This window comes from Aegilops tauschii, chromosome 7, assembly GCF_002575655.3.
Source record: "Aegilops tauschii subsp. strangulata cultivar AL8/78 chromosome 7, Aet v6.0, whole genome shotgun sequence".
Taxonomy (NCBI): domain Eukaryota; kingdom Viridiplantae; phylum Streptophyta; class Magnoliopsida; order Poales; family Poaceae; genus Aegilops; species Aegilops tauschii.
The window spans coordinates 42,561,246-42,633,334 of NC_053041.3; the positions used below are offsets into that span (position 1 = coordinate 42,561,246).

At 45.2% G+C, this 72,089-nt stretch overlaps 2 protein-coding genes, 1 non-coding gene and 1 pseudogene across 10 annotated transcripts; 1 reads left to right on the forward strand and 3 right to left on the reverse strand.

Annotated features, from left to right (window-relative positions):
* Nucleotides 1-30,877: 30,877 nt before the first annotated feature.
* TRNAA-AGC (transfer RNA alanine (anticodon AGC)) lies at nt 30,878-30,950 on the forward strand. The gene has a single exon. It is a non-coding gene; the product is annotated as a tRNA-Ala (tRNA).
* Nucleotides 30,951-31,315: 365 nt separating this feature from the next.
* On the reverse strand, nt 31,316-33,632 carry LOC109752561 (uncharacterized; annotated as a pseudogene).
* A 1,668-nt stretch (nt 33,633-35,300) lies between these two features.
* On the reverse strand, nt 35,301-38,467 carry LOC109752567 (hypersensitive-induced response protein 4). Its single transcript, XM_020311467.3, has 5 exons — nt 38,057-38,467; nt 37,037-37,157; nt 36,861-36,952; nt 36,155-36,251; nt 35,301-35,894 (listed from the first exon to the last, which is right to left on the reverse strand). Exons 1-5 carry the CDS (start codon nt 38,249-38,251, stop codon nt 35,533-35,535), a joined length of 867 nt encoding a protein of 288 aa, XP_020167056.1. The 5' UTR covers nt 38,252-38,467; the 3' UTR covers nt 35,301-35,532.
* Nucleotides 38,468-40,039: 1,572 nt separating this feature from the next.
* Nucleotides 40,040-59,164, reverse strand: LOC109752566 (hypersensitive-induced response protein 4-like). Of its 8 annotated transcripts, none has more exons than XR_012190370.1 (8): nt 58,787-59,119; nt 56,894-57,025; nt 55,673-55,794; nt 55,508-55,599; nt 42,078-42,147; nt 41,899-41,996; nt 41,103-41,175; nt 40,242-40,594 (listed from the first exon to the last, which is right to left on the reverse strand). XR_012190370.1 is itself a non-coding variant. In XM_073505978.1 (8 exons), the coding sequence occupies exons 1-3, from the start codon at nt 58,946-58,948 to the stop codon at nt 55,773-55,775; spliced, it is 324 nt and encodes a 107-aa protein (XP_073362079.1). In that variant the 5' UTR covers nt 58,949-59,093; the 3' UTR covers nt 40,242-40,594; nt 41,103-41,175; nt 41,899-41,996; nt 42,078-42,147; nt 55,508-55,599; nt 55,673-55,772. The 8 variants fall into 8 exon arrangements, 7 of the variants coding, with proteins under 7 accessions (XP_073362083.1, XP_073362079.1, XP_040252942.2 ...); XM_073505978.1 differs by having other exon boundaries at nt 56,894-57,033; nt 58,787-59,093; XM_040397008.3 differs by lacking the exon at nt 56,894-57,025 and having other exon boundaries at nt 58,787-59,164.
* Nucleotides 59,165-72,089: the final 12,925 nt, after the last annotated feature.

A 72,089-nucleotide genomic window follows, 5' to 3' on the forward strand; every position in this document is an offset into this window, starting at 1 on the left:
AAATAGTACAGTACTACTTTTCTGCAGTCCATGAAGTGACTATCCAATCTTTCTGTGTCTATTTTCAAATGGCACTGCATGCAGTGACTATACTAGTCTCTTGTGCAGTTCAACCAAAATTGCGGTCACTTTGTGTGTTTGCTAAATAGCAACGGGCAGACATCTCTGTCTGCACAAATATCAAGCAGCTAGTAAACATATACCCCACCTTGTATTTTCGGTTTAAACATGTCTCTTCCGCTTAGATCTATCATGTTTTGCACTAGACAATTTGATACAGTCATGTTTTGCCCTGGAATATTTCATACTGAATAGATTTGCTTGTTCAGAGCAAAAATATAGCGCCTATTCTTCATCAGACCAAGGATATCCATGTTCGCAGTGATGGAAGAGGTGAAATCGATACAACCGAAATTGAGCATCCAGTCATTGAATCATGTCCTGCACCTCCAATGTAGGTCCACCCTGCCAATAAATTCACATACAAACCACTAGTATTACTATCTAATGACAGTACAAAAAGAGTAGCAAGATAGTAGCAAACCATGTACCTTCTTAATGAACAGCTCATAGTGCCACCAATTGGATATAAAGGTTTGGGAGAAAACATGCTCCTAATGTTGAACCAGTTGGACTTTTTGTGCAGTTCCACTAAACTCGAGCATCCCTGTTTGCATAGATATTGAAAGTGTGATTACTATAAAAGTGGCACTAGTTGAAGCATAGACTCACAAATATAAGCATTCCAATTTCTTACTGGGAAAAGGTAGCAAGACTGTTTCTAACCACCTTTTTGAAGGAATAAAGAAGGCAACAGAGGCTGATGTCAGAAAGGCATATATAGTTCTTTCTGAAAGACTGATCGATTCCTGACCTTTCCTCTTCTTTTAAGCATATTTTTTGCAGTTCAACTAAAATAAAATGCCATCACCGCCTTGACAATTCAGTGACACTGTACAAAAGGAAATGACTTAACATTACATCATGATGTCAGGTATGTAGTCGACAGGCATTAGAGACAAACTTACAGACCTCCTCCGATAACATAATGAACATTAATTTTAACAAAGGTGTGACTAACTTTACCGGGATAATTTGAGTGAACTCTACACCCTCTGTTCCTTAATATAAGAGGTTTTTGCAGTTCAGTTTAAAGTACCCAAACGTCTACTAGTATTTAGAAAAACAGGTAGTAGTTTTTTTAGCACATATCTGGGAAAGCTTGCCACCCTTTATGTCCATACGCCAATGCAACACCATTCGAAATTTCGAATACTACAAATATACACTAATCCAGTGGCTAGTGCAACAGTAGAGTAGTTATTTTATTACAGGGTACAGTACAATGGTTTTACTGAACAGATTTCAATAAACTCTGGCACTGGAAGATTTCTATAAGAATTAACAATACAAAATGTAAAGGTAACACGTTTCAGCATTGGTATACTAGCTGTGCATGAGCATTAAACCAAATACAAAAGTCTGAAGGTAACTAGCATTATTAACTAATGACAGTATAAAAGAATTGCAAACCATGTACCTCCAAGGTAAATATCATTTCGAACTCGGGGGGGGGGGCCTTAAAAATTGCTATCCCAATCTTGATAATCGATCAAACATAAAAACTTGATCGAACGGATCAAGAGAACAGCCGGAGGAGGAGGTGCCCACTCTTAACCTTTCCTCTTGTCTTCATAATTTTTTGTGCAGTTTAACCAAAATAAAATGACATCAGCGCCTTGGCATTTTGGTGACACTGTACAAAAAAATTAACTTATCTCATGAAAGTGAGGTATGTAATCTATAAGCATTAACAGTGCAAAAATCTGAAGGTAGTAACAAGTTTCATCGTTGGTATACTGGCTGTGCAACATCATTAGAATGCCTTAGTTGAAAAATCTTTAATACATCCACAATCAACAGCTAACCCTGAAATAATCCAGTGACATTAAATGGCATTGCTTAAATTTATCGGTGGCATTAGACTGAGTGCGGCATTAGTTAAATGTGGCATCACTTTAGCAATAGCATTGGTTGACTTGACTGCTGGCGTTATACTAACAGCAAAAAAGTTAGACTAAGAGCATGCGAGGCCCATTCGGACAGTGGGCGCACCAGTACGATGTACCTCCACGGACGCATAGAGTGGTGAGGGAGGTATGGTTGCCCAGAGCAACAAATATCCAGGCAGCATATGTGGATTACGTCCCATTTTTGTTATGTTTAGCCACCTTTTTCCTATGTGAGGACAACAAACCGATCGACCTGGTCATTCTCTATTGCGTTGTCATGCCTTTCTACCCTTCTTCAACCAAGAGACACGAGACTCGTTCCTTAGCTACTGATTTTCCCCTTCTCAACCTAGATGCGGGTTCGATGCCTACTCTCTTGGACAGTACAGTCTCCCTTCCTTTCCTTATTCAACCCAGACATGGATTAGTGTTCATGAAGTAGGGTTTCCTTTAATAGTGCAAATTAAGGTTTTCGTCTGCGTGACCAGCAGAGCAGAGGATAGCAAATTGGGAAGATGGTGGAGTGGAAAAAGATCCACATGCAGCGACATGGCGGATGGGGCAATAGAACAAGGGTATGGTTCGAAAAGAGGTAGCATACCTGAGGGTCGGCGGGATGTGGCTTCGCTCGTGGTCATCGTCCTCCACACGCACTACGTCAGCGAGCTTGGGGACGGAGGCCATCCCGCGCGGGCGCTAGGTCTGAGAGGACGGCCTTGTCGTCAGTGCGTGACCTCGCTCGCCGACGACGAGTGCGTCAACACTGCACGTCCTTTTCTTCCCCGGCGGATCTGTGACCACCGCTGAGGAGGGAGAGAGAGGCCGTCTTTTTTAGATCTGGAGAGAGGGTGATAGTGTGAGAAGCAAGTGGGCAGCCCTTAGCAAGAAAGTTCTGAAGCTCCAGCCTATATATCTCTTTTATACTACTAGTACGAGAGGTGGAGTAGTGGTAGAGTAGTTTATATTTTCTCTGCAAACAGTACCAGTTAGTCGTGCTTCAAAACTGAACGGCGCGCCATTAAAAAAATAAAGTCGAGAAATAATGCGGCACCTCGGGCCAACGCGGCCAGATCGCATTTTGCACGAGAAATTACACACGATGTTTCGTTGACATGTGGTCCCGTTCCAACATGTCAGTGAGACAACGGCGAGTCCTTTTGTACAATTTCCGAAAGGACGTGTAGGCCGGGGCGCCTCTTCGTGTACCGTGGCAAACTGGCAACCGTCCACCGACTCTTCACCTTTCCCTCTCAATTTGGAACTGCTGTCGCACGCTCTTCCTCCCACCTCCATTTGCCTTCACCCTTCCTTCCGCCACTGTTCGATCGTCTTCTCCATGGAGGGAACAAGCCGGAAACGACCCCGTTATTCTTGCCCCGATCTGAAAGATGACGTGGTGGGGGAACTCATTGATCGGTGCGACGTCATCACCTCGGCTAGCATGGCAGGTTCGTTCAAGCCCATTCTCGACTCAACTAATAACATCATTACAAGGAACCCAAGGGTCCAGGAGCGTTTTGATCTCCCTTATCTTCTTTGCTATAAGCCTGTTCGCATGGGCGCGGACGACGGAGGCCTCGCCTTGTGCAAGTTGATGCCGCTTGATAATGATACGTGTGATGTCAAGATGCCATCGCTTAAGGGTAAGTCCTGGGCTGGCACAAATGGAGATTGGGTTGTTTATATTGGGTACAATTGCGAGTGGGAACTTGTGAATGTGTACACTCATCAGCGGACTCCACTTCCAAAAATCTCCGAGTGCCCTGAGGTTGAGCACACAGATGATCTACGTACGTTCAAATACGATCATGGTGACTGTCGTCTACTGAAGATAGCAATTTTTCGAGTTCCCAACCGCTCTTGGAATTACAAGAACTATCAATTTGTTGCTATCTTCGACAAGCTTGTTGCCGTCCTTCGTGGTTCGACTGGATGGATATTGCTCAAAAATTAGTTTCTATACACGGATGTGTACTGTGATGCAATTGAATACGAGGATCTTGTGTTTGCTGCCACCACTCGTGGCACTGTTTTTGCATGGGATCCTCGTAGTTTTGGTACGTTTGTCTTCCACCGTAATTATAATTGTTTCATCCACATGCATGCGGGTTAGCAAGTTTCCCTGTACTAATTAACCTTCTTCTTGTGTTTCCAAGGTCCTGTGAACATTCCAACACCTATACTTGAAAAAAATTATAAGCAAGGGGGAGATGACGATGGTGATGATCACGAGCATGAGGAGGAGCAGAACTTATATACTCAGTGGCGCCTAGCAACTAATTCCGATGGATCACCTCTTCTTGTCTGTATACAGTGCACTCAGACTGTTACTACTGAGGAAGCAGGTGTTGTCTCCCATGGTCGCCCTCTCCTGACCTATTCCAACACCCGTTGCATGGTATTCAGGACGGATACTAGTGTGCTAGCGCAAACACCTTCTCCCTGGTTCAGTATTGATAGTCTTGGAACAAACTCGCTCTTCCTTGGACCAAACTATCCAATGATGATGAAAGGTGATCCAGCTGCTGTTGACACAATGTTACTACCATTTATGAGAAGCAACTGTATCTATACCTCGGACATTTCGGTGGTTCCCTACCCTGGTCCTGATATATGCCGCTTCAGCCTGGATGATCAGTCATGCGTTGCTCTCGATATTGACAATAGCTGGCCCTTCCCAGAGCACCTATGGTTCAAAGCAAGCGTTTCCAACGCCGAGAATTAGTTGAGTTGAAGTTCATTTCATTGCTTGTTATTTGTTGTGTGATGAAAACTTTAGTATTTGCTAGAATGTTTTGTTGGAAATAATCTATAATCCAACATGTATCCTCGTTGTCGTTGTGTGTTGATGACTTGTTGTATTTAATGAATGGTACATTTCAGTTGCGAATGCATGTCATAGACTCAATTTATGAATGGTTTTCGAGTCACTTCTTGGAGTGTGAGTACCGTAGTAGTATAGCCAGCATCCGGTTAGTATATGAAGTTGCCACATCACATAGAGCCAACCTAATATTGGAGTATGCTAGCCCTCCACCGGCGCGCCGCTTCAAATGGCGGAGGAAGTGAGAGGTTGTGTCACCTTGTGTCCAGATCTGAGATGCCACGTGTACCAGATGAATGACTCCAAGTTCGACCACCGTGATGTTAGGTGCGAGCCCAGGAACACTGTTGGAGAGACCCCCCTCATAATTGTCCTACATTGGTCGTTTGATTTATAGGATAGAATGCTATAGGATTTTTTTTCCTATGTAATCATCTTTTAATTGGCAATCTAGCATCCACTCCAACTTTTGTTTCACTTCCTTTGTTCCTACGAAGAGAGTACTTGCTCTAAATGATGTGCCGCTGCAAGAGCCGCCTATATTTATTAACCATGCTCTAAAAAGGTGGACCAGCTTTGGCTATAGTAGTACTGTACTAGGTTAGTAGGTGACCTTGCGCTTGGCTCTTCTCCTCTTCCGGAAGTCGAACAATAATGATGGTACTACAGTAGTACTTCTGGCAATCTGACACCAAATGAACTGCTGCACGTCCACCGCTTGTAAGCAAAAGTTTCTCCTCGTGCTGCGAGCCACCGCGCACGCGTTGGCGAGGGAGAAGGCGTAGTAAGCATCAAAGTTATTTATTAGTACTCTTGGAGTAAACTCGCTCTTCCTTGGACAAAACTATCCAATGATGGTGAAAGCCGATCCAGCTGTTGTTGACACAACGTTACTACCATTTATGAGAAGCAACTGTATCTATACGTCGGACATTTCGGTGGTTACCTACCTTGGTCGTGATATAGTAGGCCGCTTCAGCCTAGATGATCAGTCCTGCGTTGGCCTCGAGATTTACAATAGCTGGCCCTTCCCAGAGAATCACTTGTGGTTCAAAGCAAGCGTTTCCAACACCGAGGATTGGTTGAGTTGAAGTTCATTTCATTGCTTGTTATTTGTTGTGTGATGAAAACTTTAGTATTTATAATCTATCCTCGTTGTTGTTGTGGGTTGATGACCTGTTCTATGTAATAAAATGATATGCCTGTGATAAACTTACTAAATTTATGAATGGCTATCGAGTTGCTTCTCTGAGTGGGTGCTGCGACGAGGCAAAAAAATATTTTCCGAATACATAATTGTACGTGCATTGCAACAGGTTATCAGATGAGGCCAATCAACAATAGTACACTATTTGTACTAGCTTCACATGCTGCACTATCTCTACGTCTATGTACGTAATACAACAATTTTTAAACTTGAGACCAGCCACCCATCCTCACAAAGAACACTTTTTAACCTAGCACAGACTCCAGGAAATTTGGACATAGTGTGAGGTGGGCCATATGTTAATGTGTTCGCTGTACGTAACCAGCACCTCGAATCCTCGATACTACTACTATAAGTAGTACTAGAAGTAGTAGGGTGGCATGGGCCAGAACAAGCATTCACGTCCAGGAGTACGGCACACACCACCAGCACGACTTCCATCTGACACCATATTTCTTGGAGTCCGTGCTACAACAATCTCTTCAACCTAGTAGTTTCTCTAACTCAGCCATCGCGCGGCGGGCGAGGTGGTGGTTTGCCGATAGTCGGTTTCCTCAACTGCGGTCCCACTTGTAAGGCCAACTCCAACGCACGACCCCAAACGGACCTCTGTTTTGCCCAGATTCTGTCCGTTTGGGTAGGGCAATGGGGTCGTGTCCGGACCATTTCTCGGATGCGGTGGTCGTGCGCCGAACGCGCGACCGCATCCCGGCCGTGTACATTTTTCTTTGCAAAGACATATCTTTTTTTCATCATTGATTTTTTGGTACATGGAAATACATCACCAAAATTTTGACTAGAAAAGCAAGACCAAAGAAAACAAGAACCACAAGAATACATTTTAGAAGATATCCAACTTCCATAACTGCTCCTGTAAGTTGGATTAGTGCCTTCTCGATGCATTCATTGTTGATCTGCGGAGGCTCGATCTTGCATGCTTCTTTCTTCTTCGAGTGTAAAGAAGTAGACGTGTCTAGCCTCTATTCTATCAACAAGTGCACTAGTCTCATCTCTAGCCTCTATGCTAGCTAAAAGTGTTAGAACATCTACTGAATTGTGCTCTATCAATATATCATTGTACTCTTGTTCCCAATACCAAAACTTGCATCCATTCTACACAATAAAATTTTAAGTTAGCACAACTAGTCTAATCCGAGAGCACAACCGAAGATTTGGTCGAGTTCTTCCTCCTTTTGCCGACATGTGGGACATCCAGCATCCAGGTCGTGTCATGCAAGAAAATAGAGTGGTAGGTGAAGCCACGTGATATGCATCTTGGGTTAAACTGTAAATAGAATCTTACTACTCTTGAGTAACTCCAAAAGCGGTCACCGAAGATCTTTATTGGATTTGTTTTTCGTCACCAGCACGTCGAGGTGAAATATTTGCAGGTTCAGTGGGTCATCTTGCGTTTTCACTGACATGTGGGACCGCATATGAGCAAACAGACGATGGGCTCCGCACGTCTGCTGGCTGGCTGAGAAGAGAGATAGAGGAGGGCCGAGCACGGACTCCAGGAAATTTGTTCTACGTACTCGATATAGTGGAGTAACCAGCACCTCGATATAGTGGGGTGGCATGGGCCATAACTAGCATTCATGTCTAGCAGTACAGCACATGCCACCCACATGAGTCCCATCCGACACCAATTTTCTTGGAGTCTGTGCTAGCTACAACCATCTCTTCTCCCTCCTGTTTTCTCAGCCATCGCGCGGTGGGTGGGGTGGGGGTTTGCCGATAGTCGGTTTGCTCAACTGCGGTCCCACTTGTAAGTGAAAATGCAACACAGCACGCATTCCCCCTTGAGCGTCGTGCCGGACAAACCATGTGGGGGTGCGATGCGAACACGGCAGGCTTTTCCTTTTGAACTTGTAACTTGTAAATTTTGGTTTTGCTCCATGGGGCGACCGATAGATAGAAATAACGATTTTCCCTAGAGTAATGAGAAGTTTGGTTCTGGCACGGTTCATGCATGGAGTACGTAGGAAAATTATGAAGTTGATGCGAAAGGTAAGATAATTACTAGTAGTACCATATACTACTACATGGATTTGACGGAAAGATAAAGATACATACGGATCCATCAACGACATCCTCACGCCCTAGTGCACCAGGTCACCAACCGACGTGTGAGGAGCAGCGGCGTTGGTGGCAAGCTCAACGTGCTTCTAAACAATGCCGTCCAAGGTTGCCGTGCGGTCCAAGAAGGCCAGCGTCCTATCGTCCTCCTCTTGCATGTAGTAGTCCTTGTGGACAATTTGCGCGTAGACGTGGGTGATTATGTCGATGGTGTCTTGCTGCGCGAGGCGCTGCACGGCGAGCGCGACCTCAAGGTGGACATTCTCCGGCGCGACGGTGGGCAGTCGCAGGGCCACCAGTGCGTCGAAGAGGTTGTCACCATAGAGGCTGTTGAGGGTGGCAGGCATCGCAGAGCCTGGGCGCGTGGGCTGGAGGCGTACGTCAAGGTCGTCCGCGAGCTTCTTGATGACGGTGAACTTGTCGAGGAAGCCGACGAGGACCTCGTCGAACAAGGAGACGAAGCTGTCGTCCAAGCGGCCCCTCGCCCTGGCGGCCTCAAGCACTACCTGGAGACATTCCTCGGTGCCAGGATGCAGGCCGGCGTCGTGGACCATCTGGCACAGCCGGCTGATGCTCGCGCTCATCGCCTCCATGGGTCTAGCTTCTAGTCAACTGATCTTGCGATTGGAGTGATCACTCTTGCCCTTAGGTGCGTAGGTGCGTAGGATTTCGTAGATTGGACTGGCGGGAGCCTTTATATGAGAAGTGTAGACTGCGTTGAATTCACATGCGTGTTGGCCATCTACTCCTCGCCCCTCTACTGCACCTGCCTTTGGCTGTATGACAGGTTGGCCAGTCACCCGTTGGACCCACATGTCATACACCCAAAGGCAGGTGTAGTAAGTCAATGAAGCTGCGTCCCCCTCCGTGCCCGTGCATGCTTTCAATGACTTGAGACTACCAAACATCACATGCGGTGGTTAGTTCATTGCATGTAATCCTATTAAGTAGCAAAAAGACATTAAGTTACCTCGCCGATAGGAATAAAACAATACACCATGTATTTATTTACAGAGGGAGTATAGCCAGCATCCGGTTAGTATATGAAGTTGCCACATCACATAGAGCCAACCTAATATTGGAGTATGCTAGCCCTCCACCGGCGCGCCGCTTCAAATGGCGGAGGGAGTGAGAGGTCGCGTCACCTTGTGTCCAGATCTGAGATGCCACGTGTACCAGATGAATGACTCCAAGTTCGACCACCGTGATGCTAGGTGCGAGCCAAGGAACACTGTTGGAGAGACCCTTCTCATAATTTTCCTACATTGTCGACGACGAGGTGCCTATGGTGACTTCGTAAATTTCAAGATGATAGTGCCGTGCGTGTGTGCGTTCATAGGGGTGAGTGTATGCGCGTGTATATGAGCGCTTGCGTCTGTACTGTGTAAAAAACGTAAATGCGTGTCAAAAAGAGACTAGTCAGTATACTCAATATTGTGCACTTCGGAGAGGAAAACGATAGAACTAGTACGTATTTATTTACGGTGCAGATTCACTCATTTTGCTCCATATGTACTCCGTCTCGGTGTAGTCTAGTCACTTGTCGAAATCTCTAGAAGGGCAAATACTCCTTTCTGGTTTACAGGGCTATACTAGCAAGTTGTTGTACGTACTAGTACAATAGTGGGCTCACATAGCAATTTTGTCTCATGCAAGAGCCTGGCTATATGCGTGCTCCAATGTTCGCAACTGCAACGTTCGGTTTGCGCTTGGCTCTTCGCCTCTTCGAGAAGACGAACAATGATGTTACTACTACTGCTTCTACAGTGTCGAATCCACTGCTGCATGTCCGTCCACCGCGAGCGGGACGGATAGCTTGTTGTAGAAGTACTACTAAGCAAAAGCCTGTCCTCGTTTGCGAGCAACCGCGCGGATGGGTGAGGGAGAAGGCGTGTAGTAAAATCAAGCTTCTCCTCGTTGTATGAGTTGACGCGACACATCATAGCACTGGCCCCACATGCTTGCCTCTAAACTTGGCTGAAAGACCCGCAGTGTACAATATATTTGCTGCAACCTCTAACATTTACCCACCACAAATTAAAATATATGTGGTTGTATGCCGTTCTGATGCAGAGGCCGGGGAGTCCCCCCTTTTCGAAAAAAACAAATTAAAATATATATTCCTATCTTGACCAGATGAGCGTGCAAACTACAATCACCAGGGTGTCAGGTAGGGCCAGAAGACTATTTTAATTTATTTTTTTAAACTTCGAGACGGCCACATAGCATGGAGCCGACCCCAACGATTTTAAGCTTATAGGCACGGTACACGCTATCCTAGACTACTCTACACATGAAACTGCCACACGAGCGTCCGGGCTGCACTTGGCTCTTCGCCTCTTCGGGAAGTCGAACAATGGTGGAGTATTACTGCACTGGAGGAGTACTACAGTACGCTTCTGGCCATCTGACACCAATTGAACTGTTGCATGTCCACCGCGTGCGGGAGGGAGAGCGTGTAGCGAAAGCTTCTCCTAGTCTTGCCAGCCACCACGCTCATGGGCGAGGGAGGGACGCTCCTGCCTTTGCGTGTATGACAGGTAGGCCCGACAGGTGTGTGGCCAACCTGTCATACAGCCAAAGGCAGGTACAGTTAAGTCCGCGAGGGAGAGGATAATCAAACTTCTCGTTGATGTACGAGTTGACGCGACACATCAAAGCACCGCACTCGATATATTTCAATAATTTGCGTTTACCGATGCATTAATTACAACGCATGCATGCATGTCGTGACTCTCCTTTTGATACTTGCATGTGTTGATTTAATGCACTTTGAAGTAGTATAAAATATGTGACAGTAAAGCTTTGTAATACCCCGGCCCAAGTCGAGAGATGGTTGTGCACGAGGAGGGCGAGATCATGCAGACCGAACAAGACCCGACGATGGAGCTCTCTAAGGTCTCGATGGACCTCACCGTGCTCCACTGCCCCTTGTGCCTCCGCCCCTTGAATTGTGGTTTCTCAACGAGTTGTGCTGAACTTCTTGTGAATTGTGGTGGTTTTCAGTAATGAAAATCGGAAGGGGCAAGCCCTTCTTTGATCAAAAAAAATTAACCGTCCTTATATATTCATCAGTCTTGCTATAAGTCGCAGTAGATGCTATATAGGTCCGTCGGATCTTACATCAAGATCCGTGCTTTCAGATTTTCTTTTTTCTCTCTTAAATCTCAGTCGAGTGAGACATAGCCACGCCATTAAACAGAGGCTCGGGCGCCATTAAACAGAGGCTCGGGCGCCATTAATGGAGACCTTGGGAGAGAGGTGGACGGCAGATGGAGGTCAAAGGGCTCTCCTCCCGATAAGCACGCGCAGGGATCTGATCGCACGCCTCTCGTACTCAAATAGCTACCCTGCACGGCGCCTCCTAGCTAATAAAAAATGGGGACGCGTGGCGGCACGTAAATGGTACTAGTAAGTAGAACGCCCACGGTTTCAATAATACTTGTGTTTCCGATTGTAATGTGACAACACTTGTTCCAAAATGACTTTGTTGATTGTTAATGTGTGCGCCTTCGCAAATCGGACTGCAAATTTACCACAGCATGTTGGTGCCATGTCATGGCACCAAGCCAAGTTTCATTATTTTCATGCGTGTTTTGCATTTACAGGAATTAAAAAATTAAGTTTCTCAATGTTTCCAACCCAGCCACGACGCCCAGAATTTTGAATTTCATTCCCATTTCTTGCATGGAACCTAGAAATTTACCCGAGGACACACATGTAATTTTTCAACCAACTTTGGTGCACTGGAACATGTGCTTGTATTTCAAATTTGAATTATGCACACAAAGGTGACACGTTCCCTCCCAGAACCACGAGCCTTCTTGAGAGAAGCTCCGATTTGCAAGAAGCTTATACCAAAATTTGTTCCTATTCGGCCAATTTTTTTACCACGACATGGTACTACCATGACATGACACCATGCCAAGTTTCATGATTTTAAAACCAAGTTTCTCAATGTTCTCGACCGAGCCACGATGCCCAGTTGTTTGAATTTTATTCTCATTTTTTGCATGGGACCTACTCCCTCCTTCCATCTATATAGGGCCTAATGTGTTTTTCAAGACAGCCTTTGACTATTGACAAGATTAATAGCACATGAGATGTATACTATGAAAATTATATTATTGGAAGCTCCTTTGACATACAAATTTGAAGGTATGCTTTGTGTAAGTTGCATGTCATATATTATTGCTCTAACGTCTGGTCAAAGTTAGCCTCGAAAAACGTATTAGGACCTATATAGATGGAAGGAGGGAGTAGAAATTCACCCGAGGACACAAATGTGATTTTTCAACCAACTTTGGTGCACGGGAGCATGTGCTTGTAGTTCAAAATTGAATTATGCACATTAAATGACCAAAAACTCAAATGTAGAATAAAGGCAATGCTTTTGAAGAAGATTATGTGGTAAACTTCTTGAATTGCCCCCCATCAGCATGGACAAGGCCTTTATAGAGCCTGTCTTCACCAATAATGTAAGTTTGTCCATCTCAAGCCTTCAAACTTTGTTGTATATATTTGGTTAGGCATGACTGCAACAGCTGTTTATTTTTGGTGTTTGCATCAAATTGCTTGTTTAAAGTTTATTATGTAGTTCATAAACAAAAGTTTGTCCTTTCTCAATTTAAGTTTTTAGTTGTACAACCAAGTTCCTTCTTCATACCATGTAAATTAAACTATACAGAGCAAGTGATCTTCTTTTGCACTGCATGTATGCTTCTGTTCTTCATCCGTAATCCAGTGGTGTGGTGAACCTACCCACTACAGCACAATGTCATATTCTGCAATGTCTTAACTATGAACAATGTCATATCATTCTACTATTATTTAAACCGTCTCTTTATTTGCCAATCTGAAATGGTATAAATTGATAGCACACTAACCATTGATACTTATGAGTTCTTGATCTGTAATCCAGTGGTGTCGTGAAGCTGCCAACTCCTTCACAATGTCATTTCCTGCCATGTCTTGACCTGAACAATACCATATTGTGTTAATGCAATTTTAAATTGTGTCACTTTATTCGTCAGTAAGAAATGTGATGAATTGTCAGCACTGATACTTTTATGTGCAACACCTGTCATCTGTCTGCTTGTTTATCTTTCAGAGTGAGGAAGATATAAGTGTTGAACAAGCGGAGTCTCATCATCTTGCTCAGCTGCTTGCGCTGCAGCTCCCCAGCAGGGCTAACCTTTCTTGAACTCTATTGAAGTGCTGTCGGTTTTGTATATTATTTTGTCGGCGTGTTTATTTGCACTGGTGGCGATCTTTGATGCCCAGTGTATGCAATCTGTTGTCTGCTTGTGCTTTATTATCATAGTGGCGAACTTTGATGCCCAGTGGATGTAATATGCCGTAATTTCTTTATTGTATAGTCTAGGTTTTTTCTTATTCACGATGCTGCAGTTATTTTACTGTATATATATCTTGTCTTCGCAGTAAACCGTCCAAACCATAAAATTACGATACATAATCGGGCCGTCATGCAATCACGATGTAGGTTGGGCCTGAAACATGCCGAACAGCTCACGGGCCGGCAGCAGCCCGAAATGAACCCCGGCCCATGATTGTGCGAATCAAATCACGGGCTTTTAACAGGCCAAAATTGTCTTGGTCCTTGTTTGGCCCAATCAGATATTGGCTGCGAGCAGGCCGGATGCAAACCGGGTCGTAGTTAGGCCCAACTATATGACGGGCTTTTAACAGGTCGAAATTAATTGACGGCTAGAGAGGGTTCCTCATATGGCTATAAGAAAGCGGATTGATTTGACTCAATCTAATTGGGGGATTGGAGGAGCTTACCTTCCTCTTTCCGTAGCCATCTTGATCCGCAAAATCCATGAATCAACGAAGAAGATCGGAGTGGGGAAGTGGAGGAGATGAGAAAATGGGCGAGAGGAAGAAGAAGGTGGCTGGGTGGGTGGGGATTAGGGGTTGGGGTGGGCTGGGGTGGGCTGGCGGTTGGGTTTATAAATGCCCAAACCCTACCGCCATAGGGCGTGGCGGTAGGATACCACACCCTACCGCCATCAGACCCGGCGGTAGGATGCCTCCCCCCACGCCCCCTTCTGTGACCAAAAAATTGAGCAGCGCAGCGGTAGGGTTGCACACCCTACCACCGAGGCCCTAGGCGGTAGGATCCTACCGCCAAGCGCCCTGGCGGTAGGGTGTGCAACCCTACCGCTACGCTGCTCGATTTGGTCACGTAAGGGGGGCGTGGGGGGAGGCACCCTACCGCCGGGTCTGATGGCGGTAGGATGTACAGACCTACCACCTTAGTGTGTGGTGGTAGGGTGGCCAGTGTGCATTTTTTGCAACTTCTAACTTCTTTTGTCTTCAATTTTTGGCGGACAACATTTAAACAGCATATGTATGACATATGAAGCACACAATGTATGATATATGATGCACACACCACAAATCTATAAATAAGGTAGGTTCGATACATAGCAAATTAACGAAATAGTTTCACGAGAAAATCCATATGGTTCACAAAGCAAATATGCAAGTTTTTAGTTCAACGACACGGCAGCAACTTCAGTCCTTCCTTCCCCTCTTCGACATTCGGTCCTCGTTATCCTTGGATCGCTTCTCGGCCGCCGTCTTCTTGCGGGCCGTAGGACATGCTCTCTGAAACGGGGATGGACTCTTCCAATCCTTCTTCGGCACATTCCTCTTCTCACGCTGGGTTGGCTGAGTTGCTGGAGGTCCGTCGTCATCATCGTACTCCTCCTCCTCCTCATCGTCCTCTTCCTCTTCCTCACCATGTTCTTCTTCTGCGCCCTCTTCTTCATGTTCCTCTGCATCATCATCGTCGTCGCTCTCATCCTTGTCATCTTGAACCGCCCTAGACGACGAGACTGCATGGCTTGATGAAGCGAGGCTACGCATCGGTGCAGGAGGAAAAACTTCCTCGGTGTTTGTAGCGCACCCAAGCAGGCCCACAAGCTGGCGTGCTTTGTTGACGTATTTCTGCAATGATAACGAAACAATATGAACTTCTCGAATGTCCAATGATAACGAAAATGAACTCCATATTACCTTCACCATTTCCCTCAACTTGTTCTCACTAGCTCGAGTCCCAGGGACAGCACTAAGCGCATCAGAGGCATGAAAAATGCTTTTGTTCAGCTCCGAAGACTGCAAAGTAATAAAATGAGTCAATAGCACTAAAAGCTGATTTCATCCAACTGTCGGTTCAAAAGAGGTAAAAACAACATACAACTCTGTTCATGAGGGGTCCGTACTCCCTAAACCCGCCTTGAAGCTGTCTGATGCTCTCGTTGTAGGCTTCATTCTCTGAGGCGTCATCGAACAGGTCTTCGGCATCTGTTGTCGTCCACTGAGGCCTCAGACGCAGACGATGCTTGATGCCATCATCGTACCATAGCATGTGATCCTTGTACTCGTCCCAGTCAATCACTCTCCTCTCCGTGTCTTTGTGCCCTTTTCACTCGTTCCATTCCTTCACGTATCTCGCATGTTCGGCTTCCCAACCCGTGATTGATTGATTCTTCTGCCTGCTCATGCTGCAATGCATAAGAAAGAATGTAAAACACCCTTCTTTTATGAATGTAAAGCATCAAAACAAGAACTTAGAATCGATGAGGACGGCTTGTGGTACTCACAGGTGTAGGTCGTAGCCACCGATATCGTGGCCGGCTGGTGGTGTGTGTTGCACCTTACCAAATTATGCGGCAACGCGCTGTGGCAAGTGGTACTCCACGGCATAGACACAAATCATGGGCACGATGCACCGGAAGAGAAGCCGGTCCTGCTTGCACATGTTGTTCAGCTTGAACCCCCACTCTCGATCATCACTATACGGCCGCCAAGTAACCTATAACCAAACAATGTTAGGCTCAAGTGAAAGTGTTATCGAAACAATGGTAAGCTCAAGTGAAAATGTAGTTCTTATACCTGGAAAGGCATGAGAGCATCAAGCTCGTTGCTGAAGACCTTGTACAAGCCTTCGATTCGCTTGTGTAGACACGCACCACGTCCCAAGCGTATGCGACGGTTGGGTTCCGATCATCTTCGTCATCTTGGCCATAGTCCGTCCATGCACGCGAGCGCAGCTTCTCCGGATGGCCCACCGGGATTCGCTCCCACATCCAAATGGAGAGGCCCCATACACATCCACACATACCGGACGTGACTTCCGCTCTCTGGGTTGCGTCGTCAAGCTACAAACCATGTTCAGATGATAAGATGTCAAAATGTAAAGCAGCACACGTCTGATATTTGAAATAAAGTGATATTCACTTACCGAACAGTATAGGTAGGCGAGTCTGGCGGCCCCCTAGCTGTACCCCACATCCCAGTCCTTTAGGAAGTCGATATACATCCATAGGGCAGAGTTCCCAGAGCAGTCCGAAAACACTAGCTCCGTGAGAATGTACCACAGGTAGGCCCTGGCGTACTGCTCCACCACCTGGGGCTCGGCATCTTCCGGGCACTTGCTCCGGTGCTCGAGGAGCCATGACAGCGGTATGCAGGAAGTCCGGTTGCTCTTAATGGGGGGGCAGTCGCCGATGAGGCTGACAACCCTCTTGTGCCAGTTCGCCCTCTCCACTCTTCATGTGAGAGCACGACCCTCGAGCGGTAGTGCCGTAATCATCGCCCAATCCTCGAGGGTCACGGTCATCTCCCCACATGGAAGATCTAAGATGCGTCTCTGGCCGCCACCAGTCGATCAAAGCCGTGAGAGCTGAGTGAACGAGCGTCGGCGGCTTACGCTTGAACTGCAGGACGAATCCCAATAGTCGGGCTCTCCTGAAGAACGATGCGTACCAATCGTCGTACTCCATCTTAACCGTCGTCTTGTGAGCCCTCATCCGCAGTGGCGGCAGCATCTGTGAAAATCAATAACCAAACCATAATTAGCATGGACATAATAGTTAGCAACTTGTTTTCATCAATTCGACAGATTTGGTTTAAAATGGTAATTACCACTCCATTCTCAATGAAACGGGCACGGTGACGCTTGTCGAACCTAGGGTCAAGCATTGTGTACTTCGTGCCGATGTCGTCCGCAGGAGGAGGCCTCCTAAAAGAATTGCATAAGCATATCAAAAGATTTTTCAACATGAACTAGGGTTCAACATTAACTACGAAACATATCGATGCATAACAAAAATTAATCACATCCAACAGAACCTATGAGTTCAATCTTTGAATAATCATATATCAAGATTATCATGAACATGAACTAAATACAATACATATATCAAGAACTAAATAAAATACTTTTATGAAGATGCAATCACCATGGTTCAAATGCATCATAACACATATTTCTCCAACAACATCCAACATGCATCATCTCATATTTTGTTAAAAAACAAAAAAAATGAACTAGTGTTCATCTTGAGGATTCATACACTACATATAACAAATATATCAAATATTCATCTCCAGTATTCATCATACACTACATCCAATACTCGCATCATAGCATAGGAACATGCATCATCTATCATAACAAATACCTCCAACATCCATCATATCAAAAAAAACCATTCAAATCAAATATGAACTAGGGTTCATCTTAACACAACCATACCAACTATTCAATATAGTTCATATAACACAATATAACATCTAGAATCAACCTAAATCAATCCTAGGGTTAAAAAAAATTCAAATAGGAGTGATTTGAATCGAATAATGCGACGAATCGAAAGGTGTTTGATTAAAACTTATTGGAGGGATTGAAAGAGCTTACTTTTCTTTCTTCGGGGCCATCTCGATCCGCAAAATCCATCAAGAAACGAAGAAGATCGGAGGGGGGAGTGGAGGGGATGAGAGAGGGCGAGTTGGAGCAACTGCTCTGTTCTTCGTGGTGGGGGCGGCTGGGTGGGGGAGAAGGGGGTGGAGGCGGCCGGCCCGCGGTTTATATATGTCCACACCCTACCGCTAGAGACTCCGGCGGTAGGTTCAGACATCCTACCGCCGGGCGGAGCGGCGGTAGGGTGTGACGGAGGGGGCACGGAGGCCGTTATCGTTGCTGACGTGGACAAGTTTGCTACCGCCGCAGGTCTCGGCGGCAGCCTATAGGATCCTACCGCCGTGCCACGTGGCGGTAGGAGAATGGGTCAGATCTCGAAAAACTTTCAAACTGGGGTCAGATCTCGATTTTGTTTGACAAAAGGGTCAAAACACGAAATTTTGCCTCCTGAGGGCACGGTGGTAGTTATGTGCGTTCGATCCTGGCAGGGTTGGATCTTTGCGATGTCTCACGCAGCAATGATGGTAGTGGTGTCCTGAGGGCCCGGTGGTGGTTGTGTGGGTTCGATCCAGACGGGGCTGGATCTCTGCGATGGCTCATGCAGCAACGGTGGTAGTGGTGTAGGGCTCGGCGGTGTGCGGGTTCGATCCGGGCGGGAGCAATGGCATGACCGGGGATTAACGGGGCGGTTAGAGTTTTTTTTTGAGAGAGAATGCCGGTCTTTATTGATCAAGCAACAAAGTTACATAGAGTCTCCCAGATACAATCCGGAGCAGAATGGAAAATACAAAGACTCACAGAGTTCAAACTAGATCTAGCTAAAACATGAGCTAAAACATTACATTGCCGACGAACATGCTTGAAAGTCACAGAAGACAGAGCCCCACACGTCGTCTTGATATTAGCGATTATAGAACCCACAATGGAGCGATCTCGTGCAGAAGAGTGCAGCCTTTGCACCACCGAGAGACAATCGGATTGGAAAATCACATGCATACAGTTCTCTTGCCGAGCCAAATAAACTGCACGACGAAGAGCCATCGCCTCTGCCACTTCCGAGGATGAAACACCCGGCAAGGGTTCTGAAGCGGCGGCAACACACTGGCCCGAATGGTCTTGAATCACCACGCCAATAGCTGAGGAGCCCCGGTCCAAAGAAACAGCTGTGTCTGAAGACACCAACAAAGTGTTGGAAATATGCCCTAGAGGCAATAATAAATTGGTTATTATTATATTTCCTTGTTCACGATAATCGTTTATTATCCATGCTAGAATTGTATTGATAGGAAACTCAGATACATGTGTGGATACATAGACAACACCATGTCCCTAGTAAGCCTCTAGTTGACTAGCTCGTTGATCAATGGATGGTTACGGTTTCCTGACCATGGACATTGGATGTCGTTGATAATGGGATCACATCATTAGGAGAATGATGTGATGGACGGGACCCAATCCTAAGCCTAGCACAAGATCGTGTAGTTCGTTTGCTCAGAGCTTTTCTAATGTCAAGTATCAGTTCCTTAGACCATGAGATTGTGCAACTCCCGGATACCGTAGGAATGCTTTGGGTGTACCAAACGTCACAATGTAACTGGGTGGCTATAAAGGTGCACTACAGGTATCTCCGAAAGTGTCTGTTGGGTTGGTACGAATCGAGACTGGGATTTGTCACTCCGTGTAAACGGAGAGGTATCTCTGGGCCCACTCGGTAGGACATCATCATAATGTGCACAATGTGACCAAGGAGTTGATCACGGGATGATGTGAGTTACGGAACGAGTAAAGAGACTTGCCGGTAACGAGATTGAACAAGGTATAGGGATACCGACGATCGAATCTCGGGCAAGTAACATACCGATAGACAAAGGGAATTGTATACGGGATTGATTGAATCCCCGACATCGTGGTTCATCCGATGATATCATCGTGGAACATGTGGGAGCCAACATGGGTATCCAGATCCTGCTGTTGGTTATTGACCGGAGAACGTCTCGGTCATGTCTGCATGGTTCCCGAACCCGTAGGGTCTACACACTTAAGGTTCGATGACGCTAGGGTTATAGGGAAAGTATGTACGTGGTTACCGAATGTTGTTCGGAGTCCCGGATGAGATCCCGGACGTCACGAGGAGTTCCGGAATGGTCTGGAGGTAAAGATTTATATATGGGAAGTCCTGTTTTGGTCACCGGAAAAGTTTCGGGTGTTATCGGTAATGTACCGGGACCACCGGGAGGGTCCCGGGGGTCCACCAAGTGGGGCCACCAGCCCCAGAAGGCTGCGTGGGCCAAGTGTGGGAGGGGACCAGCCCCAGGTGGGCTGGTGCGCCCCCCCCCCCCACCAAGGCCCAAGGCGCATGGGAGAGTGGGAGGGGGCAAACCCTAGGTCCAGATGGGCCTTAAGGCCCACCCTAGTGGCGCCCCCCCTCTCCTCCCCTTGGCCGCACCCTAGATGGGTTTGGGGGCTGCCGCCACCCCTGGGGTGGGAACCCTAGATGGGGGCGCAGCCCCTCCCCTTCCCCTATATATACTGGAGGTATTTGGGGCTGCCAGACACGTGAGAACACCTCTCTCTTGGCGCAGCCCTTCCCCTCTCCCTTCTCCTCTCCTACGGTGCTTGGCGAAGCCCTGCGGGATTGCCACGCTCCTCCACCACCACCACGCCGTCGTGCTGCTGCTGGACGGAGTCTTCCCCAACCTCTCCCTCTCTCCTTGCTGGATCAAGGCGTGGGAGACGTCACCGGGCTGCACGTGTTTTGAACGCGGAGGCACCGTTCTTCGGTGCTTAGATCGGAATCAACCGCGATTTGAATCGCTACGAGTACGACTCCTTCATCCGCGTTCTTGCAACGCTTCCTCATCGCGATCTACAATGGTATGTAGATGCACTCCCCTTCCCCTCGTTGCTAGATTACTCCATAGATTGATCTTGGTGATGCGTAGAAAATTTTGAATTTCTGCTACGTTCCCCAACAGTGGCATCATGAGCTAGGTCTATGCATAGTTTCTATGCAGGAGTAGAACACAAAATAGTTGTGGGCGTAGATGTTGCCAATTCTTCTTGCCGCTACTAGTCTTATCTTGTTTCGGCGGCATTGTGGGATGAAGCGGCCCGGACCGACCTTACACGTACGCTTACGTGAGACAGGTTCCACCGACTGACATGCACTAGTTGCATAAGGTGGCTAGCGGGTGTCTGTCTCTCCCACTTTAGTCGGAACGGATTCGATGAAAAGGGTCCTTATGAAGTGTAAATAGAAATTGGCATATCACGTTGTGGTTTTACGTAGGTAAGAAACGTTCTTGCTAGAAACCTATACAAGCCACGTAAAAACTTGCAACAACAATTAGAGGACGTCTAACTTGTTTTTGCAGCATGTGCTATGTGATGTGATATGGCCAGAAGATGTGATGAATGATATATGTGATGTATGAGATTGATCATATTCTTGTAATAGGAATCACGACTTGCATGTCGATGAGTATGACAACCGGCAGGAGCCATAGGAGCTGTCTTTATTTTTTGTATGACCTGCGTGTCATTGAATAACGCCATGTAAATTACTTTACTTTATTGCTAAGCGCGTTAGCCATAGAAGTAGAAGTAATCATTGGCGTGACAACTTCATGAAGACACAATGATGGAGATCATGATGATGGAGATCATGGTGTCATGCCGGTGAGAAAGATGATCATGGTGCCCCGAAGATGGAGATCAAAGGAGCAAAATGATATTGGCCATATCATGTCACTATTTGATTGTATGTGATGTTTATCATGTTTACATCTTATTTTCTTAGAACGACGGTAGCATAAATAAGATGATCCCTCACTAAAAATTTCAAGAGACGTGTTCCCCCTAACTGTGCACCGTTGCGAAGGTTCGTTGTTTCGAAGCACCACGTGATGATCGGGTGTGATAGATTCTAACGTTCGAATACAACGGGTGTTGACGAGCCTAGCATGTACAGACATGGCCTCGGAACACATGCGAAACACTTAGGTTGACTTCACAAGCCTAGCATGTACAGACATGGCCTCAGAACACAAGAGACCGAAAGGTCGAACATGAGTCGTATAGTAGATACGATCAACATGGAGATGTTCACCGATGATGACTAGTCCGTCTCACGTGATGATCGGACACGGCCTAGTTTGACTCGGATCATGTATCACTTAGATGACTAGAGGGATGTCTATCTGAGTGGGAGTTCATTAATCAGATGAACTTAATTATCATGAACATAGTCAAAAGGTCTTTGCAAATTATGTCATACGCTTTAGTTCTACTATTTAAGATATGTTCCTAGAGAAAATTTAGTTGAAAGTTGGTAGTAGCAATTATGCGGACTGGGTCCGTAAACTGAGGATTGTCCTCATTGCTGCACAGAGGGCTTATGTCCTTAATGCACCGCTCAGTGTGCTGAACCTCAGCGTCGTCTGTAGATGTTGCGAAACATCTGACATACATGTTTTGATGACTACGTGATAGTTCAGTGAGTAATGCTAACGGTTTAGAATTGTGGCACCAAAGACGGTTTTTTGAAACGTCGCAGAACATATGAGATGTTCCGAAGACTGAAATTGGGATTTCGGACTAGTGCCCACGTCAAGAGGTATGAGACCTCTGACAAGTTTCTTAGGCCTGCAAACTAAGGGAGAAAAGCTCAATCGTTGAGCATGTGCTCAGATTGTCTGAGTACTACAATCACTTGAATCGAGTGGGAGTTAATCTTCCAGATGAGATAGTGATGGTTCTCCTTAGTCACTGCCACCAAGCTATTAGAGCTTCGTGATGAACTATAACATATCAGGGATAGACATGATGATCCTTGAGCAACTCGCGATGTTTGACACCGCGAAAGTAGAAATCAAGAAGGAGCATCAATTGTTGATGGTTAGTAAAACCACTAGTTTCTAGAAGGGCAAGGGCAAAAGGGATACTTCATGAAACAGCAAATCGTTTGCTGCTCTAGTGAAGAATCCCAATGTTGAACCCAAACCCGAGACTAAGTGCTTCTGTAATGAGGGGAACGGTCACTGAAGCTGTACTACCCTAGATACTTGGTAGATGAGAAGGCAGGCAAGGTCGACAGAAGTATATTGGATATACGTTATATGAATGTGTACTTTACTAGTACTCCTAGCAGCACCAGGGTATTAGATACCGGTTCGGTTGCTAAGTGTTAGTAACTCGAAATAAAAGCTGCGGAATAAACGGAGACTAGCTAAAGGTGAGATGACGATATGTGTTGGAAGTGTTTCCAAGGTTGATGTGATCAAGCATCGCATGCTCCCTCTACCATCGAGATTTGGTGTTTGCGTTGAGCATGATTGGATTATGTTTATCGCAATACGGTTATTCATTTAAGGAGAATAATGGTTACTCTGTTATTTGAATAATACCTTCAATGGTCTTGCACCTAAAATGAATCTCGATCGTAGTGATACACATGTTCATGCCAAAAGATATAAGATAGTAATGATAGTACCACATACTTGTGGCACTGCCACTTGAGTCATATTGGTATAGAACGCATGAAGAAGCTCCATGTAGATGGATCTTTGGACTCACTCGTTTTTGAAAAGAATGAGACATGCGAACCATGTCTATTGGTATATATGCATGAAGAAACTCCATGCAGATGGATCGTTAGGACTCACTTGATTTTGAATCACTTGAGACATGCAAATCATACCACATGGGCAAGATGACTGAAAGGCCTCGTTTTCAGTAAGATGGAACAAGAGAGCAACTTATTGGAAGTAATACATTTTGATGTATGCAGTCCAATGAGTGCTGAGGCATGCAGTGGATATCGTTATGTTCTTACTTCACAGATGATTTGAGTATATGCTGAGTGTATTTACTTAGTAAAACACAAGTCTGAATTATTGAAAGGTTCAAGTAATTTCAGAGTGAAGTTGAAGATCGTCGTGACAAGAGGATAAAATGTCTGTGATATGATCATAGAGATGAGTATCTGAGTTACGAGTTTGGCACACAATTAAGACATTGTGGAAAGTGTTTCACAATTAATACCGCCTGGAACACCATAGTGTGATGGTGTGTCCGAACATCATAACTGCACCCTATTGGATATGGTGCATACCATGATGTCTCTTATCGAATTACCACTATCGTTTATGGGTTAGGCATTAGAGATAACCGCATTCACTTTAAAAGGGGCACCACGCAATTCCGTTGAGACGACACCGTTTAGAGAAACCTAAGTTGTCGTTTCTTAAAAGTTTGGGGCTGCGAAGCTTATGTGAAAAAGTTTCAGGCTGATAAGCTCGAACCCAAAGCGGATAAATACATCTTCATAAGAATACCCAAAACAGTTGGGTATACCTCCTATTTCAGATCTGGAAGCAAAAGTAATTGCTTCTAGAAATGAGTCCTTTCTCGAGGAAAAGTTTCTCTCGAAAGAATTGAGTGGGAGGATGGTGGAGACTTGATAAGGTTATTGAACCGTCACTTCAACTAGTGTGTAGCAGGGCACAGGAAGTTGTTCCTGTGGCACCTATACCAATTGAAGTGGAAGCTTATGATAGTGATCATGAAACTTCGGATCAAGTCACCACCAAACCTCGTAGGACGACGAGGATGCGTGCTACTTCAGAGTGGTACGTGATCCTGTCTGAGATATCATGTTGTTGGACAATACTGAACCTACGAGCTATGGAGAAGCGATGGTGGGCCCATATTCCGACAAATGGTTAGAAGCCATGAAATCCGAGATAAATGGATCTTTGAGAAGAAGACGGGCGTGGACGGTAATGTTACCGTCTATGAAGCTCGACTTGTGGCAAAGAGTATTTCCACAAGTTCAAGGAGTTGACTACGATGAGATTTTCTCATCCGTAGCGATGCTTAAGTCCGTCGGAATCATGTTAGCATTAGCTGCATTTATGAAATCTGGCAGATGGATGTCAAAACAAGTTTCCTTACCAGTTTTCGTAAGGAAAGGTTGTATGTGATACAATCAGAAATGTTTTGTCGATCCTAAGGATGCTAAAAGGTATGCTAGCTCCAGCGATCCTTCCATGGATTAGAGCAAGCATCTCGGAGTCAGAATATACGCTTTGATGGAGTGATCAAAGTTTTTGGGTTTATACAAAGTTTGTTAGAAACTTGTATTTACAATAAAGTGAGTGGGAGCGCTACAACATTTCTGATAAGTATATGTGATTGACATATTGTTGATCCGAAGTGATGTAAAATTTCCGGAAAGCATAAAGGGTTGTTTGAAAGGAGTTTTTCAAAGGAAGACCTGGATAAAGCTGCTTACATATTGGGCATCAAGATCTATAGAGATAGATCAAGACGCCTGATGATACTTTCAAAGAACGCACACCTTGACATGATTTTGAAAGAGTTCAAAATAGATCAGCAAAGAAGGAGTTCTTGGCTGTGTTACAAGGTGTGAGTATTGAGTAAAACTCAAGACCTGACCACAGCAGAAGAGAGAGAAAGGACGAAGGTCGTCCCCTATGCTTTAGACGTAGGCTCTATAGTATGCTATGCTGTGTACCGCACATGTAGTGTGCCTTGCCATGAGTTGGTCAAGGGGTACAATAGTGATCCGGGAATGGATCACATGACAGCGGTCGAACTTATCCTTAGTATCTAGTGGACTAAGGAATTTTCTCGATTATGGAGGTGAAAAGGAGTTCGTCGTAAAGGGTTACGTCGATGCGAACTTTGACACTAATCCGGATGACTCTGAGTAGTAAACCGGATTCGTATAGTAGAGCAATTATTTGAAATGGCTCCAAGTAGCGCGTGGTAGCATCCACAAGATGACATAGATATTCGTAAAGCACACACGGATCTGAAGGGTTCAGACCCGTTGACTAAATAACCTCTCTCACAAGCATAACATGATCAAACCAGAACTCATTGAGTGTTAATCACATAGAGATGTGAACTAGATTGTTGACTCTAGTAAACTCTTTGGATGTTGGTCACATGGTGATGTGACCTGTGAGCGTTAATCACATGGTGATGTGGACTAGATTATTGACTCTAGTGCAAGTGGGAGACTGTTGGAAATATGCCCTAGAGGCAATAATAAATTGGTTATTATTATATTTTCTTGTTCACGATAATCGTTTATTATCCATGCTAGAATTGTATTGATAGGAAACTCAGATACATGTGTGGATACATAGACAACACCATGTCCCTAGTAAGCCTCTAGTTGACTAGCTCGTTGATCAATGGATGGTTACGGTTTCCTGACCATGGACATTGGATGTCGTTGATAACGGGATCACATCATTAGGAGAATGATGTGATGGACGAGACCCAATCCTAAGCCTAGCACAAGATCGTGTAGTTCGTTTGCTCAGAGCTTTTCTAATGTCAAGTATCAGTTCCTTAGACCATGAGATTGTGCAACTCCCGGATACCGTAGGAATGCTTTGGGTGTACCAAACGTCACAACGTAACTGGGTGGCTATAAAGGTGCACTACAGGTATCTCCGAAAGTGTCTGTTGGGTTGGTACGAATTGAGACTGGGATTTGTCACTCCGTGTAAACGGAGAGGTATCTCTGGGCCCACTCGGTAGGACATCATCATAATGTGCACAATGTGACCAAGGAGTTGATCACGGGATGATGTGAGTTACGAAACGAGTAAAGAGACTTGCCGGTAACGAGATTGAACAAGGTATAGGGATACCGACGATCGAATCTCGGGCAAGTAACATACCGATAGACAAAGGGAATTGTATACGGGATTGATTGAATCCCCGACATCGTGGTTCATCCGATGAGATCATCGTGGAACATGTGGGAGCCAACATGGGTATCCAGATCCCGTTGTTGGTTATTGACCGGAGAACGTCTCGGTCATGTCTGCATGGTTCCCGAACCCGTAGGGTCTACACACTTAAGGTTCGATGACGCTAGGGTTATAGGGAAAGTATGTACGTGGTTACCGAATGTTGTTTGAAGTCCCGGATGAGATCCCGGACGTCACGAGGAGTTCCGGAATGGTCCGGAGGTAAAGATTTATATATGGGAAGTCCTGTTTTGGTCACCGGAAAAGTTTCGGGTGTTATCGGTAATGTACCGGGACCACCAGCCCCAGAAGGCTGCGTGGGCCAAGTGTGGGAGGGGACCAGCCCCAGGTCGGCTGGTGCGCCCCCCCACCAAGGCCCAAGGCGCATGGGAGAGTGGGAGGGGGCAAACCCTAGGTCCAGATGGGCCTTAAGGCCCACCCTAGTGGCGCCCCCCCCCCTCCTCCCCTTGGCCGCACCCTAGATGGGTTTGGGGGCTGCCGCCACCCCTGGGGAGGGAACCCTAGATGGGGGCGCAGCCCCTCCCCTTCCCCTATATATACTGGAGGTATTTGGGGCTGCCAGACACGTGAGAACACCTCTCTCTTGGCGCAGCCCTTCCCCTCTCCCTTCTCCTCTCCTACGGTGCTTGGCGAAGCCCTGCAGGATTGCCACGCTCCTCCACCACCACCACGCCGTCGTGCTGCTGCTGGACGGAGTCTTCCCCAACCTCTCCCTCTCTCCTTGCTGGATCAAGGCTTGGGAGACGTCACCGGGCTGCACGTGTGTTGAACGCGGAGGCACCGTTCTTCGGTGCTTAGATCGGAATCAACCGCGATCTGAATCGCTACGAGTATGACTCCTTCATCCGCGTTCTTGCAACGCTTCCGCATCGCGATCTACAATGGTATGTAGATGCACTCCCCTTCCCCTCGTTGCTAGATTACTCCATAGATTGATCTTGGTGATGCGTAGAAAATTTTGAATTTCTGCTACGTTCCCCAACACAAAGAACCATGCGGTGGCGGAGACCAATGAGAGCTAGAAGCAGGGGTCTCACGTCTAGCATGAGTTTTGAACATATGCTAGAAGATCAAATCAATGTAAGCACGCGCCCTCGCAGCCGTATGCTTCGGGAGAGGAGCAACAGGTTCATTACGAGCAGAATTCCGAGCCTCCCAAATGTGCCAAAGAGTGACAGTCAGAATAGAGACATCTCGATCAAAACCATAGGATAGGAAATTGAAAATCCATTGCTTTGGAGATGTAAAGGATGAACGATATAGCTTGATCCCAAAAACATTCTTAATCTCCTCCCAGATAGCATGGGCATGTCCACAAAAAAGCAAAGCATGCTCAATACCTTCCGATCTGCCACAGAAATAACAGTCAGTCCTCGTTGGCACCTGGCGGTGGAGAAGTTGCTCTCCCAAGGGTAGACAATTGTGAGCAAAACGCCAAAGCATCACTTTCATCTTATTTGGAGCCTTAATATTCCAAAGCTTCAGATTTGATATATAGGTTAGAATTTGGTTAAGTGAGGCGGGCCCACCACTGAAAATCAGGCGGCGATGGCATGACGTCGTTCCCTCCTTGGAGGTGCTATCCGAAGGAAATATGCCCTAGAGGCAATAATAAAGTTGTTATTTATATTTCCTTATATCATGATAAATGTTTATTATTCATGCTAGAATTGTATTAACCAGAAACTTGATACATGTGTGAATACATAGACAAAACAAAGTGTCCCTAGTATGCCTCTACTAGACTAGCTCGTTAATCAAAGATGGTTAAGTTTCCTGACCATAGACATGTGTTGTCATTTGATGAACGGGATCACATCATTAGGAGAATGATGTGATGGACAAGACCCATCCGTTAGCTTAGCATTATGATCATTACAGTTTCATTGTTACTACTTTCTTCATGACTTATACATGTTCCTCAGACTATGAGATTATGCAACTCCCGAATACCGGAGGAACACCTTGTGTGCTATCAAATGTCACAACGTAATTGGGTGATTATAAAGATGCTCTACAGGTGTCTCCGAAGGTGTTTGTTGGGTTGGCATAGATCAAGATTAGGATTTGTCACTCCGTGTATCGGAGAGGTATCTCTGGGCCCTCTCGGTAATGCACATCACTATAAGCCTTGCAAGCAATTTGACTAATGAGTTAGTTACGAGATGATGCATTACGGAACGAGTAAAGAGACTTGCCGGTAACGAGATTGAACTAGGTATAGTGATACCGACGATCGAATCTCGGGCAAGTAACATACCGAGGACAAAGGGAACAACGTATGTTGTTATGCGGTTTGACCAATAAAGATCTTCGTAGAATATGTGGGAGCCAATATGAGCATCCAGGTTCCGTTATTGGTTATTGACCGGAGATGAGTCTCGGTCATGTCTACATAGTTCTCGAACCCGTAGGGTCCGCACGCTTAACGTTCGATGACGATCGGTATTATGAGTCTATGTGTTTTCATGTACCGAAGGTTGTTCGGAGTCCCGGATGTGATCACGGACATGACGAGGAGTCTCGAAATGGTCGAGACATAAAGATTGATATATTGGACGATGTTATTCGGACACCGGATGAGTTCCGGGGGTCACCGGATAAATATCGGAGTGCCGAGGGGTTATCGGAACCCCCGGGGGAACTAATGGGCCAACATGGGCCTTAGTGGAGAGAGAGGAGGGCAGCCAGGGCAGCCCCCCCCCCTCCTTGGAGTCCGAATAGGACAAGGGAAGGGGGGCGACGCCCCCCTTTCCTTCTCCCTCTCTCCCTCTCCTTCCTTCCCCCTCTCTTCCCTTGTTGGAAACCTACTAGGAATAGGATTCCTAGTAGGAATACTACTTGGGGCACGCCCCAGGAGGGCCGGCCGGCCTCCCCCTTGCTCCTTTATATACGGGGGCAGGGGGCACCCTAGAACACACAAGTCAACAGTTGTTTTAGCCGTGTGCGTTGCCCCCCTCCACAGATTTCCACCTCTGTCATATCGTTGTAGTGCTTAGGCGAAGCCCTGCGTCAGTAACTTCATCATCACCGTCATCACGCCGTCGTGCTGACGAAACTCTCCGTCGGCACTCAGCTGGATCAAGAGTTCGAGGGACGTCACCGAGCTGAATGTGTGCAGATCGTGGAGGTGTCGTGCGTTCGGTACTTGATCGGTTGGATCGCGAAGACGTTCGACTACATCAACCGTGTTACTTAACGCTTCCGCTTTCAGTCTACGAGGGTACATGGACACACTCTCCCGCTCGTTGTTATATATCACATAGATAGATCTTGCGTGATCGTAGGTAAAATTCTTGAAATACTATGTTTCCCAACACGATCTTGGTTGCTCAAGGAGTCCCGGTGGTGCAGCTTGAGTTGGTGTCGACTACTACTCTGGGCGTGGGCCTTTGAGGCGCAATGTACATTGGTTTGTGTTGTCTTCGGCTCTCGTTCATGTTGTAGAAGTCTCCGACGTTGTTTGTGATGCGGCTTGGTTGCTCTGCCGCTTGCCTCATCGCCATTGGCATGAGGTTAGACTAGATGAAGCATGTATCATAGTACGTATGGTGGGTGTGGATGCTAATCCTTTAGATTGACATTGTACCTGGCTTGTTTGCTGCTTCTTCCTTGATGCAAATGGTACGCATGCTTATGTGTATTCTAGAGAGAGAAAAAGTTTCCGCTTCCATAAGATGGAGATCGATAGACCATCCAGGCTCCAGCAATTTTGCCGAAGCTGCAGACAGGACCAAAAGAGATGGTCACTAGCTTGTGGAATTCCATCGTCGCGGAGAGTGCATGCAGGTGACCCCACCATTGATTGACCTGAATGCGGCGCCTACGAAGCGGGTCGTCTTCAAATGGGACTGCGCCCACAGGTGATTGAAGTTATGAACAATGGTGACAGATCACCTTGTTGTTTTTTGAGGATAAGGATAAGGTGATAGATCACATGGGCATGCAACTTAGCTCAAGATCTAGTGAGGCCGGCCTCTATTTTCTGGTCCTGGAGAGTTGGATATGATAGATGAGACGAACTTGCTAAGAAATATAGTGTTACTCGGCAGGTAGCATGGCATATTCATCCACCTATCAACATTTTGCTTCTTCTAGTGCATGATGTAACTCTCTTTAGTTAATATTAATATATAAAGGATGCTTGGGAAAAAAAGTATGGCACGTGTTATCAAAATTAATAGGTGCTTTCAATTTTTTAAACAACTTGGGGATGTAGCTCAGATGGTAGAGCGCTCGCTTAGCATGCGAGAGGTATGGGGATCGATACCCCACTTCTCCACTCGTTTTCATTTTGCAGATCTGAATTATTGTTACTGTAAAACAAGATTATCTTGACTTTACTCTTTGCAAACCTCAAGAATGTCAACTTTTTCCTTTTATGAATGCCTGCATTTTCAAGACAACACACCATGCAAGAAAAACTCTACGGACTGTATTTTTGAATCTTTTTTCCTATGAAATGTCTGCATTTTCAGGACAAAACACGGCGGAAGAAAAACCTGTCGGACTATATTCCTAAAATGTAAATTAGAGCCTGGATGAATTGTAAGCCACTTGGAATCAGCAGCTGAGCATTTGTATAACTGGGATGGCATGGATTCCAGATACCACATCATCAACTGCTATGGGAAATCCCATCTCCTTTTTATTTCATTCAGATAATTTGATCATCGATGATGATCAACAGTGGCATACATACGGGGTCGATAACAGATATTTGCTTTCAACTAGAAGCCTAACAGAATCGTCAGATTCTCACAACCGTATCCTATGAAACTTTCTACTTCTGCAAGAAAACCGTACAAACGTAGAACAACAGCGCAATCTTTCCTACAAAACTGTTACTTTGTGCATCTTCCAACTGCTCCTGAAACTATTTACATCTAGTCGAGTTGCTTTGTCCACTCAAAAGGCCCCCAGTCCTCCATGAAGCTGGCGGCGGCTCACTTCTGGTCATCCACGGGCGCACGCCTCCGATGCCGGTGCATGTCCTGTGCAGGCAAGCGAAGCACCCCTTTGATGACATCCAGTCCAAAACCAGCACTGAATTTGCTCTCGTCGTCTATCACGTGGACAAACCCACGGTCCAGCCCAAACTCCACACGGAAGTAGGCGAAGTTCTCCGGGATGACTTGCCTCAGGTCACCGCTCGTCGGGATGAGCTTCTTTGACTCATGCGGGGACCATTCTTCTTCGGCTTCATCGATCGCCTGAAGTAAACAGAATGGCTTTCATTAGAAATTCAAGCACTGGAGACAGGACAAGGAATGGCTCTGGTCATACAGATAGCAGTACACACTAACCTTTTTGAAGTACATGGGCGCTTTGTGTGAAACTTCACAGGGGACAGGGATGCATTCGATCATGCAGTGTCTTCGTTGCTTGGCCAAGGCTACCACCGTCTGCAAGAAAATCACGTCCTTGCCATGCTGCGCGAACATCTTCAGGAGGCACTTTTTGAAGTTACGGATCTCCTCCCAAGCACCACCATCAGCTATTCTTGTTGCAGACTCGTGCTGCAACCACAAAAATCAAATCGGTAAAAAAATGATCGGAGTTCAGATCATCAGCTTTGTAACTTGGTTCTCATGGAAGCGCGGCGCAACATTAATACCTGCAACGGAAGAATGATACAGTGCCCTGGAACAACGGGCTCGAACTGTGGCAGCATCAAATAAGTGAGGTTTCCTACAGCAATATAACCAGATGCTTTGGCCTGGATGGGTTATCAAAACAATACAGACAGCGCTCTCTGTGGGTTAAAATGTGTCTATGGGTGCCCTTCTCCTCAGGTGCATCTTTACTCTTCCTGCTGGGAGCATCACCCAGATCGTTGTATTGTACTCATCCTCTACGCACCTAGACATGTCGTAATGTCTGTTCTGAATAATTATATTTGCAGCATGCAGGTCAACATCCTATTCTCCTTTCCTGTGTTCAGCAGCTATAGCATGCTTTATGCCTGCACTTAAAAAAAGGCAATAGTATGTTAAGCAGGCAGATAAACTATAATAGCATATACAGTAACAAAGCAATGAGATATAACAATATCTGCACACAGCAGTACATGAGCTATCTTTAAATTTAGTATCTGTTGTATACTGCTGTATTTCAGAATTCAGAGTGACTAAACTGAGGTCATGTCTTTCTTTCTTTTTTTTGCGGGGAACTAAGGGTATGTCAGGTGGCTCGTATACATGGGGTCGATTCACTACAGTGCCAACCGCCAAGTACTGCCGACACTGGTTTAAACAAATATACAAAGCAACATGACTCAAATGGTACAAGTAAAGAGACTGAATTTGATTAAACCGCACCGCAGGAGTGACAAACAGGAGATAGCTCAACTTAACATACATAGGACAATCTGGCATAAGATGGATTAACCTGATTGAGCTCCTTCCCTTCTCATGCGTAGGCTCATCAACAGAAGTGCCTTGATTCTGCAGCACAGCGTCCATTCCTCTCTGATATTCTCTCTGAAAATGAACAAACATCAGTTAAGAGGTCATGTGATCTTGCACAAAGAAGAAGAACTCCTGTCAACACACAGCAGCAACAGCGCAGCACTTAACGAAATCTGGTCAGCTTCTTCATGCTTGCCTTTCATTCGAAGGCGGAGAACCTCCGCAGCTAACTGGTTTGCATTCAGCTTCCGAGCGCGAACCAAAGGCGACACCTTCGAAGCACCCCCATGGGACATCTGCTCGTCACCGTGCTCACCGCTTGAAGCACTTGCATTAACACTACTACCGTGATCGATAACCTTCTGCATTGGCACCTGATCCTCAGAACCCGTGTTACGTCTGCTTCTTTTCCATGGCACGGAATCAGGCTCTTGTTTCTTCATCAGACGACGCCAAGAGGAAACATACCGGTCACCACCGCCCCAGCTTCGGTCGCCTTCAGGGCCAGCTCTAGATGATGCCGCTGGTCCTTCTGCGCCTAGGTGGCCGGAAGAGCCCCGTCTCCCTTCAACAACCTATGTACAGGAAAGGAACAACATATATATAACAAGTTAGGAAAAAGATAGACCAATCGAGATCATTTCATTCGACTCTGCCCTTTATTCCTTCCACAGTTGGCACATGCAGCTCCCCTGCATGGTTCTAAGCACAGGGACGCAGGATGTTTCCCAACAAAATTTCCAAAATACAGGGATACATGAGGCATGGCTACCAACTTTTTTTCTATCAAACCACAGAGAAACCTAGCCCGGCGTTGAAGTGTGAGCTTCGGTTCGGTTTAGCCTAGCCACGGATCCACGGCGCGCGGCGTGCCCGAAATCGGTGGAGATGGCGCGCAGGGAAGGGGGGTATCGAGAAGGGAGAGGAGAAGGAACTCAGCTCACCATGGATATGGATAGGAGGGGCGGCCGTCGGGTGGTGGGTGCCCCTTCGTAGGTCTGCCTAGACCCGAGCCGAGACGAAGGGTGAGGAGTACAGGGTGGCCGGCGATCTGCCGGCGAGGGGATGTGATTATACGATGGAGGTGGCAGCCCGTCGCCGGAGACGAGGTAGGCGGCGCCTGCGACGGCGAGGCTGGAGGGCTTGGGCTTGACTCAGGGCGCTGGTCTTGACGTTGTTGGGCTGCCGCGTTTTATCTGGCCAGGCCGAAACTCCTCCGCGTGCGCGCTCGAATACTTCCCGGGCCCATATTCGGTGCGTGCGGACTCGAATATTAGTCGGCGACCTAATTAATTGGGTAGGCCCAGTAACAGGTTTCGTACTGCTTCGTTCGTTGCGTTTTTTTTTTTCTGTTTGCGTTTTTTTTGTTCGGGTTTTGTTTAGGTACTCCCCATCCGGTTTTGTTTAGATACTTCCCCATCTGGTATTATGAGGATTCTAGAAGGTTTCCATGCATGGTTTTTTTTTTCAGTTTCCTGTTTTCACTTTTTTTGCTCGTTTTTCTTTTCTTTATCTTTTTCTTGCTTTTTCTTTTCATTTATAAATATACTATTTTTTATACATAATATTTTTCAAAATGAGGTAAACTATTTTTAATGTATTCTGAACATTTCTTTAATATATGATGAACATTTTCTAAAATATATGCGAAACCTTTTTTTATATATACGGTTAACATTTTTTAAATACACACTAAACATTTCTTAAACACAAACTGAACATTTCTTTATATATATGGTGAACGCTTCTTAAATACACGTTGAACATTTTTTAAATATAAGGTGAATATTTGTTTAGACATAAAGTGAACATTTTCAAAACATATGTTTTTTCTGAAGCCTTTTTTATACATCAAATTTATTTTAACAGTATATTTTTTATAAATATATATTTTCCAGGTATTTTTTATTTAGTTAATATATATATTTTCACAAAAATTAGAACAACGTAAATGGGCCACAACATTTCGAGTCCATTTAGGTCGACGTGGGAGTGTCCTGTTCCCTCATCTATCTGACGCCTGATATAGAACAACTACCATTTGTCATGCACAGTGGAGTCCGCACCGCTCCTGGCAGCTACAAGCCTACAACTCTTGACCCAGGAGCGGCGAGTCGCCATGCCATGGCCCCGAAGCGTTGGCGAAATTAGTGCAAAGCTAGAACTTCAAATAAATTGGAGCGGAATAGTTCCCACCACATCTCAAACAAGTAAACCCAATGTAAAATCTAACACAAAATGTTTCCCATTTTATGATTATATAATACCAGAACTCTACAATCTTCATGCACAACCAAGTCCCTGCGCCTGTATTATTACACACTAAAAACAAATAAATAAGTACGTAGTCTACTATAATTCTAACAATATATATAAACAGATCGACTCTCCCAGCCTCACGCAGAAAACCCATCCAGCCAAACCATCATCACATGGCGGACAGACGGCCATGGCTTACAGGCCGCTGCTCGACGCTTCCATCATGCCTGTGCGGATCTGGTCGCCGATGTCCTTGACGTGGCCCGGGCCGTGGGGGATGAACACCGTGGTGGTCTTCGAGTTGTCCCCGAGCTCCTTGATGGTGTCAAAGTACTGGGTGACCATGATCAGGTCCATCACCTCCTTGGCGCTCGTGCCCGACACCGAGTGCGAGAAGTTGAGGATGTTCTCCCGCAGGCCGTCCGTGATAGCCTGCCGCTGCTTGGCGATGCCGACGCCTGACAGGTACTTAGCCTCGGCCTCCCCTTCCGCCTTCTTCACCAGATGGATCTTCTCTGCTTCTCCTTTGTAGACACTCGCAAGCTGGAGCCGTTGGGCTGTGACAAGGGTTGACAGGCTAAAGTGAGCACACATGCATATAAACAGAACTGCTTAGAGCCTAAACAAGTGTACTCTATTAGAGAACAACCATATGAAGCATGAGAAGAGAAGACAGCAATTTAAGAGTTGGGTAAGAGCGGAGATAAGTTTTGAAGACAATCCAGCATGTAATAAACAGTTCCTAGGCTGTACAACCTGAAAACAGGACTCCAGATACAAATACACAGATACACTACTGCTCAAAACAGCATTATACCTGCATTTATGTCGTTCATTGCTCTGCGGACAGCAGCATCAGGGATGATGTCAACCATGAGAATGTGCTCAATGCTGTAACCGTAATCTGACATCACCTGGACAAACAGAGGTAGGATTCATTAAGTTAACCAGCTTCCATGCAAGACAGAAAAAATCAGTACTCAGCAGACCCATCCAAGAAGATAATCCAAGAAGATAATGTACATAACACAGGATCACTTTCTCAAGAGATGGTGTAATAAGAAGAAACAACAAAGCGCTGCGGATACTGCAGAGGGAAACCGTTCTTTTAGGGACAAACAGGCATTACCGCTCAGCAATAAAAATAAGCGTAAGCAACAGATAGCATTGTACAAATCAGACAAGGATATGGTTTTCTCAGAAATTAAAACCAATCATCCAAGGAAGAATGATGCTTATAATTTGATAACCATGTACTTGCCTGAGCAGTGACATAAGTTGAACTGAACTATTTTAGTGGTATTAAGTGAACCATAAATCCAATTTTCCCAAAAGTGTAGTAACATCTGTGGGCATCAGAATAGCATGTTTGACCAAAATCCAATGTAATGGTACACGTTGGGGCAAAGAAACTGAATAAAATAAATTACTGACCAATCCAGCGGAATGATTTAAATACATGTAACAATGTGCGATGGCAGTATGTAATACATGTAACAAGAAAAATAGGTTAATGGAGTTACCTTTTCAAGCTCCTCAAGTACAGCCTTTGCAACATCATTCTTTTGCTCAAAAAGACTGTCCAGCTCCATTCTTGGAACTATGGCTCGAACCACTATTTTGCAGAAAAAGAACACCAGCCACCAGCTTAGGCTTTGAAGAAACAGTATAAACGGCACAGCAAGATATTAATATTTACCATCAAAGACGTAGGACTGAATTTGCTGTTGGGGATTCTGCAACTCGTAGAACGCATCATCTGCATTCTCCTTAACAACCCGGTATTGAATTGTACAGATCAGCTGAACAAACACATTATCCTGCAGGGGAAAAAGAGATCATCGGTTGTTTCAGCAAGTATAGAAACAAGCAAAGCCATCGATGTTATGACAATGGCCCTTCAATGACACATATTTCCCTTTGATTTTTAACTACTATAGCCTATCCATCATATGGTCAGAAACTCAGAATGTGTGAACGACTGGGTTATTATGGCCAAGTTTCCTAACATCTACCATCAGAAGAAAAAATAGATAAAAAGGAAGGTTTGCTCCAGCTGTAAACCCAATTGAATTGCAGATAACCCAACGTTGTGCAAGCAATGTTCTCACACTGTCACATAATTTCTCAGCCAATATTAACATCATCCCAAGACGTAACACTACTCTATTATTTTCACATTCGGAAATACTTGAGCAGCTATAGGAATACCAAGCACCTCCCAAAGGACAATCCAGAACTGGTTTGGAACGGCAAAACAAAATTTCCCCACTAGCTTACATGGGGATTGCAACAACCCGCAAACACATATGCATTATTATGTGTCTACTAAAGTAGAAACTAGTAACATGACATTATTGATAGGGTCGCTCTACCGGACCAGACACAGGGGCAGAGACGGGCCCTGGGCGCAGAGAGTTCTTAATTTGGCGATTTTTCCAGGCTTGGCCAGGGGTGTTTCAAGTTCAACTCATAGGAGCAACCTTCCCAGCGCTGCAGAGAGTTGGGCAACCACGATGAATTAATTAGTTACTAGTACTAGCATCCCAGCAGGAGCGATCTCGTCAGCTTCCAGCAGTTATTAATCGCGAATCTAGCACCGGCAAGTGAAATAGATGATCAATGAATCTAGGGTAGGCTACCATCCATCCGGGGAAAACAGAGCAATCGTGACGTGGCGGTAAAGAAGCCAAGGGGGGAAGAAGGAAGAGGAAAATACCTTGGTCTTGGTCTCGACCTTGACGTCGAGCGACTGGACGCGGGTGGAGAGGGTCCCGGCGACGAGCTCGCCGGCGAAGGGGTTGAAGAAGTGGAGGCCCGGCTCGGCGAGGCGGAGGAAGCGGCCCCACTTCTCGACCACCGCCACGTTCGCCTGCTCCACGCACCCGCAGAAGAGGAAGAAGGCGCTCACCATCTCCGCGCCCCTGCTCTCGCCGGCTGGCCGGCCGGATCGGTCGATGGATTCCGGCGACGGATTCGGCGTGCGGCGCGGGGGATTTCCGTTCCGATTGCGGTGCGCGGCGTTTACCTTTCTCCCCTTCCGACCCGCTTTCCCCTTTTTCTGATTTGTTTTATGCACGGGTGCGGCACGGAAGGAAGCCCCGTAGGCGTACGTGGGAGGCGTCCTGGCCGTGCGAGCACGGTCCACGTGGCGCTGGGGAGAAAAGTGTGCTGGGACTACTTCCGGAAAGAGAAGATATTTCGAGATACTACTACTACTACTCGATAAAATATCTGGTGGAAAGGGAGCCATGGTAAAAGCTCCGTAGAAACTAAACAACGGTGAAAAATAGTAGAGTATTTACTTATGTTATTCTTTTGCATGACAAGTACAGTACAACTTTTCAACAATGTCAAGTACTGCTAAATATTGGGAATAATATGTTGCTTAGAGGGAAAGGCAAATAACGATGGAACATTCTTCCTTTGTTTTTAAGGGAAATAAAACGGTCCTTGCTTATTGATGATGAAAGACTGTATCCAATGTGAGTGGGTGTGATAGACGCAACATAGTCCCGGCTGCTCCCTCCGTTTTTTATAAGTTTCGGACAGCTGAGATTAAACTGTTTTGGGCACTATTTGAAATTTCTACAACTTCTTATATAATTGAACGGAGGGAGTGATAATGATTGCTAAACTTAAGACGGTTGCTAATAAGAAGAAATTATCCTTGTAAAATGTGTGTGGTTTTCTTCAATGTTGTTTTTTTAATAGGTTTTTTATGTTGGAATCAGGAATGAGCACATGTATCGACCTTTCATTTGACTTGTACACTACATATATAGGTTAGCCAAGCATAAAACTCAAAGAGGATAGTCGACATTTGCAGCTTTGCTCTCTTTCTTGTTCGATTAAGCCATCCCTTGTACCGAATATATCCAAGACTCGCAATTCGTTAGGAATGAACAAATTCTCCACCTCACGAGGGTGAACAAAGACCTTTGCCTCCTAGGAATGAATGAACAAGAGTCACTCGTTGGGGAAGAATCCTTCTACCTTGTTCTTGTTTTCCTCTTGATCTCCAAGAATCCATACGTTATTGACTTGAGAGTTGGATCCAAAACCTTTGGCTGCATGTGTTTTTGATTCTATTCTTTCTCTTTAGTTAGTTCTATTTTCTTCGTTTGTTTCATTCCTGAAGATCAGGACAACTGCCCCTCCCCCTTAGGGCATGTACAGTGGTGCTATCTTAGGAGTGTCACGTAGGATAAATGATGAGATGGAGGAGAAAAAACTCATAAAAAAAAGCTTGTCTTCTCGACAAGAAATGATCTCTTTACACAATATGTCTCACCACATTTATAGGAATGACTAATTATTGAAGATAAGGTTAAAAGATGATCCATTGTAGACATGTTTTTTTGTCATCTCTAAATTACATGCAAAACTTAAAATGAAACTATCTTATCAACCATTGTACATGTCCTTACATGTTCCGTCACCCTCTCTTCCAATGTCTTTGATAACCGACAATAGTCCTGAACTCTTCGAGTCTTTAAGTGGTGTCTCCACCAGAAGATCATCCACGCCTGCCTTCGGTGCCACTTAATCATTTCCGATCGAAGAGTCTCTCCTTCACTTCTTCGCGACGATGCAACCCTTCCTTTCAGGTCCATGAATCCATACCATTGTGTAACCGGAGTCGTCATTCTTATTTATTTATTTATTTCAAAAAAACAAAGAGAATAGATAAAAAAACACATGCAACCAAAGGCTTTACCTATATTCAACATCCTAAGAATCCCATCCAGTCTGCCTGATGGTATATGTGCAGTTGAGGATACATAGTGCTCTGTTTCCAAAACGAGCATATCCTGCTCGTATTATTGGCTCATTAAAATGTACGACGACAAAACTGAACAGGAGACATCTCTGCGACACAGCCCACGCAGAACAGCTGAATGTTTCTAAGATATTTCTTTTGATCGGTTCAACAACTGAATATGCAAACCACACATAACTGAAGCTCGCACCCACTAACTAGCAAGCAAAACAGAATTCTCAGTTACATCCAACATCGCTACGTGGAGAACATCACAGAGGCTTTTCTTGCGATAACTGTTTCTGCGCGACTTCCTCTCCTGCTTCTTCATGTCCTGCACCGTTGGTGTCTCTTCGCTATATGATCAACAAAAGTGACTGGGGTTCAGACACTATGAATCTGAGGCCAGTTTAATGCACCGGTTTTCAGTTTCCCATGCTTCCCAGTCCTCTCGCAGCCTCCTTCCGTAGCAGAGATGAGCCTCGGTGCAGGAGCCTAGAGAAATAAAACAGAGGAATGATCATGAATAATCATAGTCAACCAACAATAATATTAACTGCACAAACATAAATGAGAATGGACCATTTGTTTTAAGATCAGCTTAAATGGCCTGAGCACGTCGAACGGGCCAATTTAAACTTTATTTCAGTTGCCAATGCAGATAGGATGTATCGGCATTACAGTACCCATCAATGAATAATTTGGCACGACTAGTTTTCCATTACACCACCATGTATGCTGACAGCGTCAGCACACAGCTAAAGGAAGGTCAATATAACTTAACATGTTGAACTCAAGAAGGCTAGGACACTGGGCGCTGACAAGTGGAAGATTTCCTTTGGTTTCCTTTGACATGTCAAATCAGTATCAGAGCACGCAAATGGTTGACCAGAAGAAGAAAATAATTTGGAAGGCAACCACATGAAAGCACAACACCTATGGCAGACCGTGTGTTTGTTCAGCATATGCATAATCACCACAGCAAGCAAAACTGGAAACTAACCAAAAGAATATGCAACCCTCCATCACCAGAGAGCACCACCTTCCATCAAATTTGCATCGGTCATCAGCGTAGGCTGCAATTACGCATGCACATAGATTCTCCAGATCATATACGTCATGGCACTTATGCAGTGTCTTGGCAAGGAAAGAAACATAAACCCAGTACAAATTTCCATCACAGTTTCACCTTCGACAGTTAAATTACAAAGGTGTAAAGCTAAGGCTGAATCATAAAGACTATGGGAACACTATTGACCTCCTTCCTCAAAACAGTTGCCAAATTCAGCCCGTGCCATTTCTCATGACGAAAATCAGAACATTTGGAAATCACAACTATCCTCCCATATGAGGTTTAAGCTTAAAAATTCAGACGATGCATTTCTCACATAAAAAGGGTGTTACAGAATTACATCATAACTCTGATGACTCATTGTTTTACTCAAAGTGCATCAACATGGTCTACTTATGTAATACTCTGAAGAGGTCCTTGGCTGTAAGCGGGTACATCTCCAAAGTACGAAGCTAGACAAAGAGAACAAATTTATTTAGCTTTGGATCATACAAATGATATCTGTCACCCTTCTCAAAAGCTCATAAAACATGCATGATAATCGATACTGCAGTGTTCAGTTAACTCGTTTATCTACTGTTGAGTCTAACATTCAGTTACAAATCCCTCTCCAAGTGTTTTAACTGTGAAATAAATTGTGAAATTCCACTATCCAACAGGCAAACAACTTGAGACAATAATGTTAAGAAAAAAAAGAGATAAGAACAGCCATGAGGAGTGCACATACCTTCAGCTTGCTTTTCCACCTTTTAAAAGTTTATCACAAATGCAGCATCCTTGTCAATGGAGAACTCGTGGGTTTCTCATCTTTACTGTACTGAACCACTGAATTTTGGAACAACTGAAGAGATTAAAATTTCAGTGTTGCTGATACAAAAAATGTCAAAAATGTATTTACGGACATACATCAGCTTCCTTCAAACTCAAACGTGCTTTCAATCCAGCGCATATGATTGCGCTCGAGGCAAAGAGCAACCTGCAAGACCGAAGGAGGAACATATTAGAATCAATATGTGCTGCATAACATTATGTGGAGTTGAGTACATGAAAAGTGGTTGTGGTTTGGTAATTATAACATGGCAGGGAAAGGCAGAGTTAATTGTCCAAATATCAAGGAAGCAGTGTGGTTTTCTTAAGTACAGTTTGGTAATGTTAGTACAAACTCTACTAGTATGCAGAGCTAGACATGCTAAATGATAATTCATCAAACTGATGCCTCAAAATGTAACCAAAGTCAATGAATAGTTGAAGACTACCATGCATATGAAATGCAAGACATCATAAAGAATTAACATCTTAGACCCCATCAATACCCCATCCTTCTACAGCTTAGACCCCCAATATCGAAAGTTGTCATTCTGAGGCACCACTTTCCCATCAAGGCTAACCTCCTCCTCGCGCCTAGTAGTACTGAAACCACACCCCATGTACTCGGTTTTAGTTCTACTAACCATAAAACCTTTCGATTCCAAGGTTTGTCTCCGAAACTCTAACTTCCTATTGACCCTCGTCCGACTATCGTTAACTAGCACCACATCATCCGCAAAGAGCATACACCATGGGATATCTCCTTATATATCCCTTATGACCTCATCCATCACCAAAGCAAAAAGATAAGGGCTCAAAGCTGACCCTTGATGCAGTCCTATCTTAATCGGGAAGTCATCAGTGTCGACATCACATGTTCGAACACTTGTCAAAACATTATCGTGCATGTCCTTGATGAGGGTAATGTACTTTGCTGGGATTTTGTGTTTCTCCAAGGCCCACCACATGACATTCCGCGGTATCTTATCATAGGCCTTCTCGAAGTCAATGAACACCATATGCAAGTCATTCTTTTGCTCCCTGTATCTCTCCATAAGTTGTCGTACAAAGAAAATGGCTTCCATGATTGACCTCCCAGGCATGAAACCAAACTGATTTTTGGTCACGCACCTCATTCTTCTTAAGTGGTGCTCAATGACTCTCCCATAGCTTCATTGTATGGCTCATCAGCTTAATTCCATGGTAACTGGGACAACCCTGAACATCCCCCTCGTTCTTGAAGATTTGTACTAATATACTCCGTCTCCATTCTATTGGCATCTTGTTTGCCCCAAAAATGAGGTTGAAAAGTTTGGTTAGCCATACTATCGCTATGTCCTCGAGGCCTTTCCACACCTGAATTGGGATACAATCAGGGCCCATCGCATTGCCTCCTTTCATCCTTTTAAAGCCTCCTTGACCTCAGACTCCTGGATTCGCCGCACAAAATGCCTGCTAGTATCATCAAAGGAGTCATCCAGTTGAATGGTAGAATTCTCATTCTCCCCATTGAACAACTTGTCGAAGTACTCCCGCCATCTATGCTTAATCTCCTCATCCTTCACCAGGAGTTGGTCTGCTCCATCCTTGATGCATTTGACTTGGACAACATCCCTCGTCTTCCTCTCTCCGATCTTGGCCATCTTATAGATGTCCGTTTCGCCTTCCTTCGTGCCTAACCGCTGGTATAGAGGTCCTCATACGCCCGACCCCTTACTTCACTGACAGCTTGCTTTGCAGCCTTCTTCGTCATCTTGTACTTCTCTATGTTGTCTGCACTCCTATCCAGGTATAGGCGTCTGAAACAATCTTTCGTCTCCTTAATAGCCTTCTTGACATCATCATTCCACCACCAGGTATCCTTTGCTTCGCTTCTCCTTCCCCTGGACACTCCAAACTCTGAGGCCACCTTTGAACATAATCAATTTTCAAACATCATGAAATGTTATAGTCGAACAAATGAAAGATCATTGTCACACATACGAATATCATGCAAACATCATTGTCTCACATACGAGTCCTTGAGAATATGATATGAATAAGGAAGATCTTTAAAGTATTATATTACATGGTTCTCTCAACAAAAGCATACACCATAAACCTAACCATCAAGGAAAGAAGCTTGCAACAATAGCACGTATGGTACCTATATTACCTTAATCAATGGATGCAAAGTGATGAGAGGTGCTCTCCTTGTGAACATAAGATCCATTCTCAACCGTGCCGAAAAACCATCGAAGGTTAAACATAAATTTTTCTTGAAGCTCGATACTCGAGAGCACCATCTAGCCAAAGTCACCTTGCTACCGCCATAATTTGCCAACTAAGACGGAGACACGCACCATGATCACAGGATTTAAATTCGAACCGTTCTATGCCATGCACTCTGAGAGACCGCCCCTCGCGTGCATATCCTGACACATCTCGCACGCACTTGCTTAAACACCCATTCCAGGGAATCAAAAAAGCAGCAGAATACGAGAAGGATTTCCTTTCTTAAAGGTTCACTCATTTATTTAAAAAGAGGCTCACTCCTTTTGTCCTACCATATGTGCAGTTCACACGAAGAAGCGGAATCCAACTATCTAGCCCTCTTGGGCGTGCAGTTTTTGGCAAGGGCAACAAAAATGGCAAAGTTCAGCAAAGTGATGGTGGCAACGAGCAGAAAGTAGTAATCTAGATGTCCATTATCTAATTCCGATGGAAACCATCCCGACGAGATGGATAGAAGGCCGTCGACATGCTCTCCATCACCTCTAGCCCTCCATGCCGTAGAAATATATTGTCCATCTCTCTCCATCAGTTCGGACTTTTGGATGAGTTGGCTGGAGCATGAATTCAATATGGTATCCGAGCCAAGAGGTCTTGAGTTTAAGAACCTGCCAACGTAGTATTAAAAAAAAGATTCTACGGCCTACATCGATCCCACATCGAAGGACTGAATAGCCTAGCAGTGAGAGGGAGTGTTGAAATATATTGCCCATCTCTTTCCATAAGTTCAGTTTTTTGGATGAGTTGGCAGGAGCATGAATTCAATAAGCTTAACACCATGCACCTACCTTAGCCTCCCTTGGTCGTTAAAGAAGATTCACAAGGTCCACTTGCAGCCTCTTTTTTGGATAAAGATCTCAATTACATGACAATCGCATCCCCACATAGATTGCTAATTTGCTCAATATTGGAAGTTGGCTCATGCTGGTCAAATCGGTGCTTCTTTCCATCCCAATTTGCAAATTAACATGTTTCTTAACAAAAATGGATAATTAATTCAAACAATTAACATGTCCTTTACTAGAAATGGAACCAGGAAATTAGACGGATGATCCCTCTGGACCAAGGGCGAAACCAGATCGGATTCGGATCGATAATGGTCATACGTATCCCATTCCAAATTTATTTTCGGATTCGGAAGTGGGACGGATGCAGATTCGAATACCAGATTATGCGGATTCAAATACCAATACGATAACGGAATAGACTCGGGTCAAAAGTGGATAAACATAATCATACAATAAGAAACATCCACAAGTACTCAAGAATACACAAAAAGAGCCACGAATGATTAACAGTACGTAACCTAGCCATCCATCGCTCAATGCCTTATTCTTTGCCTGAGCTTTTCACTGATTATTCTCTCATAGTAATCCAGCCCATAAAATAAACCACGAAGTGCTTGCAAATTGGGCCTCTAAAGACTGAAGCGCATGCACCACATTTCTCTACGCCTCTGCGGCTGCATGTGCACAACACACAACAGCGATCTACTTTCATCTAGAAAAAAGTTGCGAACAGCCTACGGGTGTCAGAGGCGATTGTTTAGTACCACCTCCCTTACCCAAGCGCGGGTACAATGGGTTGGTGCTATAAAAAAGAATAGGGGTGTGCATAGACCAGGAAAACCGCAAAGTCGACGAACTAGCTAATAGCTATGCACCCGCGTCGCGAGTTGAGTGCCTCTTGGGTTTCTCAAGAAAAATAGTTGTGAGTCATTTCTTGGCTAGCTGCACGGCCAACATAACATAAAAATCGGATAATTCAAAATTTAGACCGGATAATCTAATTGTAAATTCAGATAATTTGGTATCCGGCAGATAATGCCTGCACTGCATCCTATTCCCAATCCAGTGTAGCCGTGTAGGTATCCGCTATCTGGTCCCATATCCGCCAGATAGCATTTTCTCTTCCCATATCCTATGAATTCGGAACCAGATTCGGTCCAGCAATTATTCGATCCGATTTCAACCCTTACTCTGGACCTCGCAGGATCTCTCAATGAAGCTAAAGCGAGCAAGTTCATGTGAAACCTCAATTGCTTCTTGCCCATAGTTTCAAACCTTAGTCTGGACCTCGCAGGATCTCTCAATGAAGCTAAAGCGAGCAAGTTCATGTGAAACCTCAATTGCTTCTTGACCATAGTGCCTTATAGTCGCCTTGTCGAAGCTATACTCAGCATGTTTCATGCTCGCAAAGCTATACTCAGCATGTTTCATGCCCGCAAAGCTATACTCAGCATGTTCAATTTTATAGAAGGAACGTCGAGGGCCTGTTACTTGTATCTGCATGTATAGCCGCCATAAAGCCATGAGTCACGGAGAAAAGCTCCAAGGACCCATTACATCCATTAACATGGAGGAAGGCGCCCACATTGAGCTTGAAACCTGCCTGACACTGGCCGAGTCCATTTCCGAATCAGAGTTGGTGCCCGCTCCTTCCAAGCAATGGAGTTTGCAACTATCATTGTGTTTCTCATCATGGCACGCACTGCCAGTCACGCCTTTTCCTCATGTACGATGCGTCGGTGCTCCCACCAGATATACTAGCAGGCGACCATTATCATATCTAGACCAGTCGCATTCTTCAGCGCTAGTCCCCCTAGCTTCTCTACAAACAACTCCTCCAAGATAATAGAGCCCAACATGTCCATTGTTGTTGCAGACTCAACACTAGTACAAAAACGGGCATTACAAGCGGCCTTGTGAAGCGGTTGTGAGCCAAGACATCAAAGCCGCCTATAATACCCACACTAGAGGTGGTTATTCTTGTTATAGAAAGCATCACAAACGGTTAGAATTCAAACCACCTGTAGGAAACGTTGAGGCGATTGTTACGTTGAAACCGCTTGTAGTTTCTCACCAGCGCATGCAGCCTGCTTCTATTTCAAAACTGCCTACGGTGGGTGAGTACCTCGGGGCGCAACCTTTCCCTTCCCTTTGTGCACATCACCCCACCGACTACGTCTCACACATGCACCTTCCCTTGGCGCTTGGCGCTTGTGTGCCTGCGACCTCATCTTCTCCACGGACTTCTACAACTGGTATTTGTCATGCTACACCGCCTCTAGTGGCCTAAACATGTGTTGGTGAACACTCCTCTTATGGTAGTTCTACGTCAACCACTTCAACGGTGACCTTCACCGCGCAGGAGATTGCACGACTTCGACAACTACTCACTGCTTCTGGTTCTTCATCCCCTGGCACTTCTTCATCGGCCTGTTCCACAGATACAATTCAATCCTTCAACGGCCAAATCTCAATTTGTGGAAAGCCTTCGATGGCTTCCTTATGAAAACATCCATTTGTATATGGGTATAGACGGTCTTTCAAATTACGATAACAAATCTAAAGTGAAGCCAATCGCTTATAAAAATAAACCAGTCTCCTTTTAAAAGGAACTGGCCAATTAACTTCGAAAAACTACGTTCTAACTTGAGCAGAAAAAATGGTGGCATTTGACATCTACCACCCCTACTACTGCCCGAAATCCTGCTTTGGTGAGCTTTCCCCAAGGTGACACCGAAGGTCTACCTCCTTTCGTGCGCCCCTCACCTCCTCCATGAGGATGATCCACTGGATTCATTGCTCATGAACAATGGGGCATCTGCCTAAGCACCGGCACCCCACCACGCTTACGGCATGAATTGAAAACTTCTCACTCTTGAAGGAATTTTGCTTCAGTTGGACTATGAAAAAGCTTATGATAGAGTTCAATGGCCTTTTAGGTCCAGATGGCTTCTCCGTTAGCTTTTTAGAGCTTTTTCGCCCCAGTTGAGAGATATACTAATATAAATGCTTCAGGAGCTGTATCATGGCAGGTTGAACTTGTCCAGACTAAACTAACTATGGTGTCATTTCTCTACTGCCAAAGATTAAGGATGATGTCGGCACCAGTCCGACATTTTTTCTCTATGGGCCGAGGAGAAAGGGGGCTCAGCGAGAAGAGTATTGTATCATGAGAGAAGCACAGAGGTCAACCCGCTTCAAATATGGAACATGGATTCTGGCAATATAACGGAGTTGGGTCCTCATCGATTCGAATGAATCAGTCTTTCTACAGAGGTCAATCTTTGCCTATTAGGCGAGAGGATAGCAAGTTCTAAATTCTATCTCGGTAGGACATGGATTTCTATTACTATGAAATTCATAAATGAAAATGAAGTAGTTAATGGGAGGGCTACTGTTATCCTTTTTCTTGTATGTGTTCCTAAGAGAAGTAATTTGTCCTCATGTTTCAAGATTGCACGAGTTCGACAACTATTCACTCCTTCTGGTTCTTCATAGTAATAGAAATCCTGCTTTGATGAGCTTTCCCCAAGGTGACACCGAAGGTCTACCTCCTTTCGTGCGCCCCTCACCTCCTCCATGAGGATGATCCACTGGATTCATTGCTCATGAACAATGGGGCATCTGCCTAAGCACCGGCACCCCACCACGCTTACGGCATGAATTGAAAACCTCTCACTCTTGAAGGAATTTTGCTTCAGTTGGACTATGAAAAAGCTTATGATAGAGTTCAATGGCCTTTTAGGTCCAGATGGCTTCTCTGTTAGCTTTTTAGAGCTTTTTCGCCCCAGTTGAGAGATATACTAATATAAATGCTTCAGGAGCTGTATCATGGCAGGTTGAACTTGTCCAGACTAAACTAACTATGGTGTCATTTCTCTACTGCCAAAGATTAAGGATGATGTCGGCACCAGTCCTACATTTTCTCTATGGGCCGAGGAGAAAGGGGGCTTAGCGAGAAGAGTATTGTATCATGAGAGAAGCACAGAGGTCAACCCGCTTCAAATATGGAACATGGATTCTGGCAATATAACGGAGTTGGGTCCTCATCGATCCGAATGAATCAGTCTTTCTACAGAGGTCAATCTTTGCCTATTAGGCAAGAGGATAGCAAGTTCTAAATTCTATCTCGGTAGGACATGGATTTCTATTACTATGAAATTCATAAATGAAAATGAAGTAGTTAATGGGAGGGTTACCGTTATCCTTTTTCTTGTATGTGTTCCTAAGAGAAGTAACTTGTCCTCATGTTTCAAGATTGCACGACTTCGACAACTATTCACTCCTTCTGGTTCTTCATCCCCTGACACTTCTTCGTCGGCCTCTTCAGTTGAGCCCCTGGCTATGCTGGAGATTACGAGACTTCAATGTCTCCTAATGCTTCTTTTAGTTCTCCATCGATAGTTTTGCAGGTTTTGCTACTGATTCTTTTGGTACTAAGATCCACTTTTTACAGTCAGGTACATTTCTATGGATCCTACTGATTCTTCTGGTACCGAGACCACTTTTTACACAGTCAGGTACATTTCCATGGATCCTTGGTACAGGTGCTTCTTTTCATATGACTCACGATTCTCCCATTTTGTCCTCCACTCAAACCTCCAGATTCTCATGTTCATGTTCTTACTGCTGATGGTACTTCCCTCCCAGTCGGTAATCGAGGTGCTCTTAGCACTTTGTCTTGTCATGTTCGTTGACTTGCCACATTTCAGGTAGTTAGATTGTCGACTCTGGTTGTAGTCATTCTCGACTTTGCCTCTTGTTTTGATTAGGATCGTCACACGGGTGCTCTACTTGGTGCTGGCCCTCGGCGCCGTGACTCACAGGGTCTTCAGGAGCTTGACTGGTTTCATCGTCCCTCCCCTGCCACCGCTGCCAGTCTCTTCGCTTGTGTTACCTTGACTATCGGCTCTTTGTGGCATCACCGTCTTACGTCACTTGTGTGGCTCTCATCTCCCACCCTTAATTCAACATGGTCTTCTTGGATCTATCTCTGGAGGTGTCTCTTTAGACTGTCAGGTTTGTCGACTTGTAAACCAGTTCAGTTACCTTATCCTCACAGCAAGACTACGCCTCAACGTCCTTTCGATCTTGCTCACTCTGATGTTTAGCTTCCAGCTCCCTTTGCCTCGAAAGGAGCCATAGTTACTATATTACTTTTATAGATGATCTCTCGACACACATAGATATATTTTATGTCTTCTTGTAGTGAGGTCTTATCTATGGCCTTACGTTTGCCGCCACAGTTCATACCGAGCTTTCCACTCATATCCATGTCTTCCATGCAGATTCAGCTCGTGAGTATATCTCTCATTTGTTGGGCGAATTCGTCGCTGAGAAGAGCACACTTGCTCAGTTCTCTTGTCTTGGTGCTCATGCTCGGAAGGTGACTCGTGCGTTGGGTTGAGGTTGTTTCTACTTCCACCTATCCCACCCTCTACTCTGCAGGTTGACATTTCTCTCGAGCGTCTTGTTGGTCATTTTCGTGACTACTCAACATTTCGTTTATTTGGTTGTTTTGCTACGTTGTTCTTGCCCCCCCCCCCCCCCCCCCCCGTTGAACGCACCAAACTGCTCAGTTTGTTGAATGTGCCTTCTTATGTTACAGTGATGAGCAGAAGAGTTATCCGTGTTGGGATACCGTCAGTTGTCGGATGTGACTTTTGATGAGTCACATCATTTCTATCCATGTCGATCCTCTCCTTCGGCCACCCCATTGAGGATATTTCTTTCTTCACTTTTCCCGATACACCTATCACTCATGCATTGTCCTCGTCCATGAATCCCATCATGTCTTCCCATACTCACCACCCCATTGAGGATGTTTTAGACCCCATGCCATCATCACCTTCGGCTTCCCCACCTCACCTTGCTCGTCCCCTGAGGCTTCTACGATGATTCCCCCTCGTCTTCTTTATCACATTGGTTGCCCGCGTGTTGTGGATTCTTCTGATGCGCCATCTCCCCAGACTACCATGCCACCTTTTATTGGCAACGCACCGCCTCCAGATCAACTTACTATTGACCGCTATGGTTATTCTGGCGTCTAGACTTCTAATCATGATGCTATTGTTCATCCCGAACGGAAACATGCCATGCCATGGGATTCTCATTTCCTTTCCTCCAAGTGCTGACTTAGGCCGTCCGGGCCTAATAAAGCCCGTAGCAGAAAATGTAGGCCCGGGCCTGGCCCTGTCGTCAGGCCTAGATTTCAGGGCCAGACCCGTCCCATCAGTGAAAAAAACCGTCATGCCTCGGGCCGGGCCTCTTCCCTAAAACGCAAATATGTCAAGCCCAAGCCCGACCGAGCCTTCGAGCTCAAAACATAGGCCCGGGCCCGGCGCACAGGCAAGACCGGGCCGGGTCGGGTCGGGTCAAGCCGGGTTTCCCATGGCCAGTTATACCTGTAAGTGGGTCTACAATGTTAATAGTGATTGTTCTCTTTGAGTGTGACAAAGCTCATCATGTGGTATGTGGCTTTCAGCAGGAATATGGCCATGACCAGATGAGACATTTGCTCCTGTGACCCACATGACTACTCATCGCACACTTCTCGTTGTGGTTTCTATTCGCCTTTTGCTTGTCTCTCAGCTTGATGCCAAAAATGTCTTTCTTAATGGTGAGTTGCATGAGGAGGTCTACATGTAGCCACCACCTAGGTATTCTGGTCCTGATGGCATGATTCCTAGTATTTGTCGCTCTCTCCAACAAACCCATCATGCCTAGTTTGAGTGTTTCGTCTTAGTGGTGAGTATGGGTGGTTTTCTTACTAGTACTCGTGATCCTGCACTGTATGTCCACCTTTCAGCTCGTCGTCGGACTCTTCTTCTATATGTTGATGGCATTATCATCACTGATGATGACTCTCAGTACATTGTCTTTGTGAAGGCTCGTCTTAGTGACTACTCCCTCCGTCCCAAAATTCTTGTCTTAGATTTGTCTAGTTACGGATGTATCTAATACTAAAATGTGACTTGACACATCCGTATTTAGACAAATCTAAGACAAAGAATTTTGGGACGGGGGGAGTAGTTTCTTATGTCTGATCTTGGCCCATCTTGCTGCCTCATTGGGATCGATGTTTCTACTACCTCTAATGGCTTCTTAATTCCCAAGAGAAGTATATCCAGGACCTTCTTACTCGCATTGCTTTTATTGGAAAGCGCTGTTGAGACTCCTATGGAGCTCAACGTCCACCTCCGTGCTTCTGATGGCGAGCATTTGTTTGATTTGACGCGCTACCGTCATCTTGTTGGGAGTCTTGTCTATTTAGATGTCACTCTTCCGAACAATCCATATCCCATTCACATTCTAAGTCAGTTTGTCTCTGCTCCCACTTCGATCCAGTACAATCACCTCCTCCATGTTCTATACCTTCATGGGATTCTCTCTCGCTGTCTCTTCTTCCCACGCTCAAGTTCGACGGTCTATCTCTACTTAGTTTGTATTTCTTGGTAGTTTTCTCATTACCTGGAAGACAAAGAAACATACTTCACTTTCTTGTTCAAGTGTAGAGGCTGAGTTGCGAGCTATGACTCTTTTGGCAACAGAGGTAACTTGGCTAAGATGACTGATTGAGAATTTTGGTGTTTCTGTCACTACACCACTCTCTCTTATCAAACAATACAAGTAGTATTGCGTGCTACCCTATGAACCATGAGCTCACCAAGCATATTAATGTTTATGCTTCTTTCATGTGCTCAAGTGTGCAAGATCAAATTATTGTTCTTTAGTATGTGCCTTCCAATTTACATTTGGCCGATTTCTTCACAAAGGCCTAGACTAGAGCACAACACGGCTTCTATCTCTCCAAACTTGGTGTTGTTGATCCATCATGAGCTTGAGGATTTTGGTGCTTCTATCTCTCCAAAAGAGACGACCACTTCAGAACACAAACATTGCACCAAACATCTGAGGCTACTGCCCAGACGTAGCTTGACCATAAAGCAACCCTGCGCAACCGACAATCACGATGGAGAGGGATGTAGCACCTCAATGAAGACTTCAGGAAAGAAACAACGCTCACAATCGCCATCATCATTGGAGCCAACCATAATAAGTGCAGGGTTTTCACAACCACTGAGCCACACAAGGGAGCTCAGACTACGTGATGACAGTGGACATATCAGAGTGACCTGCCGCCAACAACCAAACACACCCACAATAGTTGTGGCACCTCACTCCACAACAACCATGTCATGCCATCCCAAGTAGCAAATCCACTGTAAACGCCGGATCTACCGACAATCGTCCACCGTCACGGATGATGCATAAGCATAGGGTGGCGGATGATGCCTTTCTCCTCCTAGTGTCCTCTTCCCATCTTCCTCGCTTCCGCTATCGCCATACCCTCGCCGCTTAGCTCTAGGTCTAAAGGCTGACTAGCGACAGCAGCAGTCCGCTCCCATCAGCATTTTCACCCCTTCCCACACCTCCTCTATACTCTCTACTACCTGTAAGTCCGACTAGGCATCCTTTCCCTGACTACGAGTTACTTGTGTGCTGCCTTGTTCCTACATCATGTGCTCCCATGCAAGTTGTCGCCATAGCTACAAGCTCGGGCACCGCCCCCGAACTTACCCAAGGACGACAAGCGCCCAAGTGCACGTCGCTACCTTTCGCCAAGGCTAGGGACGCCCAGCAAGAGAACGTGGGATGCGGAACCAAGTCCGTGACACATAACCCGCAACCAAAGGAAGGACGCCAAGCCAAATCGGCAGGCAATGAAGAGTGCACGGTAGGTATGGGGAAGCGATGAAAACGCTATCAGGAGTGGCACACCATGCCATCCTCTGCCTTTTCACTTGAACTTCCAAAGAAGAACCCTGAGCTGAATTACTTGTCCCAATTTTGCCCTCACGGTCTTAAGACTTGTCACTTTATTTCCCCCTGATACCAAGGGAGGTCCCTTTACCGACGCCGCGGGGTTGCCTGCAATCAATAACCTCTCGCAAGGTGGCCTCGTACCAGAATCCCCTAAACATTTGTTTGCATTGGCACTGCATGTACCTGTATTTCCATTCGCGGGGTCAAAATCATCTTTCTCCATATACATCGGGTCGAGTCATGCCTAGTTTTCCCTCCACGACCACCTTGGCTTCTACTAGCCCAGCCACCTCTTCCACAGGTGGTAATACCACGAGGCTGAGCAATGAACTCATTTCTAGGCTGGAAACACATCTAAGGGCCTGTTCTGATTCTCTCCAACTCTCAACTCCACAAACTCCACTAGTGAAGTTGACCCGAACGCCTGAGCTCCATGGAGTGAACTTCTCAGAGCTAAGCACTCGCGTAGTGTAAAAAGGAGTTGGGCCAGCCCAGCTTCACAAAACTGGAAAGCTGGGGTTGTTCATATTTACATCCACAATGCTACCGCCAAAGAAAACGTTTGGGCACCATGGCCCCAACTAATCGTTACACTCATGTCTCCCTCCAATCCATACGCTATATTCCAACTGATGGCCTTCAAATGGGCTTGTTTTTTCCGGCCCAAGTCTTGCCGAACAGGCCAAAAGGGCTCTGCCAGGCCAAGGCACGTTGGAGAAGCTGTTGCTCATCCCGAACGCTCTCTGATCGCCAAGGGAAGCTGGAAGCTAGCGGAAGAAGCCAGATATGCAGATTTGGAGAAGCTTGGAGAGAATCAGATGGTCAATCGTATCGTAATTTGCGCAAAAAGGCGGCATCTTCTTGTATAGCACATGGAACATTAGGGGTAGTTTACCTCGCTCAACATTCCCTAAGAACCTCAAAGTGGGCAGGCTTCTCTAGTTTGATCTTGACGCGCACTCGTACAAACTTTCATGCTAACATCAGATTGAGTAACGCAAATTAAAATTTAGATAGATAGTGCTAGCATCGGTATTAAAACTAGCAGATAACTACGATTGTCGCTACAAGAACTATTGTTGTAGCTGCCAAAACTTTTTTCATGCCAGAATGAATGAACAGAAATTGAAGTCATGTGAGCATGCAAGGTGGCTGGTAGCAAATTTACAAATTAAAACGAACACATTTGTTTGTCGAATTTGGGGTGGGATGTGTTTCTTGTTTTAAACCCGACATGGGGGGAGGGGGGTCCACCTGAATGTGATCTCATTCAAAAAGAGGATCGATCTAGTTTACAACGGAAACCAGATCAGAAACCAAACAGAGGGCACGACACAAGCGATATAGCCTCGTCGACCACATTACAAAAGCGGCAAATGCACTAAAACGCATGGCCCCAGATCCGAAGCGGCACGACTCAAACTTGTATTCCTAGGTGGCCATAGGCTATACACGTATGTGGTATAATACGCAAAAGGCTCCTTGTATAACAGGGAAAATGCAAGGGTACACGACTATAATATTATATATCAGGACCTCAACGCTTTTCGACTTCAGAGCCAGCAGAATGACTTAAATACATGTAATGATGTGCTGTGACAGTAAGTAGCACATGTAATAAGAAAAACAGGTTAATGGGGTTACCTTTTCAAGCTCCTCAAGTACAGCCTTTGCAACAACATTTTTCTGCTCAAAAAGACTGTCCAGCTCCATTCTAGGAACTATGGCTCAGACCACTATTTTCCAGAGAAAGAACGCTTAGGCTTTAAAGAAACAGTATAAACAACACAGCAAGATATGATTATTTACCATCAAAGACGTAGGACTGAATTTGCTGTTGGGGGATTCTGCAACTTGTAGAATGCCTCATCTGCATTCTCCTTAACAACCCGGTATTGAATTGTACAGATCAGCTGAACAAAGACATTATCCTGCAAGGGAAAAGGAGATCATCAATTATTTCAGTAAGTACACAAATAAGCAAAGCCGTCATTGCATTCACTCGGATTTTAAGTACTACAGCTCATCAATCACATGGTCAGAAACTCAAGTGAACGATTGGGTCATTATGGCCAAGTTTCCAAACATCTCCCATCAGTAGCAAAATTAGATAAAAAGGATGGTTTGCTCCAGTTATAAACCCAATTTAAGTCCAGGACCCAACGTTGTGCAAACAATGTTCTCCAACTGTCACATATAATTTCTCTATCAATATTAAAATCATCCCACAGCGTTAACACAACTATCTTTTTTCACATTCGGAATCTAGCATCAGTGCCTGCTGCGGTCTCATTGTAACGCAACAATGATTTGAACTAACAATGGAATGGGCCATGTACATGTCACAGACTTCAAGTTCCGCCCTCCATTGCCAGGTGATTTTCATCCTAAGACTCTGCATAGAAGGTGGACTCTTCTGATGAATCGGAGCACAAGGCAAGTTCTATGGATTTTGTTATGTGTATATCGAATGATTTCCATTTGAATCTATGTTATTTTTCTTGGGTTCATACATTATCCACTGCTTCTACTAAAAAACTCTACCTTCCTCTTAAAAATGTAGACACATTAATATAATGCTGCGATGAAAAACCCAATCATCTGGACATCGTAAACAGTGCCACATGCTTTAACCCTGGGCTATTCTTCCACTTCACATTTCATGGAAGGATCCAGTTCGAACTTCAGAAAGCGACATACTTTTATGATGCTTGAAGCTGACTCCAGAGTAGAAGGTCTGTTTGCTACATTCTAACAGCAATTGTTTGTTATAAACTTATAATCCATAAATTGTGCTACAAATTCTGGTTTCGCTTGTAGGAATCATAAACGAGAAGTATAAGATGTACACTTCTCTTTCACAAACAACGACAGATACCAAAATGGTTCAGTCGCTTTTAGCAATTTGGGAGGTATCTTTCCTGCTCTATGTGCACATATGCTGCAAATTGTTACTAATTGCCAAACTTCTCATACCTGCTTTGCTTAAGAACTTGAGCACTTAAGACTACTGGATGGATGAAACAAAACCTGCTGATATTGGTAGACCACCACAGGATGCTGTTCTTAAAAGTTTTCTTCATGGTATTAAGTATGAGAGTGCTCTTTCTGCGTTGGATCCAAAAGAGGGGTCCCATCACAAAGTTTCTGCCGTTGAAGCCTCTGAAAAACTTGAGAGGTGCTTTAAATCATTGACTGATGTTATTGGGACTATCACATTCTCACAAAATGACTGCTGTGAAAATATTGGTAATGATAATTCTGCTCGAAGAACATCTCATTCATTTGACGAACATGAAAAGGTAGTTCTCAGATCTTAGTTATCTGGTAATGGTTTGATTCAAGTTATATGCATATATTATTGGGTCAGTTTGTAGTGTTATCCAAAGCAGTTTAAATAAGAAACATGCCGAACCAATTTTCGCAACCTATATAATGTACCTAAAATAGTTGTAAGGTGAAGAACTGCATTGTTTGGCTTCTGGATATCAGACCCAGAAGAAATGCCTGACAAGAACCCTAACCACGCCAAACAAAGCCACACTAATGGTCAAATACGAGAGGGTGGAAGATAATTCTAGGTCTGGTATGAAGTGAGTACTTCAGATGGTAGAGGATGCCAGTCCATGGTCACTTTTTGATCTTGCCAATCATTTTAGATGCAGGTTCTGATATTTCTAGTTTTGGGATTACATATGTGTATTTTTTCTAGCCACATTTGCATATTATGCTTTCGATTTGAATGTGTTTTTTACTTTCTCCTGATAAATATAACACCTCTTGTCACTTTCGTTGTAGCATGTAGATTATGAAGCACTTGGGCTTTTAAGCTGGATGGCCTCCTCTCAGGCTGGAGAGGAACCAAACATCTCCCAAAGAACAACCTAGCGCCGAAAGAATTGGTTTGGAAACGGCAAAAAAAATTCCCTCCACTAGCTTACATGGGGATAGGAACCCGCAACTACATGTATGTATTATTATGCGGCTAAGGTAGAAAATAGTAACATGACATTTTTGATAGGCTCGCTCTGCTAGATCGACGATAGGGGCAGAGACGGGTCATGGGCTTAGAGATTCTTAATTTGGCGATTTGCTTTGGCGGTTTGAGGCTTGGCCAGGGGTGTTCAACTCATAGCAACAACTCTTCCCAACGCCACAGAGAGTTGGGCAACTGCAATTAATTAATTGTGCTAAAAGCATGATTAATTAAGTAGTTACTATTAGCATCCCAGCAGAGCAATCTCGTCTGCTTCTCTTCCAGCAGTTCTTAATTGTGAATCTAGCAGCGGGAAGTGACGCGGATGATCAATTTAGGCTACCATCTATCCAGGGGGAACAGAGCAATCGTGACGTGGCCGAGGGGCATAAAGCATACCGCAGATTTGAACTACCAATTCTGTGTGCTGCAACCTCATTGTAACTCAGCAAATGATTTTAACTACCATCTTCCTCCCAAGAACAATCTAACGCTGAAAGAACTGGTTCAGAAACGGCAAAACAAATTCCCTCGCTAGCTTACATGGGGATTGCAAAGGCGCAAACACATATATGTATTATTATGTGGCTAAAGTAGAAACTAGTAACATGGGTTGTTGTACCGGACTGGACAGCAGGTCCTGGGCGCAGAGAGCTCTTAATTTGGCGAATTTAGGCTTGGGTAGGATTGTTTCAAGTTTTCAACCTACAGCAAAACTCTTCCCAAATCCCAACGCTGCAGAGAGTTGGGCAACCACGATTGGCGTCTCCTTCTAGCAGTTAGCATTAATCGCGAATCTAGCACGGGCGAGTGATAAAGATGATGAATCTAGGGTAGGGTACCATCAATCCAGGGGGGGGGGGGGGGGGGGGGGGGGGGGGGGGGGGGAGAACAGAGCAACCGTGACGTGCCCTAGGGACAGGAAGCGCAGGGGGAAAAGAAAGAACCTTGGTCTTGGTCTCGAGCGACGGGACGCGGGTGGAGAGGGTCCTGGCGACGAGCTCGCCGGCGCAGGGGTTGAAGAAGTTGATGCCCGGCTCGGCGAGGCGGAGGAAGCGGCCCCGGTTCTCCACCGCCGCCACGTTCGCCTGGCCACGCACCCGCACCATCTCCGACGATCCCTCGTCGCCTACTCCCTACGCTCCCTCCGTCGGCGGGCTGGGTTGCTGGATCGACGATTACGGCGACGAATTCGGCGTGCGGCGTGCGGGACTTGGGTTCCCCTTTCGACACGCTTTTCTCCTCTCTGGGTTTGGAAACTTTGGATCCGAGTGCGGCACGGATACGACTGTACGAGTGTGCGTGGGCACGGTGGGACGCGCCCTGGCAGTGCCAACCCGGACTACGTGGCACTAAAATAAAATTGTTTTGCTGCTTCTAAAGAAAAGAAAAGGCGGCTGCTACGAATAAACCGGCTGATTTTCTAGAGAAATCAGCCGGGTTGCCAGCCGTCTGATCTGATTATCTTGGCCCTTTAAAAAGTCAACGCACCAGCACACCGTCCTCCTCCCGCATCACACCAGCCACCCCCTGCTTCAATCACCATCTCGCCGTCGCAAGGCAGCAACACGCCGCCACGGGAAAGCATGTAGGGGAACGTAGCAGAAATTCAAAAATTTTTACGCATCACCAAGATCAATCTATGGCGTAATCTAGCAACGAGGGGAAGGGTAGTGCATCTACATACCCTTGTAGATCGTGATGCGGAAGCGTTGCAAGAACGTGGATGAAGGAGTCGTACTCGTAGCGATTCAGATCGCGGTTGATTCCGATCTAAGCGTCGAACCACGGCGCCTCCGCGTTCAACACACGTGCAGCCCGGTGACGCCTTGATCCAGCAAGGAGAGAGGGAGAGGTTGGGGAAGACTCCGTCCAGCAGCAGCACAACGGCATGGTGGTGATGGAGGAGCGTGGCACTCCAGCAGGGCTTCGCCAAGCACTGCGAGAGACGGGGAGGGAGAGGGGTAGGGCTGCGCCAAGAGAGAGATGTTCTCATGTCTATGGCAGCCCCAAAACCCCCACTATATATAGGGGAGGGGGAGGGGCTGCGCCCCCATCTAGGGTTTCCCCCCAAAGGGGTGCGGCCAGCCCTAGATCCATCTAGGGGGGCGGCCAAGGGGGGAGAGAGGGGGGCGCACCACTAGGTGGGCCTTAGGCCCATCTGAGCCTAGGGTTTCCCCCTTCCCCCCCTTCCTGCGCCCTGGGCCCCTTGTGGGAGGCGCACCAGCCCACCTAGGGGCTGGTCCCTTTCCCACACTTAGCCCACGCAGCCCTCTGGGGCCGGTGGCCCCACTTGGTGGACCCCGGGACTCTCCCGGTGGTCCCGGTACGTTACCGATAGCACCCGAAACTTTTCCGGTGACCAAAACAGGACTTCCCATATATAAATCTTTACCTCTGGACCATTCCGGAACTCCTCGTGACGTCCGGGATCTCATCCGGACTCCGAACAACATTCGGTAACCACGTATATCTATTCCCTATAACCCTAGCGTCATCGAACCTTAAGTGTGTAGACCCCACGGGTTCGGGAACCATGCAGACATGACCGAGACGTTCTCCGGCCAATAACCAACAGCGGGATCTGGATACCCATGTTGGCTCCCACATGTTCCACGATGATCTCATCGGATGAACCACGATGTCAGGGATTCAATCAATCCCGTATACAATTCCCTTTGTCAATCGGTATGTTACTTGCCCGAGATTCGATCGTCGGTATCCCGATACCTTGTTCAATCTCGTTACCGGCAAGTCTCTTTACTCGTTCCGTAACACATCATCCCGTGATCAACTCCTTGGTCACATTGTGCACATTATGATGATGTCCTACCGAGTGGGCCCAGAGATACCTCTCCGTTTACACGGAGTGACAAATCCCAGTCTCGATTCGTGCCAACCCAACAGATACTTTCGGAGATACCTGTAGTGCACCTTTATAGTCACCCAGTTACGTTGTGACGTTTGGTACACCCAAAGCATTCCTACGGTATCCGGGAGTTACACAATCTCATGGTCTAAGGAAATGATACTTGACATTAGAAAAGCTCTTAGCAAACGAACTACACGATCTTGTGCTAGGCTTAGGATTGGGTCTTGTCCATCACATCATTCTCCTAATGATGCGATCCCGTTATCAACGACATCCAATGTCCATGGTCAGGAAACGGTAACCATCTATTGATCAACGAGCTAGTCAACTAGAGGCTTACTAGGGACATGGTGTTGTCTATGTATCCACACATGTATCTGAGTTTCCTATCAATACAATTCTAGCATGGATAATAAACGATTATCATGAACAAGGAAATATAATAATAACCAATTTATTATTGCCTCTAGGGCATATTTCCAACAGTCTCCCACTTGCACTAGAGTCAATAATCTAGTTCACATCACCATGTAATTAACACTCACAGGTCACATCACCATGTGACCAACATCCAAAGAGTTTACTAGAGTCAACAACCTAGTTCACATCACTATGTGATTAACACTCAATGAGTTCTGGTTTGATCATGTTATGCTTGTGAGAGAGGTTATTAGTCAACGGGTCTGAACCTTTCAGATCTGTGTGTGCTTTACGAATATCTATGTCATCTTGTGGATGCTACCACGCGCTACTTGGAGCCATTTCAAATAACTGCTCTACTATACGAATCTGGTTTACTACTCAGAGTCATCCGGATTAGTGTCAAAGTTCGCATCGACGTAACCCTTTATGACGAACTCCTTTTCACCTCCATAATCGAGAAAATTTCTTAGTCCACTAGATACTAAGGATAAGTTCGACCGCTGTCATGTGATCCATTCCCGGATCACTATTGTACCCCTTGACCAACTCATGGCAAGGCACACTTCATGTGCGGTACACAGCATAGCATACTGTAGAGCCTACGTCTAAAGCATAGGGGACGACCTTCGTCCTTTCTCTCTCTTCTGCTGTGGTCAGGTCTTGAGTCTTACTCAATACTGACACCTTGTAACACAGCCAAGAACTCCTTCTTTGCTGATCTATTTTGAACTCTTTCAAAATCATGTCAAGGTGTGCGTTCTTTGAAAGTATCATCAGGCGTCTTGATCTATCTCTATAGATCTTGATGCCCAATATGTAAGCAGCTTTATCCAGGTCTTCCTTTGAAAAACTCCTTTCAAACAACCCTTTATGCTTTCCAGAAATTTTACATCATTTCGGATCAACAATATGTCATTCACATATACTTATCAGAAATGTTGTAGTGCTCCCACTCACTTTATTGTAAATACAAGTTTCTAACAAACTTTGTATAAACCCAAAAACTTTGATCACTCCATCAAAGCGTATATTCTGACTCCGAGATGCTTGCTCTAGTCCATGGAAGGATCGCTGGAGCTAGCATACCTTTTAGCATCCTTAGGATCGACAAAACCTTTCTGATTGTATCACATACAACCTTTCCTTACGAAAACTGGTAAGGAAACTTGTTTTTGACATCCATCTGCCAGATTTCATAAATGCAGCTAATGCTAACATGATTCCGACGGACTTAAGCATCGCTACGGATGAGAAAATCTCATCGTAGTCAACTCCTTGAACTTGTGAAAATACTCTTTGCCACAAGTCGAGCTTCATAGACGGAAACATTACCGTCCATGTCCGTCTTCTTCTTAAAGATCCATTTATCTCAATGGCTTGCCGATCATCGGGCAAGTTCACCAAAGTCCATGCTTTGTTCTGATACATGGATCCTATCTCGGATTTCATGGCTTCTAACCATTTGTCGAAATATGGGCCCACCATCGCTTCTCCATAGCTCGTAGGTTCAGTATTGTCTAACAACATGATATCTAAGACAGGATCACGTACCACTCTGAAGTAGCACGCATCCTCGTCGTCCTACGAGGTTTGGTAGTGACTTGATCCGAAGTTTCATGATCACTATCATAGCTTCCACTTCAATTGGTGTAGGTGCCACAGGAACAACTTCCTGTGCCCTGCTACACACTAGTTGAAGTGACGGTTCAATAACCTTATCAAGTCTCCACCATCCTCCCACTCAATTCTTTCGAGAGAAACTTTTCCTCGAGAAAGGACTCGTTTCTAGAAGCAATTACTTTTGCTTCCAGATCTGAAATAGGAGGTATGCCCAACTGTTTTGGGTATTCTATGAAGATGCATTTATCCGCTTTGGGTTCGAGCTTATCAGCCTAAAAATTTTTCACATAAGCATCGCAGCCCCAAACTTTTAAGAAACGACAACTTAGGTTTCTCTAAACGGTGTCGTCTCAACGGAATTGCGTGGTGCCCCTTTTAAAGTGAATGCGGTTATCTCTAATGCCTAACCCATAAACGATAGTGGTAATTCGATAAGAGACATCATGGTACGCACCATATCCAATAGGGTGCAGTTATGATGTTCGAACACACCATCACACTGTGGTGTTCCAGGCGGTATTAATTGTGAAACACTTTCCACAATGTCTTAATTGTGTGCCAAACTCGTAACTCAGATACTCATCTCTATGATCATATCATAGACATTTTATCCTCTTGTCACGACGATCTTCAACTTCACTCTGAAATTGCTTGAACCTTTCAATAATTCAGGCTTGTCTTTCATCAAGTAAATTCACTCAGCATCTACTCAAATCATCTGTGAAGTAAGAACATAACGATATCCACTGCATGCCTCAGCACTCATTGGACTGCATACATCAAAATGTATTACTTCCAACAAGTTGCTCTCTTGTTCCATCTTACTGAAAATGAGGCCTTTCAGTCATCTTGCCCATGTGGTATGATTTGCATGTCTCAAGTGATTCAAAATCAAGTGAGTCCAAACGATCCATCTGCATGGAGTTTCTTCATACCCATAGACATGGTTCGCATGTCTCAATCAAAACGAGTGAGTCCAAAGATCCATCTACATGGAGCTTCTTCATGCGTTCTATACCAATATGACTCAAATGGCAGTGCCACAAGTATGTGATACTATCATTACTATTTTATATCTTTTGGCACGAACATGTGTATCACTGCGATTGAGATTCATTTTAGGTGCAAGACCATTGAAGGTATTATTCAAATAAACAGAGTAACCATTATTCTCCTTAAACGAATAACTGTATTGCGATAAACATAATCCAATCATGTTTATGCTCAACGCAAACACCAAATAACAATTATTTAGGTTTAACACCAATCTCGATGGTAGAGGGAGCATGCGATGCTTGATCACATCAACCTTGGAAACACTTCCAACACATATCGTCATCTCACCTTTAGCTAGTCTCCGTTTATTCCGCAGCTTTTATTTCGAGTTACTAACACTTAGCAACCGAACCGGTATCTAATACCCTGGTGCTGCTAGGAGTACTAGTAAAGTACACATTCATATAATGTATGTCCAATATACTTCTGTCGACCTTGCCTGCCTTCTCATCTACCAAGTATCTAGGGTAGTTCTGCTTCAGTGACCGTTCCCCTTATTACAGAAGCGCTTAGTCTCGGGTTTGGGTTCAACCTTGGGATTCTTCACTTAGAGCAGCAAATGATTTGTTGTTTCATGAAGTATCCCTTTTGCCCTTGCCCTTCTAGAAACTAGTGGTTTTACTAACCATCAACAATTGATGCTCCTTCTTGATTTCTACTTTCGCGGTGTCAAACATCGCGAGTTGCTCAAGGATCATCATGTCTATCCCTGATATGTTATAGTTCATCACGAAGCTCTAATAGCTTGGTGGCAGTGACTATGGAGAACCATCACTATCTCATCTGGAAGATTAACTCCCACTCGATTCAAGCGATTGTAGTACTCAGACAATCTGAGCACATGCTCAACGATTGAGCTTTTCTCCCTTAGTTTGCAGGCTTAAGAAACTTGTCAGAGGTCTCATACCTTTTGACGTGGGCACTAGTCTGAAATCCCAATTTCAGTCTTCGGAACATCTCATATGTTCCGCGACGTTTCAAAACGTCTTTGGTGCCACAATTCTAAACCGTTAGTATTACGCACTGAACTATCACGTAGTCATCAAAACGTGTATGTCAGATGTTTCGCAACATCTACAGACGACGCTGAGGTTCAGCACACCGAGCGGTGCATTAAGTACATAAGCCTTCTGTGCAGCAATGAGGACAATCCTCAGTTTACGGACCCAGTCCGCATAATTGCTACTACCAACTTTCAACTAAATTTTCTCTAGGAACATATCTTGAACAGTAGAACTAAAGCGTAAGCTATGACATAATTTGCAAAGACCTTTTGACTATGTTCATGATAATTAAGTTCATCTGATTATTTAATGAACTCCCACTCAGATGGACATCCCTCTAGTCATCTAAGTGATACATGATCCGAGTCAAACTAGGCCGTGTCCGATCATCACGTGAGACGGACTAGTCATCATCGGTGAACATCTCCATGTTGATCGTATCTACTATACGACTCATGTTCGACCTTTCGGTCTCTTGTGTTCCGAGGCCATGTCTGTACATGCTAGGCTCGTCAAGTCAACCTAAGTGTTTCGCATGTGTTCCGAGGCCATGTCTGTACATGCTAGGCTCGTCAACACCTGTTGTATTTGAACGTTAGAATCTATCACACCCGATCATCACGTGGTGCTTCGAAACAACGAACCTTCGCAATGGTGCACAGTTAGGGGGAACACGTCTCTTGAAATTTTAGTGAGGGATCATCTTATTTATGCTACCGTCGTTCTAAGCAAATAAGATGTAAACATGATAAACATCACATGCAAATCATAAAGTGACGTGATATGGCCAATATCATCTTGCGCCTTTGATCTCCATCTTCGAGGTGCGGCATGATCACCTTCGTCACCGGCATGACACCATGATCTCCATCATCATTGTAACATCCCAAATTTTCAATTTGGTATGTTATACATAGATCATCATTGCATATCATGTTTTATTGCATTTTGACAAATCCTCGATAAATCCTAAGCAACTCAAGGACCCTCGGAGAGAGTTGGGGATTATCTCAAATTTTCATATTTGATTTTCATCAAATAATAAGACGAGGATTTTGGTTTTAATTATTTTTCTCTCCGGAAAAATATTTCACTTTAAAATAAAACGAGAGGAGAAAACATGACTTCTCCAAAACAATTGAAATACTGGAGGAAAAATGTTAAAATCATTATTTGGAATTTATTTGGATTTTTATTTGCAATTTTTTTTGCATTAAAAATATTGCATGTTTTCAAAATATTTATTTTGATTTAAAAAATGTTCACCCTATTCTAGATTTTCTAACTAGACGAGGAAAATTTATTTCATATTTTTCCGATTTTTATTTATTTTTCTACGTATTATTTTCCGTGGAACTTATTTAAAAAAAAACTGCGCGACGCCCGACCGGGCCGAAGCCCAGCCGAGCGCCGGCCCGCCTCGCGCCTCTCCTCTTCCCGCACGTCTGCCCCGGCCACGCCGCCCCGGCCGCCCCCTTCCCCAAGCTTCGGACCCCCCTCCTTAAATAGCCCCCCCTCTCTCTCCCTCAACCCGCAAGCCGCCGCCGCCGCCCTCACCGCCGAGCCCGCCGCCGCCCGCATCTCACCGCCGCCCCGCCGGAGTCGCGCCCGCCGCCGCCCGTTCGTCGCCGGAGCCGCCGCACCCCCCCCCCCCCCGAGCCCCCGAGCCCCGCGCCCGAGCCCGGAGCCCCGCCGGAGCCCTCGCCGGAGCCCGCCTGTCGAGGTACTGCCGCTGCCGTTCGTCGTTGCCGGTTTTCGTTTAAAAAAAAAGCCTTCGTTAAAAAAAACCCTAGATCAGTTTTTTTTTCGGTTTTATTATTTTGCGAGCGTTTACCGAACCGTTCGTTTTAACGAACGCGTTCGTCGGTTTTTCTCTGATAACGAACGTCCGTTATTTAACCGTTCGACCGTTTTTCTTTTTCGTCGGATTTTTCTCGTTATTTTCTCAGATTCGATTTCTGATCAAATCTTCGATTCTGTTTAACTTCTCGCTCGTTTATCGGAATCAGGCGATTCAAGCGCCTAGAGTTTCGTCTCGAAATTCTCTTTCCGTTTAACCTACTCAAACAAGTTTTTGCTACAGTAAAATTTGACCTAGATCCAGATTAGCAAACGAAGTTTCTTTCTTTCGCCGTTTGACTTTCGTTGCTTCTTTCGAGTTGATTCTTTTTGCAAACCGGAGTTCTTAAGTTGAACTTTCTGGTTGGATCTTTCATTCGAGTTTTACCTGTGCATTAGATGAGTACTGATTGTATGCTTGTTTGTTTGCGATAGAGTACCCGGAGTGTGCCACTTGTTACTTCGACTCGCTAGGTTTTGCGGATCATCAGCAAGGCAAGTAACACTTTGATCATACCCCGTTCATACCCAGTTTTTATTGCATTAGATCTATTTCCTCAAACACTTGCATGATTAGGATCTAATTAAACTGTGGGTATTGGGAAGTAGTTGAGGTAGTACCTATTACCTGTTTTCTATTCAAACCCTTGGGAGTTACTTCTACGTTGCTTTTATTATTGCCATGCTATGCTCGTAGACGTGGATTTGGGTTTGAGTGATATTCATGACAGATGTGAGATGTTTATTAATGGTTCAACTTAAGGTGGCAACTAAAACTCACATCTGGGTGGATTGAGGCACCTGGAGAACCCAGTGTTGTCTGTATGTATAAGGTCCGCCACCCAGGCTCAAAGGGATCATAAGATTATTCATGCTAGAAACTTCCGTGTGCAGCCACAAGCTATTATGGGCTCTAGCATAGCTAAGTAGGTTACAGGATCTCTTGAAGAGGTGGACTAGCAGATGTAGGGGAAAGTAGGTGTACCGGTCCATCCAGAGTAAAGAGTGATTGTTTCTGAAAGACTGTGTCTCGGTCATCCGTTTCTCAAACATCATGCAGTGCGAGAATCAAGCGGAGGCGATCGAGTCTTGTGGGGAAAAGTGCGCAAACCTCTGCAGAGTGTACAAACTAATCATGGTTAGCCGTGTCCCCGGTTATGGACAACTTGAGTATCTAGTACCTGGATTATCATTTGAATCTCATCACCGTGATACTTATAATTAATTTTGTTGGGTTAATGATGACACTTAATTGGGATTGAGTTGGAGGTACCTTCTCAATGTTTCAACCACCATGATAGTTAAATAAAGTTTATTCCTTTGAAGTAGGATAAAATTGGCTTTTCGCAAAAACTGTAACCATAGAGCTTTCCACCAGCCATATATGCATGTAGTATAGCATTATTGTTGTTCATTACTCTCTATGTGTTACTTTGCCAGCATATTCTATGTGCTGACCCGTTTTCGGGCTGCAACGTTTCATGTTGCAGACTTTTCAGACGACGAGTAAGGTGCTTTAGGTCGTGGTCTTATACTCAGTGATGCCGCTGGAGTTGATGGACTCACTTATCTTCCAAGTCTCCGCTGTTATCGTTGTTAGATGGCCTTAAGCCATGTTTATCATACTTAAACTCTTCGGAGTTATTCGATGTAATAAGTGTGTGATTGCTACTCTGTTATAAATCCTCCATTTGTACTGTGCGTGTCAGCATTACTGATCCAGGGATGACACTGGTGCACAGCAGCACAGGCCATTTGAGGTCTGGTCGCTACAAAGTTGGTATCAGAGCACACGCTGACTATAGGACACGACCACTAAGCTTAAGCCCTAGAAAGCTTCTCTCTTCTCATTTCTGACCCCTCTCCACTTTCTACTCTTTTAGGAATGGCGAATGCAAGGAGCAAGTTCATGCAACCAGATGAAGACACGCCGTTTGGTCGGCACTTGAAGGAAGTCACCAAGTACTTGAACATAGGAATACCAAGCATCACCGGAACCTACAACGCCACTTTACCTGAAGAGGAGAGCTGGAAGATTCAAGTTATCATTCCAGGAAGGACGTTTGTGCCAATTACGGAACCCATGAGATTGGTTTTCGAAGCACCAACTTGGAATTTAGGGAAGAGCATGGCCGCACATATCGCCATGGGACGCATTGGAGAAGTCTACCACCAGGAGCTTAAGGATACCATTTATCAGATTTGTGGACGTCGAGACGCGCAATGGGAGATGATCAAGACCAAGAAGGATGGATCAATTGCAGCTTTCATCCAGGAGCAGAACCAACATATTCGACGCCAGGAGAACCAGATGTGCACGGACAAGGAAGAATTGAAGAAGGCAATAACAAAGATCAAGGAACTACAAGAAGAACTCAAGGCTACACGCGAAGATTATTTGGAGGAAATCAACGCACTAGTAGGGAAGATTGACGACCTGGAGAATAAGATTGGAGCATTCGTTGGAAATCCAGTGCCAAAAGCAGAAGTCGACGAATGCACTTGTCCGGATAACTACATCATCATCGACGACACCGACTCGGAACCAAGTGAAGACGAATGGATTGATGAAGCTGGAGCAGACATCATGGAGTCTTCAACGGATCAGAATTTCTAGTAGACCACCATATCAGTAGTAGTTTTTCCCCATTTAATAGTTCAAGCACTTTGTAACGCTAGTTAGATCGATTGTTTTGCCTTGTTTGGATTGATTGAGTGATATTGATTGAATTTGTCTCATGAGCATATGGGTAGTGTTTTCTCTCTAGACCTCATTCTATTCTTAACTCTCATCTTTTCTAAACCTATCAGATGCCTCCGAGACGCGACACCGGATTTGTTTTCCCGCCAGAGATCACCCAGTTGATTCAGCAACAGAATGCCCTGATGCAAGTGTTAGTGCAGAACCAAGGCAACAACAACAACAACCCACCGCCACCACCACCTGTTGATCACTTAGCCCGTTTCTTAAGGCTAAACCCGCCGGTGTTTTCCAGTAGCACCGAGCCGATTGTTGCAGATGATTGGCTCCGCAAAGTTGGAAGGGAGTTGACCACTGCAGGATGCACAGATGCGGAAAGAGTGCGTTTTGCCGCACATCAGCTTGATGGACCCGCAGCATCATGGTGGGAGAATTATACAGCCACGCACCCTATTGACACTGTCACATGGGACCAGTTTCAGCAAGCTTTCCGTACAGCTCATGTTTCAGCAGGAGCTATGGCTATGAAGAAGCGTGAGTTTCGTAACCTACGCCAAGGAGGACGCACCGTAGGCCAGTATGTGGAGGATTTCAGTAAGTTAGCACGTTATGCACCAGATGACGTTGCTACAGATGCTGCCAAGCAGGAGAAATTCTTGGAAGGACTGAATGATGAACTGAGTATGCAGTTGATGGTAGCAACCTTCAACAACTACCAGGAGCTGGTAGATAGAGCTCTCATGATTGAAGGGAAGCAACAGCAGATTGAAAACCGTAAGAGGAAGTATGGACAAGGGAAGTACAATTCTGGAGCCCAGCAGAAGCCACGATTTACCCCGAAGCCGGGAGGACAGTTTCAGCATACCCATGGAGGAGGTAGTTCGCACCACCATAATGGCTCCAAGAATGGTAATGGGAATGGAGGAGGAAACGGACAGAACCGCACCAACCCATCTACCCCAACCAAGAGAGATCTAAGCCACATTACTTGTTTCAAGTGCCAGAAGACTGGACATTATGCTACCGATTGTCCCGAAGCCCAAAATGGAAATGGCAATGGAAGCTCTGGGAAGAAGCCGAACCCGTTCAACAAAGGACATGTGAACCACGTGAGCGTGGAGGAGGTTGAAGCTCAGCCTGATGCAGTAATAGGTAAGTTTTTGGTTAAGTCATTTACTGCAACCGTTCTATTCGATACTGGTGCATTGCGTTCATACATATCAAGGGGATTTGTGAATAAGTTTAAGATGTCCACCCAAGTTCTCAAAACCCCTATGTTAGTAACGTCGCCAGGAGCAGAGTATATGGCCACCCAAGGATGTTTTCAGATACCGTTGGCCATTGGTAGGCATGTTTTCCCCTCAGACCTCATTGTTTTGGAATCGCAAGGTTTGGATGTGATTTTGGGAATGGATTGGCTATCGTTGTATGGAGGAAACATCGATTGTGCCAGCAAGACGATTTTGCTTACCACGCCAGAAGGAAAAAGGATCAAGTATGTATCTCGACATATGCCGAAGAGGACTCAAGTGAATTCCTTAACAGGAGTTGTACAGGAGGAAGTACCAGTGGTGAAGGATTATCCGGATGTATTTCCAGAAGAGTTGCCAGGCATGCCACCAGATAGAGACATTGAGTTTTTGATTGAACTTTTGCCAGGCACAGGACCAATATCTAAGAGACCGTACAGGATGCCCGCAAAGGATTTGGAGGAAATTAAGAAGCAGATCAAGGAGTTACTGGATAAAGGATATATTTGCCCAAGTTCGTCACCTTGGGGATCACCAGTACTTCTAGTGGAGAAGAAAGATGGATCGCTGAGGATGGTTGTGGATTACCAAGGATTGAATGAAGTGACCATCAAAAACAAGTACCCACTGCCGATGATCAATGATCTGTTTGACCGCTTGCAAGGAGCTAAAGTATTTTCCAAGATCGATCTACGATCAGGATACCATCAGTTAAAGATTTGAGAGCAGGATATACCCAAGACGGCATTTACCACCAGATATGGATTGTATGAGTATACCGTTATGTCATTTGGACTGAGTAACGCACCTGCCTATTTCATGAACCTGATGAACAAAGTGTTTATGGAGTTTTTGGATAAGTTCGTCGTGGTGTTCATTGATGATATTTTAATCTTTTCCAAGGAAGAAGAAGAGCATGAGGAGCATTTACGATTGGTACTTGAGAAGCTCAGAGAACATCAGCTATATGCCAAGTTCAGCAAATGTGAGTTTTGGTTGAAGGAAGTTGGATTCCTTGGACATGTTATTTCTGGAGAAGGAATAGCAGTAGACCCTGCCAAGGTTGACACAGTGACAAGTTGGGAATCGCCCACGACAGTTGGAGAAATCCGGAGTTTTCTTGGACTTGCAGGATACTACCGGAGATTCATCGAGAATTTCTCGAGGATTGCTAAGCCCATGACTGAGCTATTGAAGAAGGACACCAAATTCAATTGGACTGAGGAATGTGAAGCTAGTTTCCAAGAGTTGAAGAAACGATTGGTTACATCACCAGTGTTGATTCTGCCAGATCAACGCAAGGACTATGAAGTTTATTGCGACGCTTCTCGTCGAGGACTTGTAGCAGTGCTTATGCAGGAAGGAAGAGTTGTGTCATATGCTTCACGACAACTTAAACCCCATGAGAAGAATTATGCTACGCATGATTTGGAATTAGCAGCCGTAGTGCATGCATTGAAAACATGGAGACATTTTCTCATCGGA

Bases quoted from the DNA above. Each gene is read 5' to 3' on its own strand.
- LOC109752567 (XM_020311467.3), bottom strand. From the start codon at position 38,251: ATGGTGAGCGCCTTCTTCCTCTTCTGCGGGTGCGTGGAGCAGGCGAAC. The intron at 36,252-36,860 runs GTAACTCCATTA...CTGTTTGTCCAG, and splicing joins TACTTGAGGAGCTTGAAAAG to GTGATGTCAGATTACGGTTA. The intron at 35,895-36,154 runs GTATAATGCTGT...CCCTTGTCACAG, and splicing joins AATGAACGACATAAATGCAG to CCCAACGGCTCCAGCTTGCG.
- LOC109752566 (XM_073505979.1), bottom strand. From the start codon at position 58,948: ATGGTGCGGGTGCGTGGCCAGGCGAACGTGGCGGCGGTGGAGAACCGG. The intron at 57,034-58,786 runs GTTCTTTCTTTT...GCACCTCTCAAG, and splicing joins CGCTCGAGACCAAGACCAAG to TTTTTCAGAGGCTTCAACGG. The intron at 55,795-56,893 runs GTTTTGTTTCAT...TTTCCCTTGCAG, and splicing joins TGGTCTACCAATATCAGCAG to GATAATGTCTTTGTTCAGCT.